Genomic DNA, 71,247 nt, shown 5'->3' with positions numbered 1-71,247 from the left:
CAATTACCAAGCAGACCACCTCCCTTCAACCACTTCTCCACAGAAATTCTGATTGGTGTTACCCTTGAGGCACTGCTGGAACTCTTATAAGCTCCAGGGCACAGCAATGGAAAACCACTGATAGACAGATAGACTCCACGTAGAATATTCACCTTCCAAACAATGAGGTGAGCATGTCACACACACCACTGTCTGTAACTCTTAAAGGTTTGGAGGTGATGTGTGGGTTTGACCAGGTGAAAGAGGGATGGAGGAGCAGCTGCTTTGGCTCTGTGTTACGTAGGAGTTCTCATCAATCGTGCACCAGCCACAGCTTCTCAGGGTGATTACTATGATCTTTTGGCTTCCTCTGAGGCTTGACAATTTAAGATATTAATACATTACCAGGAGTGGAAATGTTTGGAATATTAAATGTCATTATTTTAAAAATGGTTCCTCCATCCCCAAAAAAGTGGTTGTAAATTTAGGAGCGACATGTCAGAAGTGGAGTGAGAGCGTGGGCATGGATTTGTCTGCATGAGAAAATAAATGTGCCATCTTAAGTACTTTTTTAAAATGTGGCACCATCAATGGGAATGACTTGTTTATTGAAAATGTACAGTGTGGGCTGGGTGTGGTGGCTCATGCCTATAATCCCAGCATTTTGTGAGGCCAAGGCAAGTGAATGACTTGAACCCAGGAGTTCCAGACCAGCCTGGGCAACATGGCAAAACCCCATCTCTACTAAAAATGCAAAAAATTAGCCAGGTGTGGTGGCGTATCTGTAGTCCCAGCTACTCAGGAGGCTGAGGTGGAAGGATCAGTTGAGCCCAGGAGGCAGAGGTTGCAGTGAGCTGAGATCATGTCACTGCACTCCAGACCGAGTGACAGGGAGAAACCCTATCTCAAAAGAAAAAAGAAAATGTACAATGTATAGGTGGGGCCCTTAGAGGAAGAAAGGAGGTGAGAGAAGACAGAAGTAGAATGCAGAAAAACTGTCCTGGGATTAGAGGGGGGACCTGAGGATTGGGGGCAGAGGAGGATATCAGAATGATTCCAGTTGACAGACTGGAGCACTGGGGGAGGTGCTGTAAGACTCGCAGGTGCAGGAAAAGGACAGAGACAGGACAGACATCTTAGACTGAGATAGATACACATACGAGACATACATTACCCAGTGAGGAAAATGGAAGAGTATTTGCTGGGGCTCAGGCTGAACAGAGGAGTTAGTGACACCCCAAGGAAGGGTGAGAGCATGTGCCACAAGCTAGAACCAGTGCAGCTGAGCCAAGGAGAGAGGGTAGAAGGAGAGGGAAGGCAGTCATGCTTGGGATCAACTGTTTAGGGCTTTTCATACGTTCAGTCTTTTGTTGTAATATTTACTGAGCATTTACTGTTGTGTCATGTCCAAGCTAGGCAGGAGAGTGGGATCCGCAGAATAATGCACCCCCTCCCCAGAGATGTCCATGTTCTACTCCCAGGAATCTGTAAATATATTAGCTCACATGGCAAAGGGGAAAATTAAGAATGCAAATTAAATTAAGGCTGCTAATCAGCTGACTTTATATAAGGAGATTTTTCCTGGATTATCTGGGTGGGCTTGATGTAACCACAGGGTCTCTACAAGTGGAAGAAGGAGGCAGAGTTAGAGTCAGAGAAGGAGAAGACACTAGGTGAAAGGTCCAAGTGTGAGAAGAATCCAGCCTGCACTTGCTGACTCTGACCATGGAGGAAGGGGCCATGAGTCAAGGAATGTGGGCGGCTCTAGAAGCTGAAAAGGTGAGAAGTGGATTCTCTCTCAGTCCCCAGAAGAAACGTAGCCCAACGGCATGCAGATATTATCCCAGGCAGACTTGTGTTGGATTTTGAACCTACAGCATTTTAAGATAATAAATGTGTGTTATTTTAAGCTACTAAATATGTGGTGATTTGTAATAGTAGCCATGGGTAAGTCATACAGAGGGGAAGGCATTTTTTTTTGAGATGGAGTTAAGCTCTTGTTGCCCAGTCTGGAGTGCAATGGTGCGATCTTGGCTCACTACAACATCCGCCTCCCAGGTTCAAGCAATTCTCCTGCCTCAGCCTCCTGAGGGATTACAGGCATGTGCCACCACACCTGGCTAATTTTGTATTTTTAGTAGAGATAGGGTTTCTCCATGTTGGCTAGGATGGTCTTGAACTCCTGACCTCAGGTGATCTGCCTGCCTCGGCCTCCCAAAGTGCTGGGATTACAGGTGGAAGGCATATTTTAAGCCCCATGTCTGATTGCTCATCCCTGGCACTCATCGCCTGGTACAGGCTCATTAACGATTTGCGGAATGAATAAATAAGTTAGAGCTCCTTAGTCAGTGTTTCTGGAATGAATGGATAAAGATGCCAAGAGGATGGTGGTCTGGTCAGAGAGACAAGGCTATGAAGAGTCCCCATGGAGTGAGACTGGTGCTCGAGCAGGCATTAACACAGGGGTCACCACAGGCACCCACCTGCTGTGGGTCGGTGGCCATCACAGATTCAATTCCCAGCCAGTGGACTCTGAAAGGGACGTTGCATGCAGGAGGCATATGGCGGCTGCTGTCAGCGACACCTGCAGGGGTGCAGAGCAGGGAGCAGGGCTGGGCAGAGGCAGAAGCTGCCATGTGGCATGGTTGCAGCATAGGAAGCTCTAGATGGTTCTTCAGAGTTGCACTGAGTGGAAGCCAGCAGCTGCCTCTCTGCCCTGGGCCCCACTGCCCGCATCAACAGTGATCAGGCTGGAAGGATGGCATGGCCTTGGGAGAAGCAGTTCTCTTGGGAGAGGGCAATTCCTGGGAAGGGATCCAGTGAGGCGCTCCCAGCCTCCAACACCCCCACAGCTGGGGAGGAGAACTCAGTCCTGAAGGAGGATCTGGGTGATGCCCTACAGCATCTCCTCTGGGAGGAGAGAGGGAGGAGCTGGCGGAAGAGACTCCCTGTGCATTGGGGCTGTAGAGCAGAGGGCAGAAAGGATGTCCAGGCTGAGAAAACAACTGTGGCAAATTGTGGAGGCCTGGAAAAGTAGAGAAGACATGGGTCCTGCAAGTCTTTGGGGACATCTGGTGGGAACTGTACAGAGGAGGACTGGACATTGGTGGGCAAGGAGCCTGGGAGGCGAGTGATGACCATATGATGAAAGAACTTGCAGATGGAACAAGGAGGTGGCTTCGTCCTCTGGGTCGGGGTGTGGCAGGATAGGGTCTGGATAGACTTTGAAAGCTTCCTGGGGCACAATTCAATGCAGAGGAAGCCATGGGAGGCAGGGAGGCTGCAGTCCAGGCGAGAGTGATGAGACTGCTGGTGCTGGCTCAGTTACTGCAGTGCAGAGCCAGGAGACCTTGGCAGAGTCCCCCAGGGCAAAGTTTGTCTCCAGAAATCTCCTCACTCTGTGTGTGTGTGTGTGTGTGTGTGTGTGTGTGTGTGTATGTGTGTGTGTTTGTGTGTGTGTGTTGGGGGATGGGGATTAGACTAGGACCTCTGCATTGCATGTGCTGGATGGCACTGCTAGAGGGAATGGCCAGGACCAGGGAGGGCCATTGCTGGGGTGTCTTCTTTCCTTTTAATCCTTGGGGTGACACTGATAAATAACATACCTTGACATTGGCAGTAGTGCCCAAGAGGTCAGGCTGTGGTGGACCCCAAGTGGGCAGAGGTCTGAGACGGGGGTTAAGCATTCCCCACTGGGAGGGGTCACAGGATTGCCAAGGGAATGAGAGCCACACAGCCCAGGGGTGTCTGAGGTGCCAGAAGCATCACCAGGTACTGTGGCAAAATCCTGCTGTTTTGGCCCAGAGGATGTTTTGGCCCAGAGGATGTCATGACCCTGCTACTTTGACCTCATTGTGCAGCAACCTCACTGGTGAACTTGAAAGAAATAATGATGCTAAGCAAAACCACCTGGCAGAAGGCAAGATGGATCCAACAATTGCTCAGTGAATCCAAGCTTTGTTGTATGACCACGTGGACAAGATAAGCCATGCCCAGACCCATAGCTAGCTGCCCCGTGCATGCCAGGGGCTGCCCCCAGCCAGCACTTCCTGAAGTTGTAAGAGGCAGCAGCTCTGTGCCTGAGTCCAATCCTATGAAAACAATTTCTAAAATGACTAATGGACATGGGGAAAGCAAGACACGGCTCATAATATGTGGAAAACTATTTTGAGGGCTTACATTAGTTCAATGGATTTCATACCAAAAACAGTTTCTTACCAAAAGTCACTATTATCATAATTTTGATTCCAAAGCTCCTATATATAAACATGGGATAAGCCATTCCTGAGGTCATAAGGGGAAGGCCAGCATGGTCACTGGTCAGACTGACAGGGTCAGAGTGTCCTAAATTCCCAGACAGAACTGGGAGTTTAATTTGGAGCAGATATAAGAGTGGGCATTTTGGAATACAGCAGACAGAGCTTGTTGTGGCCTCTGTCCTAGTGGGTCTTGGTAACAGAGTCATGAAATCAAAGAGCCACCACAAGTCTGATCATGATTGAGTGCTTTCTGTGTGTCAGAGGCTGTGCTGGGTGGTGGTCAGGGAGGGGGTGTTACAGGCTGATATCGTTGGAGGAGGGGCCTGCTGGGAGGTGACTGAATCATGGGAGTGGACTTCCCTCTTGCTGTTCTCATAATAGAGTTCTTATGAGATCTGGTTGTTTGAAAGTGTGTAGCACTTTCCCCTTCGCTTGCTTGCTCTCCTGCCAGGTATGTGAAGATGTGCCTGCTCCCCTTCACCTTCTGCCTTGATTGTAAGTTTCCTAAGGCTGCCCAAGCCATGATTCCTGTACAACCTGCAGAACTGTAAGTCAATTAAACCTTTTTTCTTTACAAATCACCCAGTCTCAGGTATGTCTTTATAGCAATGTATGAATGGACTAATACACAGGCATTTCTACATTGGATGACTAAGAGGTAGCAGAGGTAGTTTCTCCAATGAGGGAACATTGTAACTTTAGGAGGATTAAGTCAATTTTCCCAAAGATAACCAGCTAAGAAAGAGTGACCAGGATTAAAACAGAAGCTTGCTGGACTCCAGAAGTCCCACTCTTAACTCCCTGCTGGGTTGCCTCTGGGAAAAGACATATATAAGCCATTAATACACCATTGTGTGAGCCTAACCCCTTCTCCATCTTTCCAGGCTCCTACTGGGCCAAGCCTCTGTCATCCTGGCTGAATTATTGCAAGAGCTCCCTCATTGACTCTGTATCCACCTTGTCCCCAGCCATCTATTCTTCACATAGTAGACAGTCCTCTTTTAAAATTCAAGTCAGATCACATTCCAGCACTGCTCAGAAGCTTCCAGTCACTTCCAGCCATGCTGAAAGGAAAAGCCAAAGAGCTTTCTGTGGTGCACAAGGCCTTATACAACTTGGCCTCATCCCCACCTCTCCTCCTTTCCTATTGCCTTCCTCTGGCTCATGCTGGCCTCTTGCTGTTCCTTGACCAAGTAGAGTCGCTCCTGCCTCAGGGCTTTTGTACATGCAGTTCCCTTTGCCTGGAATGCTTCCTTCCCGGATACCTGCCTGGCTACCTCCTTCTGCTCCTTTGGGCCTTTGCTCAAATGAAACTGACCTAGTGAGGCTTCCCTGACCTCTGATCTAAAATTGCAGCCACTCCCCTCCCATTTTTTTTGCTTGTCTCCACAGCCCCTGTTGCCATCTGACACATGGTATGTTTACCTGTTCACCTCTGTATGTGGGGCTTATCCATCCACCAGAATGTCAGCTCCACAGGGCCAGGAGTTCTTGTCTGTTTCCTTCACTGCTGTATCTCCAGCACCTAGAACAGGACTTAATTCATAGATAGGGCTCAACAAAAACTGTGTTAATGAATGAATGCAGGTATAGAAAGATAGAGAAAGCATGTCCTTGTTAAGAGTCTATTTGTTTCATCATATTGGCCAATGGGCACAAAAGTTGTTTTGAAACAGACATCTAAAGATCCCTCAGTTGCTAGACAAGAGTCAGTCTGAGTGCAGGGAGGACCCTTCATGCCCTTTTGTGGAGTCTCTGTTCTTTTCTGGAATTAGCCACTCCTGTCCAAGGCAGAGGCTTCTCCCTGAATCCCTGGGTGTGTATTTCATCTCTGTCTTCATCCAAGGCCAGGGGTGTGCCCTGACTTCTGGGTGCTTTGACCAGTAGGTAAGGTTTGTCCTGCAGCTACCAATGTTCAGGGGAGGTGCTGGAGGGGAGGCTGGAGACCCCGATAGTATTGGAAGGTTCCAGCCTGGGAGTGTGTGAGAGTGGGGCTGGGTGGGACAGGGCAGCTTCACTAAGCAGAGCGAAAAGAGTAGGCATGCTGGATGTCAGGAGCAGAGGTCTTGGGAGGAAATGGCCCAGGACACAGGAGTGCGGTTCTCTACATCTTTATCACCAAACCGGGTTCTTGGTGTATGTGTGTATGTGTGGTGTGTGTGAAGCATGTCGGGAGGGGGTGGTGGTGTTATTCCTGAACTCATCGTTTGGGCTTTTTCTCCGGAACTTGTGCACTTGTGTAGCAGAGAAGAGCTCTGCAATTGTTTAAATCCCGACTCCATGTGAATCTAGGAGATGCTCCACCCACCTCTGACCTTCAGTTTCTTCATCTACAAAATGGTGGTAATATTCCTATTTCATGGAATTGACATATGAAGTTCAAATAAAATAACCAATAAAAAGTGGACCTAGGCCAAGTCATATTCTCAGTAAGCAGTTCACATTAATCCTGATGATCATGCTCACAATTTTGCCACTGGGTGGGTGGATTTTTTGGCCATTGCTGTTAGTGATTCTGAGTCTCTCAGCAGAGACTGGCAAAATCTTCCTCCCCCTGTCAGCCTTAGCCTGGGTCTTTCCGGAACTGTCAGGGAAGCAGCTCCCCTTCCTCCACTCCCTGGGCCCAGGAGGGGCGTCATTGTTGTAGAAATGAGAGAAGCACGCAGGTAATTAATTGCCTGCTGAAGGTAGAGGGAAGAAGAGCAGGGACCTGTCACCTCACCATCTGCTCCGGCTCAGCCCCATCCCTGCAGAATCCTGAGCAGGGCTCTACTCTCCTCTCTTCCTTGCACCATCAAAACACGCTCCGGGTGGTGCTGCATGAAATCCCCACATGCTCATGCCTCCATTTCTTTTTCCAATTCAAAGACATTCTGGGAGTGTCTACCACATGCCCAGCCCTGGACCAGATGGAAGCATCATGTTTGTTCATCAGTATCACTGACTGAGCACTGTTCTGTGTTCAGCACCTCTTGAAGATGTGCCTAACTTAATGCTAGATTTAAAACCTACAACAACCAATGGAGACAGGCGTACTATTATCCCCATGTTACAGATATACCCAAGGAAATCCACAATAATTCCAAAGCATCTCCTGATATCCAGTTCACATCCAGGTTTCTCCAAAAGAAGGACCAAGAGGATTTGGCTCAACGTTCCTCTTCCTTTCATCTGAGGTCGTCCTGTAGCATATCATTTCCAGCATTGACCCTGGGTCTTGCTCTTCATTAAATTAACATGCTCATGTCTTTAGTCATTGATATTCTCTACAACTAGTGGGGAGTGGGGAAAACAGGTAGGTGAACCATCAAGTGGTAGCTACAGTGATGGAGATCAATCCATGCTGCTTTAGGAGCGTGAAGAAGAAGCTGATCAGCCTAGGAAAGGCAAGGAAGGTTCCTTGGGGAAGGGAAATTTCAGCTGCACACTGAAGAAAGAGAGGTAATGTTTCAGGGGGGAGAAGGCAGGGAGAGCATTCCAGGCAAGAGGGGACAGTAGAGCAAAGACAAGAACATGGGACATATCATGGGGACATGCAGAAAAACTCAAACAGTTAGGTGTTGCTGGAGTGTGAAGTGCAAAGCAGGAAGCAGTGAGAAGTGGCAGCTACAGAAGTCTGCAGGAGCCAGGTCATAAAGAGCCTTAAAGGTAGGGTTAAGGATGTTGGATTTATACTCAAGATGATAGGGAGCTATTGAAAGGTGCAGGTAATGATTTGTGTCTGGTATCACTCTGATGGCAGCAATTGGGAGCCATAATCATATCATATAATTCATTCATTCATTCATTCATTCATTCATTCAAACACTTATTGAGTACTTTCTATGTGCCAGACACTGTTTAGATGCTGGGAAAACAGCAGTGAATGAAACAGCCTAAAATTCCTACCTTCATGGAACTTAAAATTGAGTGGAGGGAGACAGATAGAACAAATGAATGTAAGGTATGCCAGAGCGTGAGGTGTGTTATAGGAAAATAAACAGGGACAAGAAAGGGTCCAGTAGTGGTGTACTGTGTGTGTAAGGGTGTTAGTGGGTGTCTTTTTTTTTTTTTTTGAGATGGAGTCTTACTCTGTCACCCAGTCTGGAGTGCAGTGGCGTGATCTCGGCTCACTGCAAGCTCCGCCTCCTGGGTTCTCCTGCCTCAGCCTCCTGAGAAGCTGGGACTACAGTTGCCCGCCACCACGCCCGGCTAATTTTTTGTATTTTTAGTAGAGACAGGGTTTCACCATGTTAGCCAGGATGGTCTCAATCTCCTGACCTCATGATCCGCCCTCCTCGGCTCCCAGAGTGCTGGAATTGCAGGTGTGAACCACCGCGCCCAGCAGGTGGGTGTCTATTTTAAATAAGGGGCTGGACGCAGTGGCTCATGTCTATAATCCCCCCACTTTGGGAGGCTGAGGCGGGTGGATCACGAGGTCAGGAGATTGAGACCATCCTGGCTAACATGGTGAAACCTCGTCTCTACTAAAAATATGAAAATTAGCTGGGCTTGGTAGCTGGTGCCTGTAATCCCAGCTACTTGAGAGACTGAGGCAGTAGAATCCCTTGAACCCGGGAGGTGGAGGTTGCAGTGAGCTGAGATTGCGCCACTGCACTCCAACCTGGGCGACAGAGCAAAACTCTGTCTGAATAATAATAATAATAATAGTAATAATAATAAATTTTTAAGAAAATGATAAGGGCCATTAGGGAAAGCTTTTTAGATGAGTGGCACTTGAGGGAGGTGAGGGCAAGAGCCATGCAATTATCTAGGAGTTCCAGGTCAAGGGAGCAGCAAGTGCAAAGACCCTGAGGTGGAAACATGTTTGAGGCATTGCTAGGAGGCCACAGTGGACAGAGCAGAGGGAGCAGAAGGAAGAGTAATGGGAATTGAGTGAGAAGGGTAAGGGGGATGGGCGACAGATCAGGTAGGGCTCCGTTGGCTATTGTCTTGACTTTGGATTTTAGTCTAAGTTAGATGGGAAACCACTGGGGAGTTTTGAGCAGAGCACTACATAATAAGATATGACTTCAGGTCAAATGGTGCTGACAGGTTGAGTAGGATGAAGGGTGAAAACTGTTGGATTTGGCACAGTGATGGTCATGAGTCATGAAAGCAGTTTGGGAGGAGCAGTGGGGTGGTGAAGGGATTTGCAGGAGCACAAATAGACAATTGTTCCAGTATTGAGTGCTGTCTTGTCACTCACATCTTAGTGGCACAGAGCAATGGCAATCATTTCATTATCTGTCATGGTTTCTGAGAATAAGGGCTTCGCTGGGCAGTTCTGACTTGGGACCTGCCAGGCAGTGTCATGCAGGCCCTCGGTGGCTGGAGCCGGAGCTTGCTGGGTGCTGATCAGGCAGATCTCTGTCTTGCTTTCCATGAAGTTTCAGGGTCTCTCCATGATGTTGCTGGATGGGAGCTCATTTGGGCTTCCTTGCAGCATGGCGGCTTCAGGATATTGAAACTGCTTAAGAAGGAGAATTTGTGTGAGCAAGGCAGAGCTATGTGTGTGGCCTTTTACCCTACCTTGTTAGTCAAAATACTCTCGAAAGCCTACCCCATTTCAAGTGGGAGACATGGACCTCATCTCTCCCTGGGAGCAGTGTGAAAGAATTGGCAGACATAATTAAAAACCTCCCCAAGAACTCTATCAAGGAGTTTTGCAATAAAAAAGAACAAAGAAATGGGGCCACAGTGGGAACGAAGTGTAGGGTCGAGTGGCTCATTTTCAAAATGGAAGGAAGTGACTCCATGTTTATCTTGGATGTATATGATGTAGGTATCATGTATCATGGCTGTAAAGCATAACTACCATGTATATCATGGGTAGAAAGAGCCCTGGCCCATAGTCAGAAACCCTGAGTCTTCTCACTTACAAACTGGAGACCACAAGAGGATGGGGAGCTGCAAGGGTTCCTAGAGGACACTTAGTTCCATGTCTTTTTTAGAGATGGATAAACTGAGGCCTGAGTGGGTCATGACCTATCCAGAGTCATAGAGGGAGTGAGCGGCAGAGCCAGGATAAGCTCCCAGGCCCTGAAACTTCTGGGCCGGTGGCCTATACACAGAGCTTCCCACCCTCCCTACTTCATTGGATTTCTGCAAGCCCTCCCCATCCCCAGCACTCTGCAGGGCCTGGGAAGTGAACCAGATAAGCTGCAAACCTAAGGCCTTATTATTAGAAAGCCCATCCTCACAGGTTGCTCCCTCACTTGGAAGGAGAATGTGGCCAATGTGTCTTGTGCCTTGCTTGGCATGAAAAGTCGGACCTTGGGAGCAGCAGAGGCAGGTGTTGCAAAATTCTAATCTTATAATGGCACTGGGACTGTAGAAACCTTGGGCAAGCATTGTGGATTTTGAATTTGAGAAGAGAGAAGAGCCAAAAGAAGATTTCTAGGGCATTTGAAAGGCAAGTCCAGTGCCAAGCAAAGTTCCAGAGTACGCCAACTATAAAAGAAGGGAGGAGCGGAAATGAAGGAGTCAGTGCTGAGCCTAGAACAGACGCTAATCATCCAGGAGCATGACAGTAATGGGGAGAAAGAGAGCTGGGGGCAGGGGGGCCTCAGCAAAAGCCTAGCCACGTGTGAGATCTGGCTCACACCCCACGCACCCCATACACCTGGGGTTTTCTTGATACCATTTTTACAGATGAGGAAAATGAGGCTCTGTGTACAGGGAAACGTGGGTGTCACTGGTGGCCTGCAGATGCCCAGGGAATTGGGTCTTGTTGCAGAAGTATCACCCCGGCACTTGGGAGAAATGCAGACTCTCAGGCCTCCCTCCTCCCTGCAGAATCAGATCTGCATTTTAACAAGACCCCCAAGGTGGCCACACTAAAGGACTCCCCAGGGTCACCTCACTGAGTAGGGCAGCACCGTGATGTGTCTATCTGACTCTAATGCAAGACTTCTTTCCATCTATGTGGTTTTTGCCCTCTAAAAGCCATCAGAAGGAACTTTTTAAAAATGCAAATCAGTATAATGCAAATGACTTGCTCATAATTTTTCTGTCAATTCTGATGTCCTTCAGAGCAAGCCCAAGCACCCCATGATGGCATTCAAGGTCACAGAGCGGGTAGGTGATTTATCCAAGGTCACACAGCTGAACTCTCCTTCCAGGGGCAAGAGGCTCATTTAGAATGGGGATGTCAGACTTCCTGGCTTAAAAGCAGATGTAGGAGAGCTGGGGACAGGAGGAGGGCTGTGACTCAAACAATTCTTCCTCCTGAACAGCACAATCTAGTAACTGCTGAGGAGCTGAACTGAGGGTCAAAAGTTAAGGAAGAGTCAGCGTGGGGTGATGGCCTTGAGAGCTGAGAGTTGTGGTGCAGTAAGGCACAGAAGACATCTAAAGCCTTGTAAACCTGTTGTCTGGGCTTGTGTGGGGCTCACTTTCCTGGGAGCATTTCTGGAGCCTTTCAAACCCCAATATTCAGGCCACTTTAGGCTGCTGTGCTGTCAGCCAGGGCCAAGGAAAGGAGGGACAGGGAGGGGGAATCTGGGGGCAGCTGCCCATTCCTGTCGGTGGTTATCTCTGTGATGCCCTAGCAGGCCCACATGGGGACAGCAGGGTCTTAGTGGGGCTCCTCAGAAGCCAGCAGTCTGAGGTACTGAGACATTGTAAGCCATTCTCAAATCCACACTGAGGACTTCTCTTACTCATTGTTTTCTTCTTCCCTGGATTCCTGATTTTGAAAATGTGGTTGCCAAACTCTGTATATAAAGTGATGTAATAGTTAAGTAACTATGTCCATCAGAATTCCTTCCAGATAGAGCCCATATTCCTAGTTGCTAGAATATACAAAGAATGCTGAAAGCTCAGCAGTAAAAAACCAATCTACTTAGAAAATGAGCAAAAAATGTGAACAGATATTTCACCAAAGAGGATAGAGAGATGGTAAACAACCACATGAAAATGTGTCCAACCTCATTAGTCATTAAATGAGTGCAAATTAAAATCACGAGATACCCCTACGCACCTATCAGAATGGCTAGAATACAAAATAATGAAGACACCAAATGCTGGCAAGAATGTGGAAAAACTAGATCTCTCCTACATTGCTGGTGGGAGTATAAAACGGTACAGCCACTTTGGAAAACAGCTTGGCAGTTTCTTGTAAGAGTAGACAAGCAACTACCATGCAACCCAGAAATAAAAACTTGTGTTCACACAAAACCTGTATCCAAATATTCCTAGCAACTGTATTCATCATCAAGACTGGAAACCATTCAAATTTCCTTCCGCAGGTGAATGGTTTAAATGTTGTGTGTGCACACCATGGAATACTATTCATTGATAACGACGAGTGAACTATTAACAGATACAACAATTTGGATGAATTTCCAGATAATTATGGTGAGTGGATAATGTCAATTCCAAAATGTTCTATACTGTATAATTGCATTTTGATGGCAATCTTGAAAGAACAAAAGTATAGAAATGGTGACTAGATTAGTACTTGCCAGGCGAGTGGGGAGGAGATGGCTCTGGCAATAGAAGGGTGGCTTGAGGGGTACCTCTGATGGAACTGTTTCATATATTGATTGTGGTGGTGATTACATGAATCTGTGCATCTGATAAATTGCATAACTAAATGTGCACGTGCACACGCACACACACAAATGAGTGCATGTGAAAGGAAATCCGATATAGTGGATCATATCTAATATGGTGGGTCATCTGAATACAGTGGATTATCAACCAGGGCTTTCTTGGTTATGATGTTGTACTACAATCATACCATAGGAGGAAAGTGAATGAAGAATATATGGAATCTCTCATATTATTTTTTCCAACTGTATGCAAATCTACCATTATTTCTCAATAAAATATTAAAAAAAGAGAAACAGAATTTTAGCCATGGAGTTAATTTAATTAATGTGTTGTTTTGACCCGTTTACCTTTTGGGGTAAATAAATCCAAATTGCTGTGACTGGTCCTGGGAGGACCCATAAAAGTTCTATGGTTGGTCCTAGGAGAGTGGTCTCTGGAAAGCAGCCCAGGATCAATAAACTGCTGCTGTCTACCTTTGAGGGCGCTATCTCCAAACAGTCACATTGGAAGTCGGGGTGTCAACCTAGGAATTGGGGGGAAACACAAACCTTCAGTCCTTAATGGGAATCCAAGTCAGGGGGGTCATAAGTTGAGTGTCAGAAGAGAAAGATGAAGGAGGTATTATTAGTGCCGGTGGGCCAAACCTGAAGTCTAGAAACGTTACTTAATCATTACATTCATTCATATAGTAAATATTCACCAGGTACATATATATTGAGTGCTGGGCTAGTTTCTGATGATGCAAAAATGAATGGCTTTATTGTCTTTGTCCTCAAGGCCCTCATGGTCTAGTGTAGAAGACAGAATGTAAATATTTACCATTCAGTATGATATGCGCTGCTGCAGAGCGTGGCTTGGGCACTATGGGGAACCAGAGGGCATGGAGCCTGGTTTGGAGGGGTAGGGAAGACTTTCTGAAATATGGGAGACAAGTTGAAACCTATCTGACGAAGGCAACATGCAGGAGGAGGCGGGACATTCATGGCACAAGGCCAGCATGGCAGCAGTGTGAGGTGTGATGGGTGCGATCCGTTCGAGGAACTGCCAGGTGCCCCATCTGGACCAATAGGTCCGAGCTGGAGGCCTGGCATGAGGGTCATGCGGTCCTGTGGGTGCCAAAACAAGGTGGTTAATTTTACCCTAAAAACAATTGGCATCTACTGAGGAGTTTTCTTTGGGAAGATGTAAAATTAAATTAGAATGGGCAATGTATCTCTGGAAGCAGAGTGAAGCGGGAGCTCGAGGGGCAAGCCCAGAGGCAGGGCCGACACTGAGCTGCATGGTCCCTGCAATGGACAATGTGAGCTTGAGGTAAATGGGCTGATGTGGGACTGATGGATGCAAGGTGACAGGCTAAGTAGGGACCGTCATTGCTCCCAGTCACACTGCAAGCTGCAGCAGGGCAGAGCCATGTCTGATTTGACCCCAGTGCCTGACCAGAGTTGGGGCTCAGAGTTTGTTGAGTGAATTCTTACTGCATGGTCAGGGTTTCTGGTTCTGGCAGCTGGGCGGATGGAGGGGTCATATTGAGAATCCTGGAGTGCAGTAGTAGCCATGTGTGAAGGGTCACGCAGGTCTGCAGCCTGAGGATGAGTGTGGCAGCAGGAGGGTCCTCTGGGAGCTGATCGTGAGTTTGATATGGACCGTGGGATGGGGCCCACTTTTGTTTGTATCCTGGGGTACAGATCACAGCTCCATGAAGGTTTGAGCTAGGCAGGTGAGCCATGCTGGGAGCAAAGATGGTGGTGGCTAGGTACTTGCTTGTCCCTAACAGAAAGGCTGTCTGAATTGGCTTGGCCTGAATAGTTACAAAGATCTGCCCAGATGGCAGGAGAGCTCCTTGCCCTGAAGTAGAGGTGTGGCTGAGAAGGAGGAGTCAGAGCTGGAGAGGGGTACCAGGATAAGGTGAGGTGAACAAGCTGGGTATGGGTGCACAAGGCTGGAGCATCAGTCCTATGTGTGAAGATGGGAGTCAGCTTTTCTGCTCCCATTTGACCCCCTCTTCCTAGTGGTGTACCAAGGTGGGAACAGACACATTAGGACAAGGACACTGCCAGCATTGGCTGCTGTTCTGGGAGCAAAAGCATGGCTGCCATGTGAGTTTTTGTCTTCAGTATAGTCATGGTGCTGAGAATCATGCCTTGAAATCCGGCAGCTCTGTTAAAAACTGAGCAAGGTGTACTTCGGGGTTGTGTTGAGAAGGGTGGTGTTCAGCTAACTCAGGAGGGAAGGCCAAGGAAAATCAGGCCTGGTACATGTCAACAGGTGGGATCCAATAGCCAAGCACATGGTCCTGTACACTGTACTACCCAATGTTCACAGCAAGGATTCCAACTTCTCACCAGGGCATAGACAATTTGCCTTCATGTCAACCACCACCTTAGCCCTTGACTTTGCCCAACAGACTCTTCCCAGGTCAACAGCCACTTCCTCCCTGGGGCTTAACAGGCACTCCTTGAATCCTGCCCTTGAGTCCTTCCCCTTTTTGTGAACTCATGGCTGTTTTCATTGTCTGCACACAGAGCAGTGGTCTAGGGAGTGAAGGGTTTGGGAATGGACCGTTTCCTTTCTTAGCTTGCTGTAGGGAATGTGTTTCAACTAAGCAAAGTGGAAAAACAAGTACAAAGCAAGGGTCCCAGACCTGAGGGCTCTGTAGCTCTGGAATCTGGATTTTATTCCAGATTCAACACTTAGCAGGGAGCTGAAGTGGTCAGCCCTGTGCTTTACAAGGCTGATTGGGCAGCACGCATAGTAGAATTGTCAGCATAAAGTAATTGAAAGGATCAGAATCCAGGGTTTTTAAAGTTGTTTTTATTTGTTTTTAAGTTTACTTCTCTTTAATCGGTCTCACTTTATTGACCAGGCTGGTTTTGAACTCCTGGGTTCAAGTGATTTCTCCTGCCTCACCTTCTGAAAGTGCTGGGATTACAGGCTTGAGCCACTGCACCCAGCCCAGAATCCACTTTTAAAGAGTTTATTCAAGCCAAAAGCTGGGAATGACCATCTGAGAAATAGACTCCAGGGAAATGGGGCCAGGGCTCTGAAGTTAAAAGTTAAAGTCTTGCTTACATAGGCAGAACACAAAGAAATTTAGTAACCTTGTAGAACATTTTCTTGTATAACATTTCTTGTTTAACTCTGTTGTTTAACATTTTCTATGGGAGGCTGGTTTATGAGTTACAAGGTATAATTAATTATAGGTTGTTCCCCTGCCCCCACCTTGTTTTCTTTTCTCTACAGCTTGTTTTCATTTCCTTTCCAATTTAAGAATGTGTTTAACATTCTATCCCAGACAATGTGATGGTCATGAAGTCTCTGTGAGAGAGGAAAGAGGGAGTTAATCTGTACTGAAGATTAAATCAACAGTGAAGAGGAAAGGGGTCTTCCCTGGAGCCCTTCAGTCGTATACAACATTTTACACAACAATGTAAGTAAGGAAAAAGGAATCTATAATCAGAGAAACAAAGGTTGCAGCTGCCTGTTTACATGACTCAGGTCCCATGATCAAATTCCCTTAAGGCTCAGAATATTTTAAAGTTCCAACAGCGTAGATTTTGAATTGCTTATTTTCACAGAATGGATCTGCCTAAGGAGGTATGTGTGGGAGAAGATTCCAGAAGGTCTTGAGACACTCCAGATGAAGGTTAGTGTGGGGCTGTGCTGCTGGAGCACCAGAGAGTAAAAAGAGGTAAGTGATTTATAGTCTCATTAAATATCGACAAGTTTGGGTTTTCCTTTAGAGCTGGGCAAGGCCTCGCTTGACTTCTTTCTCTGCCCATCTCCATAAGGCTCAAACATGTTCTGATTTTCAGGTTCTGAAAAAGCTGTCAGGGAAAAAGCAGCTTCCATTCTGTTTTTTGCACTTTCTGAATTCCACTTCCCTTCGATTTTTGGCCTGGTAATTTCTGTCTTACCAGCTTTTAGATGTCCTTGAGGTTCTTCTTTTCTTTCATTTGTTTTTTTTTCTTGAGACAGGGTGTAAACCAAAAACTCTTTTATTCCTTTTTTTCTTTTGAGACAGGATGTACACCAAAAATAAAATTCTGAGGCACCCCCACCCTGCAACCATCTGAATGGATTTTCTCCTGGGCCAGGGCACTCTTAACCTGAAAGACTGGTTCAGGCCATGATGGGAAGTAGAGGTCAGACAGGACTCATTATACCTCTCTGATGAGAAGCATTTACAATCTATTCTCTCCGAAGCCTGCTACCTGGAGGCTTCATCTGCATGGTAAAACTTTGGTCTCCACAACCTCCTATTGCAACACAGACATTTTCTTTCTATTGATCCCAGATCTTTAGATAAACTCAACCAATTGTCAACTAGTCAATTTAAAATCTACGTATAACCTGGGAGCCCCCAACCTCTGCCTAACAATTCAAGTTGTCCCACCTTTCTGGATAGAACCAATGTATTTATTAAATGTATTTGATTGACATCTCATGTCTCCCTAAAATGTATAAAACAAAGCCATACCCCAATCACCTTGGGCATATGTTCTCAGGATCTCCTGAGGGCTGTGTTACAGGCCATGGTCACTCATATTTGGCTCAGAATAAATCTCTTCAAATATTTTACAGAGCTTGACTCTTTTCATTTGTTAATAATCTCACTCTGTCATCCAGACTGGAGTGCAGTGGTGCAATCACGGATTACTGCAACCTCTACCTCCCTGGGCTCAAGCGATCCTCCCTCCTCAATCTCCCAAGTACCGGAGACTACAGGCATGCACCACCATGCCTGGTTAATTTTAAAACTTTTTGTATAGATGGAGGTCTTACTGTGTTGCCCAGGCTGGTCTCAAACTTTTGGCCTCAAGTGATCCTACCACCTCAGCCTCCCAAAGTGGTGGGATTACAGGGAGAAGATTTTTATTTTATTTTTATAGAGATGGGGTCTCAGTATGTTGCCGTGGCTGGTATTGAACTCCTGGGTTCAAGCGATAACCCTGCCTCAGCTTCTCAAACTGCTGGGATTACAGGTGTAAGCCACCATGCCCAGCCTGGGAGAAGACTTTTAAAACATATTTTGTTTAGGCTGGGCGTGGTGTTGAGGTCAGAAGTTCAAGACTAGGCTGGCCAACATGGCCAAACTGTGTCTCTACTAAAAAATATAAAAAACTTAGCCAGGTGTGGTGGCAGATACCTGTAGTCCCAGCTACTTGGGAGGCTGAAGAAGAAGAATTGCTTGAACCCAGGAGGTGGAGGTTGCAGTGAGCCAAGATCACACCACTGCACTGCAGCCTGGGTGACAAAGCGAGACTCTGTCTGAAAAAAACAAAAACATGTTTTGTTGAGTTTGTTCAGCTGTGTATGCACAAGTTGATTGGAATCTCTCAGCCTGTCCCAACCCCACCCCGGAATGTTCTTCCCAGGCTTCCTAACAGGTGTTCTTCTTTACCTGGATTGCATTTGTAGAAAACACTCTGCTTCAGTGGGAGACAAGGAACAGAATCTTTCTCTGTCTAAGGCATACTCCTCCAGGTTATCTGATTCCAATTCTATGGGACCTGTTTTACAGTTCTCAAAGCTACAGATAACTGATAGCAATGAAAAATAATTCTTGTCTATGGACATGCAAATGCCTGTGTTCTGAAGAGAGACAACCCTTCCTCACTTCCCCCCAAATCCCCCAGTTTGCTTCCATTTTGCACATTCATTTCAATATTTCTCTTCTGTTCTTTCTTTTCTTTTTTTAGGGTGTCTCCCTCTGTGCCAAGCCAGAGTGCAGTGGTGCAACCATGGCTCACTGTAGTCTCAGCCTCCTGGGCTCAAGAGATCCTCCCACTTCAGCCTCCCAAGTAGCTAGGACTACAGGCACGTGTCACCATATCTGCCTAATTAAAAAAAAATTATAGAGATGGGCTCTCTCTATGTTTCCCAGGTTGGTCTCAGACTCCTGGGCTCAAGTGATCCTCCCATCTTGGCCTCCCAACTTGCTGGGATTATAGGCATTTGTCACTGTGCCCAGCCCGTTTCAGTATTTCTGATCAGTAAATGTGCCTGACCTTCAGATTCTCATTTGAATTAGCTGTCACACCTCTTCAGTTTCTTCACTGGGGAGTTAAATATAATCTTTAGCACATGATATTGTTTAGCTCAGTGTCCCCACCAAATCTTATCTTGAATCGTAATCCCCCTGTGTGTCAAGGGAGGGACCTGGTAGGGCATGATTAGATCATGGGGACGGGTTTCCCCATGGTGTTCCCATATAATGAATGAGTTCTCACGAGATCTGATGGTTTTAAAGTGTTTGGCAGTTCCCCCTTCTCTCTCATTCTCTCTCTCTCTCTCTCTGGCAGCTTGTGAAAAAGGTGCTCACTTTTCCTTTGCTTTCTGCCCTGATTGTAAGTTTCCTGAGGTCTCCTCCAAGCCATGTGGAACTGTGAGTTAATTAAACCTCTTTCCTTTATAAATTACCCAGTTTCAGGTAGTTCTTTATAGCAGTGTGCAAATGGACTAATACAGCACATATTCATTTTTATATCTATATTGAGTTATCATTTAACTTGTTTTTGAAAATTATCTTTTAACATGCATTTTTCTCTTTCTTATTATCTTCTTTTGCTAAAGCCTGTTTTCCAGTCGCTTCCTAAGAAAGGGTGCACAGGAGGCCCATTTTCTGAGCCCCTCCTTATCTGACAATGTTTTTGTTTGACCCTCACCTTTGATTAATAACGTGACTGGATGTTGAACTTGTGAAAGGAAAATAAAAACTTAGGACCCCAATTCAGTATGCCAAAAGGAAAAAAGAAAGAAGCTGAAAGCTGAGTCATGCAAGAAACTGCCTTTCCTTTTGCTCCTAAGTAGATGGCTACAGATAAAAGGTTAAATATCTCCACAGGTAGCTACTCTATGTTTACCTTATCTTATGTAAAGTGCCCATTTACTGAGCAGGAGACAGATAGGTAATTGACTATTCCCTGGCTGCTCTTTTCCCCTTGCAACATGTGGATTACCATACTCTTCCTCTGTCCCCTCCAGAGATGAATTTTTCCATGTCTGTTCCCCCCATTTAAATATTGAAGCCCTCACTATCATCTTTGGAGAAAGGGACAGATCATAGACTGTTTCTATGATTCTGTGTCCTTTTCTTTCATGCATGTCCTTAACCTTGGCAAAATATACTTCTAAATGGATTGAAACCTGTCTCAGTTACTTTTTGGTTCACTAACTCTAGGATGGGAAATATTTCCCCTCAGAACTTTGAAGGCATTGTCCCCTCATCTTCTAGCACTCAGCATGGCCATTGAGATTTGATGGTATTTTAAATTCCAATATGTTTATTAACGAGACCAGTTTTTTCTCACTAGAAGTTATACATAAAATACTTAAAATAGTTCCTGGAATTTAATGAACTGAATTAACGTTAGCTATCACTATTATTGAACTATTTTTTTTCTCTGACATTCTTTAATATTTTTATTTTTTTTTCTAAAAGGCAGGGTCTCACTCTTTTGCCCTGGCTGGAGGGCAGTGGTGCAATCCTAGCTCACTGCAGCTTCGAATTCCTGGGCCTAAGTGATCCTCCTATCTCGGCCTCCTGAGTATCTGGGGCATCAGGCATGTGCAACTATGGCTAGCTAATTTTTTAATTTTTTGTAGAGATGTGATTTCGCTATATTGCCCAGGCTGGTCTCAAATTCCTGGCCTCAAGCAATCTTTCTAGATTATAGAACTTCCTGGCTTCCACAACTGCATGAGTCAATCCTTTATAATAAATCTATATCCATCTGTATATGTCTTATGTCTGTCTCTCTACCTATCTATCCATCCATCCATCCATCCATCCATCCATCCATCCATCCATTTTATTGTTTCTGTTTTTCTGGAGAACGCTGACTAATACAAAAAGTGAGCCCAACTTCTTACTGAGGGTTCTCAAGCCTCAGCCTCTTGAAGTGCTGAGATAGGCATGAGCCACTGCATTCAGTCTCTGATTGTCATTGACAATGATGTGCTCTAGTGTGAGTCTCTTTTACCCACTGTGCTGGGTATTCACTGGCCCTTTCAACTTGGAAACGTGTGTCCTTTGGCTTTGCAAAAATATCTGTAGCATTGATTGCCTGATTTCTCTCCCTCTGATCAGGGCCTCTGCAGCGTCCGACTCCAGGGCACTGTTCACCCCATATTCTATGAATGGCATCCCCTGGAGTTGTGCTGTTGCACCTGCACCTTTTATTTATTTATGTTGGAACACACTGGAGTCAGATGCCAGACTGCCTTGATCCTCTAATTATCTGATCTCTTTCTTCCTGTTTTCCATCTTTTTGTCTTTTCATTCTACTCTCCTCAACTCTTGGTCGAGGAATTTTTCATTCTGCTCATGCCTTAAAAAAAATCTAAGAGCTTTTTTTGGTTCCCTTTTTAAAAACATTCCATTGTTGTTTGATGTGTGGGCTCTCCTGTTTTCTTTCTGAGCATATTATATCTCATTTTTGAAGGTTGTATTTTCTCCCTTGTTTTAATTTTCTGCAGATACTTTTTTTTTTTTTTTTTTACTTTCCCCAATTAGTTTCTTTCTGACTTTCTTCCTCAATCTCTCCTGAACCATTGTTTCTTTTTAAGATCAGAGCAGGTTCTTAGGAACTTTTCAAACTGTATATGGGTGGGATTGTCACCTAGAGTGCTTTTTTTGGAGAGTAATTGGATGGTGTGATAATTAATTTTATGTGTCAATTTGACAGGTTCTCAGGGTGTCCAGTTAATTGGTTAAACATTATTTCTGGGTGTGCCTAAGAGGGTGTTTCCTGATGAGATTAGCGTTTTAATGGATGGACTAAATAAAGCAAGCTGCCCTCCTCAATGTGGGCGGGCACCGTACCCTTGAAGGCCTGAATAGAACAGAAAGGCAGGAGAATTTGCTCTCTTGGCCTGAACACTTGAGCTGGAACGTTGGTCTTCTCTTCTCTGTGAAGTAGGACTTACACCATCGGCTCTCCTGGGTCTCCAGTTTTAAGGTGGCAGATCATGGGACTTCTCGGCCTCCATAATTACATGAGCCAATTCTTTATAACAAATCTATATCCATCAGTCTATGTGTTCTGTCTCTCTACCTGTCAGTCTATTGACCAATCCAGCCATCCATCTGTCATCTATCTATCTTACTGGTTCTGTTTCTCTGGAGAACCCTGCCTAGCGAAAATGATGAGCCCAACTTCTTGCTGGGGATCCCCAGATATCAGCGGGCAGAGTATCTCCTTCTGGCACCTTCAGTTTCTCCAGAAATGAACCTTTCCATTTCCATCCTAAGGGATTGCGAGGGCTGTGGACTTGCCAGGAGGGAAGGGAGCAGAGGCCCCCGCAGTTCACAATGTAGTGTTTCCCTTAAACACAGCCCGACTTTCGGCTGGGATCCCACCCTTTCCTCCCCTGAGCTTTGTGTCCTCGAGACTGGACAGGTGTGGTTTCACCACACAATCATTTGGGGTCTCCTGAGGGAGGTGGGAGGAGGGGTGTGGTCTGCTTGAGCAGGTGAGGGAAATGGATTGGGGTGCTAGCTGGTAACTGTATACTGACTTTCATTTGTAGAGGCAGGGTCTCACTCTGTTGCCCAAGTTTGAGTGTAGAGGCATGATAACAGCTCACTGCAGCCTCAAATTCCTAGGCTCAAGCAGTCTCCCTGCCTCAGCCTCTTAAGTGGCTGGGACTACAGGCGCACACAACCATGCCCAGCTAATTTATTTCTTGTAGAGATGGGGGTCTCCTATGTTGACCAGATTGGTCTTGAACTCCTGAGTTCAAGTGATCCTCCTGCCTCAGCCTCCCAAAATGTTGGGATTGCAGGTGTGAGCCACTGTGCCCAGCTAGTATACTGACTTTCAGTCAACCTCATGCTTTCAGTGCCAGTTCTTCTTGGTGCCTGATGTTTGCAAACCCAGGATTTATTGGAGAGTCTCTGTTCTCGATGCCCACCCTGCCCCTCCACTTTCCCACACCCCCTTCACCTTTACCGTACACTGTCCTCAACTCTTCTGAGGCTGCTCCCAAGTGTTGGGTGCTTTGATCCTGTCTGCCATTGCCTGAGGTCATGTTCTCTCCATCCCTGTGGGTTAACAGCTTTTATTTTGTTCGTTCCCTTACTGTCATTTTCATAGAGTTTAGGAGGTAGGGAGGAGATAGAGGCGGGAAGTTATTCTATCACATTTGTCCAGAGTGCGCCCTGTTTTGGGGCATCAGTGGGCGGAGCTGGGAAGCCATGGTGGCTGCTGAGATTTGGAAGTACAAGACCAGGAGGAAGGAAGGAGGATGCTTAGGGATGGGGCTCAGGTGTGGGGTTCAGGTAGCTCGTGCGTGGTGAGGAAAGGCAGCAAATGAGGAGAGTATGGTAGATGGTAGTGTGTCCTGTTTATTTTGATGGTGGGTCAAAAGAGGGAGGTGAGGAACGGGTGGAGAGGATTTGGCCCCACTTTGAATGCAGGGCAAGGGGAAACCAGCATCTCGGATGTGCCTCAGTTTGTGCAGGGCTAAGTGGGACCCAGAACAGGAGGGGCAGACTTGGGCAGGAGGACAGTGAGCTCAACTGGGGACCTCTGGAGTTTGCAGTGAATACGCAGGGTCCTGGGTATGACGCTTGGGTTGTTTATCTGGCCTGGGGAAGTGACCAGCAGGCACATACCTCCAATCCAGCCAGGCTGCAGGTGTTAAAAATCTCTGTAGTCACGTTTTCTGGCTTCTCTGAACAGCCCCTGTAGTTGCTCACACATGTACACATGCATGCATATATATACACACACACACACGTGTATACATTTATATACATATATTTAGATACATTTATGTATATGAATGTATTTATATATTTTTATATTTAAATATATTTATATATATTTAAATATTATATATATGCACACACATGCACACAGATGTACACACACATATGCACATATACATATGCGCACACACACTCTGCAACTCAAACCTTTCCTTTCAGAGCCACCCCTGACCGAGACTTCCTTGCCATGTTAAAAATGAGCATCTCTTTTTGAGTAGTGTAATCAAACGTGGCACTTCTTGATAAAAATAGAATTCTTTGACTTCTGCCCAGGCTGCCTGGTGGGCAGGCTCACAGCCTTGTTCTTTCTCAGCTTTCCACGTTATTAATTTTTAGTGCCAAAAGACAGTTTTGCTGCTCCAGGCCTGCAGCCAAGCTCTACCAGGTTGGAAGTCCCTTCTCAGCCTAATTCCCATTAGCACAAAGCTTGGAGAAGCCCCTTCCTCACTCTGATCCTGCTGCCTGGAGCTGGCAGATCCGCTCCTCACCCAGCAGCCAAGACCCAGGCTTCTGGTTTAGAAGGGTCCGTCCTGACAGCTATCTCCGCTGGGCAGCCCAGGGCTCCTCTGGACACGGGACCCTGCCAATTTATGACTCACGGCGGCACCAGAGAGACACAGCTTCACCCAGCGATCTGCCGGCACTGCTCTCTCTTCCTCCAGTCCTGGGCTTCTTCATGTCTAAACCACGTGGAGAACTAGAGAACTAGGATCAGCTCTTTTGGAGATAAAAGTCACCTTCCAGCCTGGGGGCAGTGGCGTAGTCTCAGCCCGGCTCTGGAGACAGGGAGAAGGCTGCCATGCCCGCCAGCCCCATCCAGCCCCAGCTGGCAGCAGTGTGAAATGGTGCTTGCTAAAATGAGCCTGCTGTTGGCCTGGATATGTGTTTCCCAACAATTCAGAGACCTAGAGAATGGGAAAGGCAAACACTGTATTCCCACTTCCCTTGGCAAAAAGAGAGCAGTGCCGCAGCCACAGGCAAGCGCAGCCACAGGCGAGGCGGGTTAGAAAACCTGTTTGCTGGCAGATTATTGTCTGTAACTTGCCTCCTTAGTTCTTCCAGCACTCTCTCCTTCCCCCTCCTCCCCTCCCATGGTCCAACCCTGAGGGTCCCACGAGCAGCTGGGAGGCCTCCGATGTTATCTCAGAGCTCCTGATCTGCTGACATTTGAAAATCTTCTGGCTATAAGTTGCTCATTTAGCAGCTGCTGTTCTGCAGGCCTGAATCCTCCTAAATGAGACCCTACACAGAAAAGTACAAAGTAAACAGCCATCACCTGAGTCCCCCCAGCCAGAGAGAGCCTTTGGGTACATTTTGCAATATTTTGTTTTGTTTGCTCTCAGCCTGGACTTGCCCCCCTTTTTAGCACAGTCGAGTTCTACTAGGTACACTTAAAAACATTCCTTGTTCTTTTTGTTTGGCATTACATCCTAAGCATTTCCCTGCATCATGCAACCTCTATGGGATGTCATTTTTCACACACACACATCGTCCTCTGGTGTGGTTGTATGACACGTCACTTAACTATTCCACACCCAAAGCCTCCCCTTTTCCAAACTCTTCCCTGGGATCTCCTGAAGGTAACAGCAAGATCGGAGCAGCGCTGGATGGATCCTGCTCTCAGTCCCCTGTCTGGGAACGACCCTGAACCTTAACAGGGATGTTAGCTTCCTAGGGCTGCTGTAACAAATCCCACAAACGGAGTGCCTGCAAACATTGTCTGATAGTTCTGGAGGTCAGAGGTGCAGAATGAGTTTTACTGGGCTGAAACCAAGGTAGGGCTGTGCTCTCTCCTGAGGCTCTAGGAGACAATCTGCTTCCTGGCCTTTTCCAGCTTGGAGAGCTGCATTCCTTGGCGCATGGTCCCCCTTCCTCCTCTTCAAGGCCAGCAGCGTAGCATCCTCAGATCTCCCTCTGCTTTCATCTTCACCTTGCCTTTCCTTTTCTGCAGTCAGATGTCCCTCTGTCCCTCTTATAAGGACACTTGTGTGATGACTTTTAGGGCCTATGGCAGCGATCCAGGATCATCTATAGATCTAGAACTTAATATTTTTTTTAGATGTGGTCTCACTCTGTCACCCAGCTTGGAGTGCAGTAGCACCATTTTGGTTCACTGCAACCTCCACCTCCTGGGTTCAAGCGATTCTCCTGCCTCAGCCTCCCAAGTAGCTGAGATTACAGGTGTGCACCACCACCTCCAGCTAACTTTTTTGTATTTTTAGTAGAGACAGGGTTTTGCCATGTAGGCCAGGCTGGTCTCGAACTGCTGACCTCAGGTGATCTGCCTCGGCCTCCCAAAGTGCTGGGATTACAGGCATGAGCCACCGTGCCTGGCCTCAAGATCTATAACTTAATCTTAAGCAGTGTCTGCAAAGTTTATTTTGCCACATGAAGTAACACTCATAGGTTCCAGAGACGAAGACCTGGCTAGATCTGTGGGGACATGATGCAGCAGACCACACCAACCCAGGGGTCTAACCCTGAACCTTGAGGCTAGTGGGTGTGCCCTTGGCACCTCTCTGCTCCGTCCCCTGATGTTTACTTGTGGAGCACCCGTGCTGAATGCTCGGCTAGATTTCCCTCTGAGTGCAAGAAGAATGTGACTGCTGTTTCAGCTTGCAAATCTCACAGTGAATTTCTCTTGGGCCCCTGGTAACCCGCAGCTATACAGGAAAGGAAATTCTGGAAAACGTATTTCTAGCTTAGCTAAATTGACCCGGCACAAATCCACACAAAAGCACGGACTTCTGTGTTTTTAGGTTAAGAAATGGAGTAGCTTCTGGGCTGAGATATTCTCCCACTCTTCATTCGGACACCTTTCCTCTCAGATGGTCTCTGAGGCCTCCCACAAAAAGTCCCTGTGGCCTCAGCAGCTGGACCTGATTGCTGTTGGCTCACTTCTTCTCAGGAGCTTTACTGTGGTTGAGATGATTTGTTATTCTATACTCGTTTAAAGTTACGTTATACTTTTTTTTTTTTTTTTTTTTTTGAGACAAAGTCTCGCTCTATCGCCCAGGCTGGAGTGCAATGGCACGATCTAGGTAGGCTCACTGCAAGCTCCACCTCCCCGGTTCACGCCATTCTCCTGCCTCAGCCTCCCAAGTAGCTGGGACTACAGGCACCTGCCACCATGCCCAGCTAATTTTTTTGTACTTTTAGTAGAGACGGGGTTTCACTGTGTTAGCCAGCAGGGTCTCCATCTCCTGACCTCATGATCTGTCCTCCTCGGCCTCCCAAAGTGCTGGGATTACAGGCGTTATCAGGAGAACCCGCTCCCAAAGTTTAACGTGGGTTCTTTACTATTTCCTAAGTGTCTCGGCTGGGTTGAGAAATAAAGGGAAAGAGCACAAGAGAAAGAAATTCAAAGCTGGGTGTCCGCAGGAGACAGCACATGTCGGCAGGATCCGTGATGTTCCCCGAGCTGTAAAACCAGCAAGTTTTATTAGCGATTTTCAAAAGGGGAGGGAGTGCACGAATAGGGTATGGGTCAGAGATCACATACTTCACAAGGTAATAAAATATCACAAAGCAAATGGAGGCAGGGTGAGATCACAGGACCACCAGATGAGATGAAATTAAAATTGCTAATGAAGTTTCGGCATGCATTGTCATTGATAACATCTTATCAGGAAACAGGGTTTGAGAGCAGACAACCTCTGACCAAAATTTATTAGTCAGGAATTTTCCTCCACCTAATAAGCCTGGGAGCGCTACAGGAGACTGGGACTTATTTCATCCCTTGGGCTTTGACCATAAAAGACGTAATGCCTTAAAAGGGGCCGTCTATAAGCCTACCTTCAGGGCGCATTCTCTCTCTCAGGGATGTTCCGTGCTGAGAAGAAGAATTCAGGGATACTTCTCCTATTTGCTTTTGAAAGACTATTTGCTTTTGAAAGAGGAGAAATATAGCTCTGTTCCGTCCGGTTCACCAGCATCCAGTTCAGAGTTACCTCTCTTGTTACCGGAACATCGCTGTTATCCTGTTCTTTTTTTTTTTTTTTAAGATGCCCAGATTTCATATTGTTCAAACACACATGCTCTACAAACGATTTGTGCAGTTGACACAGTCATTACAGGGTCCTGAGGTGACATTCATCCTCCTCAGCTTACAAAGAAGATGACAGGATTAAGAGGTTAAAGTAAAGACAGGCATAGGAAATCACAAGGATATTCATTGGGGAAGTGATACGTGTCCATGAAATCTTCACAATTTATGTTCAGAGATTACAGTAAAGACAGGTGTAAGAAATTATAAAAGTATTAATTTGGCCTCCGTTCGGGGTCCTTGACTTCCCACAACAGGCGTGAGCCACCACGTCTGGTCACATTATTCTTATATACAAAACAAATACTCATCTGGGGAAAGATATCATTAGCCATTTTCCTGTTTTTGCCAGATGCACAACAGGTGGAGGTAACTGAAATCGAAAGTGGAAGTCATGATAGGTTATCACTAGTGCTGTCCGGTGAAATCAATCACAAAGGTGATTTTCCACTTTTACTGACTAAGCATGCTATTCTGCAATAAACTCCCTAACAAATGTGGCCTTTCAAGGTCCTTAGGACGATTACCTTTCAATGTTACTGGTAAGTTCTTTGCTCTTCTTAGCAGACTGCGAAACTCAACTCTGTGATGACAAGATACGGAATAAATGCATATTTTTATCCCTGAACAGAAGCTTCCGGCACTGGTTCATCAGGTCAGGGCACTGAGCTGGCATCCCCATTTATACAGTTTTCCTTTCCTTCACCTTTGTAAGATGCCTGGCACAGCTCTGAGCATCAAATATCTGTGCCGTGTGGGAGCACACGAGGGGACAAGTGGGGAACAGGGTCTCCTCCGTCCTCTGTCCCCAGGCTGGCTTCTCTCGTGGTAGAAGGACCCCCACAGCACCAGGCCTCACAGCTACGCTGCTGGTAAACTGCAGGTGCTGTCAAGGCTTCCTGCCTTTGTATACTGCCTTCCTAGATGAAATGTTCCTTGGCAGTTGGATAGCTGTTTGCTTACCGCACGCACCGCCCTGCTGCCTCTTGGTTGCACCGGCGAGCTATTGCTCCATGACAAGCCACACCGAAATGTAGCGAGCACTTCCTGTTGCCCGCATGTCTCAAGTCAGCTGAGTGTTTCTGCCAATCGGGGCCTGGCTTGGCCCACCTTGGCTGGGCTTGCTCTGGTGTCTAGGGTCAGCTAGACGGCTCGGCAGGGGACCAGCTGCTCTAGAAGAGCCTGGACAGGATGAATTGGTTCTCCTTCCATGTGCATCTTGCATCCCTCCAGCCAAGGATTTGAACCAAGGTCTCATCTGACTCCAAATGCACCAAGAGGATGGAGCCCAGAGTGACACAGAGGAAGAGGTCCCTGGATGGATGCGTGGGGAAGGTAAGGCCCGGAGAGCTGATGTGCTTGACATCACCAGGCTCTTCTGACCCTGGGGGACCTTCTCCTATGATGGTCCTGCTCCTCCAGACCCAGCAGGTGATTTCCCCAAAAGCCGCTTATGGTGAACACACCTGATAGCAATAACTTAAGCATCTCCTGAGAATGACCCTTGTGGCAGGTGCAGGTGAATGTGGTTTGGAGTTCTGAGCTAATGAATCTGGGAGTGGCCAACCTGGAGATTCATTCCTATTCCTTATCTATGAGGAACATCTGAGCGCCTGTCCAGTCCTGTGCAACACAGTACAGGGGATCGAGGCCCCTTGTTTTGGGTTAGGTAAATGTTGCCAGGTGGAGACTGTTGGGGGCGGGTGCTAAGTGAAGATGCTATATACGCTGCATGCTTTTTGCAAGTTGTGTGGCTCTCCTGCCCAGCCTACCACTGCTAGATGCTCTCCCCTGCATGTAAGCCCCGGTAAAACTCCGTGTCTCCTTCACCAGTCCTGGGTCCCTTCTTCAGCCTCTCGAACCTGCTGCCATCCCCATTGGAGAAGATAGGGGTTCGGCATAACAGCAGTTACCGGCTAGGGAAAGGCATGGCATTTGCAGCTCCCTACATGGGCTTGACTCTAACATGGAGGGAAAGAAAATATACACTGGGCCAGGCATGGTGGCTCATGCCTGTGATCCCAGCCCTTTGGGAGGCAGAGGCGGGGGGATCACAAGGTCAGGAGATCGAGACCATCCTGGCTAACATGGTGAAACCCCGTCTCTATTAAAAATACAAAAAATTAGCCAGGCATGGTGGTGGGCACCTGTAGTCCCAGCTACTCGGGAGGCTGAGGCAGGAGAATGGCGTGAACCTGGGAGGCAGAGCTTGCAGTGAACTGAGATCGCACCACTTCACTCCAGCCTGGGCAACAGAGCAAGACTCCGTCTCAAAAAAAAATAAAAATAAAAATAAAAAAGAGAAAAAAGAAAATAGATTCTGCCCTGCTCAATAAAGCCCCCACTGGGCCTCCCATCCTGGACTGTGGACAAAGCATATTTTTTTCCTATGAGGTCTTTACAAGTGGGTTCATGTCACTGCACATGGGTTCTTATCTGGGGTTGGTAGATTCAACTCAATTCCACAGGTTTACTGGGTGTTGCCTCCCATGCTTGGGGCCAGGAGGATGCAGGGATATGGGGTTGCCACCATACCCACTCTTCTTATGATCACAGCACATCATTGCACCCTGTTGGGGCCTGGCACCCTGCTCTGGCACTTTGCCTCTATTGTCTCCTTTAACCTCTGAGCTCTGTGAGGAAGGCATTACTACTATCCCTAGAATACAGACAGGAAAATTGAGTTGGATCGAGGCTCAGAGAGGTTAAATCACTTACCCAAGGTCACAAAGCTAGAGAGTGGCAGGCCAGCATCCAAGGCCAGAAACACGAGCTCCCTCTGATCCAAATGGTGACTCTATATTTGATCAGTGCTCAGAGAACTCTCCAAAGATCTTTATCAACTGTCATCTCTTCATTGCCCAGGCCCAGATGGGGAGCCACTTGGCTGAGGTCTCACTGAGATTTAGGGGCAGGACCTGGATGTGAGGTGGAGTGCCTGGTTATGCTGTTCCACCCTCCACCAGTCACTCCTGACTGGGTATGGACACTTAGTGTGCCCCATCCTGTGTGCAACGCAGTGTGGGAAGGGGATCAAGGACCTTGGCTAATCCCAGGCATTTCCCCAGAATGTCCCAGGTGTGGACTCCTTGGGAGGTACTGCGAGGCAGGCTGGTGTCCCACAGGCCTTGGTTCCATCCCAGCTGTGCTGTGCTAAGCTGAAACTCTTTGGGCAGCTTGTTTCACCTCCTGAGCCTTCTTTTTCTGAACTGTTAAATGGGATGATTCGACCTCTGCTTGGGTTTTGGTGAAGATTAAACGAAATACTAGCTGTAAACCATTTCATCCAGGGTCTGGTATAGAGGAAGCACGCACCTGCTAAATGAAAGCTCTATTGAGTATGATGATCGATCTCCCCGGGTGTCGTTGGGATCTCACAGCAGGAACAGCGCCTAACTCATAACTGATGCCCAGTAAACATCGGGTGGATGCAGTGTCCAATGAGACGGGTATTCATGTTCAGTTTTACAGAGAAGGAGACAGGGGCCAGAAAAGGAAGGAAATGCCCAGGTCAGCCAGCTAGTAAGAGGCAGAGTTGAAATTTGAACTGGGTTCTGGCTGGCTGCAGCTCCACTGCTCCACTACTGCACTGTCTGAGAGCCACAGGCACCGTGTAGTCAGGCACGCAGGGAGCTGGCTTCTTGCTGTCCTGCTGGATCCTGCCCTGGTGTGGCCCTCCCTGGAATCAGGGGTGGGGCTGGAGGGCAGGGCACAGAGAGAGATCTCCTGGGAAATGTACCATCTGCACAAAGGGCATCTGCTGGGCACTCTGCTGGAACGCTCTCTGCAAACACCACTTCCTGCCCGCCTCCCTGGGGACTCTGAGCTTAGGAGGGGGTGAGGGCCCAGGTCTGCACGTGGTGAGGCCCCTGCTGGGTACTGTACCACAGCTTCGTCGTGCTCAGGGTGGCCAGTGGAGGCCCTTCCCAGACTCCAGCTCTGGTCACAAGCCTTGCTCTTGTCTGGGCTCACCTGGCATCTCCTGCCTCACTCTGTGGCCGGACACCCCTTTGGAAGCCGAGGTCACCCCTACTACTCATGCCCCTCATTTGGAAATTTTCATACTCTACCTCTTGTTAATGATTCCATCCCATCTATAATGCTTTTCTATTTCTTGGAATTTTTCCCGATAGGCTATAACTGCTGCAAAGATAGAGAATTGCAATGATTAATATGCATTTCTGTATTTCCAAAAAGTTACCAGAATATCAAACTCATGATTTTGTCTATAGTTTTGATTAGATTCAAGCTATTTTTATATCATAAAACAACATAAAATGTTTGTATTGTTAATTTTTGTGGGTGCAGAGTGATGTGTTTATGGGGTACCTGAGATGTTAGAATGAAGCTACTAAATGTGAGTGTGAAAGTTCACCTTTTTACAGATCATGGAAATTTTCCTGAAGTATGACCACAAATGTTTCAAATTAAGCCTTCCTGCTAAGTTTCCAGAGGTGTGTGGCTTGGACGAAGTGTTTCCAGAGTGGACCCTGGTCTACTGAGTGTCCTGCCTGTTGCTGGTTCTTTGCAGCAGTCCATTGACCAACGCTGTCTACAGCTTGAGAGCCTCTGCAGGCCAGGGCTGCTCTTTGCACCATCCTACGTTACTATTCAATCTGCATAGCAGCCTGAAAAACAGGCCTGCTTTTCTCTCATTTACACATATGTGAAGAAGACACAGCAAGTGAGAAAACGTGACCGAAAGCCATGCGGACACGTGGCCACAGGGCCAAACCCGACTTCCATGATGTGATCTGGCTACAGTTTGGAGCCCACATATTTCAATAGTTATTCCCCGGCCTGACACGTCAAAGAGGCTCCAGAAATGTTTGCTGAGTGAGTGATGAATCAGTGATTTCCGATTTTCTCCTAAATTCAGAGAATAAGTGGCTTGTCTGCAGTCAACCAGGACGTCCCTGACAGAGGTACAAGTAAAGCCCAGATCTCTGCATCTGTGGTTCAAGGCCTTTTGTACTACACACTGCTGTCTCTTTGTCATCATTAAAAACAGGGCACAAGGGACATGTTTTCTAGCCTCAGTTCCCCATCTACAAAATGGGCCTCATGGAATGGAATGTCTCTGCTTCACTCCAGCATCAGCAAGCGGGGAATTCCAATGGATTCAATTCCACTTCTGTCCATGGGCGTGTTCTAAGCAGCCTCTTTGTTCCAGAAGCTGCCCTCAGCCAGAGTTGGATAAGCAATCCTCACTCCCCAGCCTCCTTTGGATGGGGATGAAGACCCCACTGGGGTGGGAAGTGCAGAGGCAGACAGGTGTATGGAGCCACCTGTAAATTGATTCAAGTGAGCCAGGAAAGCAGCGAAGAAAAGAGAAACCTGAGTGACGATGTAGTGGAGGAACAGGGTTGGAAAGAGGCTGCTGGCTGTCTGGCTTCGCAGCTCTGGCTTCCTAATCAGCCTCGCTCTTGTCTCTGGTGTTCTCTGGCTCTTGTCCACCTGTCTGTGTTTCTCTTTGCCAGCTGTTGACTAATCTTTGCTGGAGCTGAGCTAGAATTCTGGTGTTTATAAGCCCATAACTAGCTAAGCACTAGTTGATAACTCTGGAGTTAGTGGATAACCACAGGGCTGGGCTACTAAGCTCTTTCAGTTGATAAATAAATAAACAAACAAACAAACAAACAAACAAACACCATACCCAGCACTTTTTGTATTTTTAGTAGAGACAGGGTTTCACGTGTTAGCCAGGATGGACTCGATCTCCTGACCTCATGATCCACCCACCTCGGCCTCCCAAAGTGCTGGGATTACAGGTGTGAGCCACCGCGCCCAGCCACCTTTGTCCTGTTTTCTACAGGTTAGAAGCAATGCACAAGTCATACCTACATTCAAGGACCGTGCAAAGGATAAACTGCAGGAGGTGAAGAACTTGAGAGCTATTTTAGAAGCTGCCTTCCACACTTTACAATCTACTTTGCAGCTACACTGAGCTCTTAGCAACTCCCTGGGCCTGCTGAGCACCTCTTGCCTTTCTGCCTTTGCATATGCTGTTCCCTCTGCCTGGAATTCCATCTCTTCTGCCTTTGTCCACCTCCTCCTAAGGCCTCTGCTTAGATGCAATTTCTTTGGGCTCTTATTAGCAGCATCCAAATCTGTGCTGGTTTCTTCTAATGCTTACTCTGCATCATAATTTTTCTGTTTACTTGTTAATCCCCTCCCACTCCTGCCAGTACCTAAAGTAAAATCTACACAGGGCTTGGCACATTGTGGATGCTCAATGAAGATTTGTTAAATGAGTGAATGATTGAATGAAATGAACCCCAGCCTGGAACCCAGGGCTGTAATTTCCAGTTCTGGTCCCTGTCCCCTGCCCAGGGGCTGTCTAAGGGCTCGTCTCTCCCAGGAGCCCCTGTATCATCTCAGTAACTAGACCAGTACCCAGTACCATATTGACTTCCCCGACTGAAATAATTTTCACATGCAATTCTCAGGTGCGCTTCCCTAGAACCTCTCTCGCTGTTCTTTGCCTTCCTCCTCTCCCTGCCTTGTATCTCCGTGGTCCTGCCAAAAATCGGAAGCTCATTACTAAACCAGGAGCTGCCTTACATTATCCCAGAGACTATAGATGTTAAATATTTGCTTCTATCTCAACTGAGGACTGACATAGTAAAGGCTCCTTGAGATGTTAGCTGTCAAGGAGGAGAATAAAAGTTTTTCATCTGCATGAGTAATTGTTTCCTGTTTTATCCAGAGAGACAACAGATTTACATCCCAGACACATTCACACTGGGCCAAGAGCAGCTGCCATTGCAGATTCGAGTCACGTCCTTTTTTTCCCTCCTTCTCCTTCTTGGAGTTACAACAGAAGCTGGGGAGGTGAGAGAGGAGGCGGGCTCTGGAACATGTAGCCTGTGAGGAGGGAAATCAGGGTGGTGCTTGGGTGGAGGTGGGAGCTGGGCCAAGGTCTTGGCTGGTCAGAAAGGCTGGCGAAGCGCGTACTGGGGAGGCAGAGGGCCTGCTTTCCTTCCTCTCTTTCCTTCACACCCACCTCAACCCACTGTCGAGTCCTATCAGCTCTGAAATAGATCCCACCTCCAGTGCCTTCTCACCTCTCTCTCCCCCATTCCAGTCCATGCCACCTCATCTCTTACTGGGACTTTCACAACAGCCTCCCGAGTGGTCTTGGCTTCTGCTCTCAAATCATGCAGTGCCTTGTCTGCGGAGCCACAAGACAGATCTTTTTAATCTGCTCTCCTTGGTTTCTCACAGCCCTTGGAATGAAACCTTGGCCTGCAGCCCTGTGTGACCTGCTGCCTGTCCTTACCTCCTAACCTCATCTAAGATCCCCCTCCCCTCCTCATACCGGCCTTTCTGTTTCTCAAACACTCCAGGCTTGTTCTGCTCTTGGACCTTCATGCTGTCTTTCTGTCTCCTCGGAATCTGTGCCTCCTTTGCCAGATCATGCAGCTGGCTCTCTGCCTAAATACCCTCTTCCAAGGGGTCTTCCTTGGCCCTGTGGTCTGACATGGTACCCTCCGCCATCCCTCCAGCCCATTACAGTGCCATAACACTTCTGTTGCCATCTAGAGTAACATCAGCTGGTTTTGTTCATCATCTGCCACCCCACTAGAAAGGACATGGATGAAGCAGGGAGGCACGTGCCTGTCTCATTCACCTCTGGATCTGCTGCATCCAGGACCATGTCGGCACAAAGTGGGAGCCCGAGAAATATTTATTGAAGAAATGAAAGGTGACAGGAGGCAGGAGGAGGGAGACTCCAAGAAGAGGTAAATTTGGTATCTTAGCAAGTGGGTGACTACCACTATCCGGGGGAAAGCTGATATACGAGGACTTGACAATAACGACAGCAGTAAAAATCGCTACTATTTTGTTTTGAGATGAATTTTAGTTTCTGAAATTGTCCAAAGCACTTTTATCAATAGAAACTTGTTACACCTCCCTCCAACAGGGAGAATCAGCACAGGAAGCTGCCCCCTCAAACACCAAAGGCTCCTGGAGTTACTCACAGTGCTGGGAAACAACCAGAGGAGGAGGACAGAGGGAGAGAACATCTTTTTAAAAATCCCAAACAAAACTAAACTCTGTACATGTATATCTCGAGTGAGTAAATGTGTAACATTCAGCAAAGTCCTACACTTGCCAGGTTTTATGGCTTCATGGAGGCATATAAAATGTGCTTCACAAAGCCAGGAGTCTGCACAGAATATAGGGTTCTGATTCATATTTTATTTATTTATTTATTTTTGTAGAGATGGGATCTCACTATATCGCACAGGCTGGTCTCAAACTCCTGAGCTCAAGCGATCCTTCTGCCTTGGTCTCCCAAGGTGCTGAGACTATGGGTGTGAGCGACCACTAGCTGAGCAATCTCTTGCATTTCTGGACCTTGAGCGTCAGGTAGCTCAGGGAGGGTGAAAACTCAGAAGAAAGCTTGGAATTGAGACCTCTGATTTTTGCCCAGAGAGTCCAGCGAACACACTTTATAACCCAGAAGGCCTTACAAATATTTCAGAGCAGAGGCAGCATTTTTGCACTGGATAAACAAAGGTACGGTAATTTCTTCATGGTTTATGTTCATTACAAGTAATTCTTTTCCTGAAGAAAAATGTATATTTCTGATTTATTTCCCCTCCGAAAGGGGAGGGGAATTATAATATTCTCTTTTCATAGCACCATTTCTCAAGATCAAACCCAGGCAGGCATTTTTACAGCACACATTTCCATATGTCGTTGCTAATCCTCGCAACCTTGAGGAAACCTAGGTGCAAAGGGGTTGAGGAATGTGTTCACCATCCCAAAGCCGACGAAGTGCCAGAACCCAAATCCAAGCTAGGCTGTCTCATCCCTAAGGACATACTCTTTATCCTGTTCCTTATGACTTTTCTTGCAGCAGGCATGAGGGAGCAAGAATTTGGCTCTTCTCACATTTCTCAGGCACCTGGTATGTGCCAGGCCTACTGTAAACCCCAAGGTGACATGGTCTGTGTCTATCCATTCAGCATCAAAAAGACTGTGATCAGGACTCGAGGCCTGAGGCACAGCTCTGAATCAGATGCAGGCCTCTGGTGTTTGCAAAGGATGAGTGAGTGTGTGTACACGTATGCATGCATTGTGTGTAGGGGTGTGTGTGTATGTTGGGGGTCGGGGGCAGAAAATTCTCCCTAAACTGTTGGTATTAAGGCAAATCTTTGATGGAGTGACTAGAGTGTGGGGACTTGAACCCTAGTTTCGAAGTGGGGACTTCGAACACTAGTATGGCCAGCAGACAGGCCGGAGTTGCTGAATTCTAAGGTAGGTCTTTAATCCACTCCCCTTCTCCAAATCCGGGTAGAATTGGACTCAGTGCTGGTTCAGGGCTGAGGATGCAGGGAGATGCATGGTTCTAGACACTGGGAAGGAGAAGGGATGGATGATGAACCTGGCAGGTCACAGGATCATGGACTTGGCTGTATGTTGGACGTCTGTGTAAGATCTGAGTTGAGACCTTTGATTTTTGCCCAGAGAGTCCAGCTAACACACTTTATAACCCAGTGAGACCAGCCAGTGGCTGTTCATTGCTTCTGCCTTGCCCCTATGCCTGTCTGCCTCCCATAGCAGGTCCCTATAGCATAAGGAAAATGTAAACAACCTTTTCTCTGGACACTAGGAAATCTAGTTTGGTGGATAAAGATGGATGGTTGTTAAACGATCACATCTTGGGCTCTGTGTGTTCAGTGAAGCCTCATTTACCAGATCTCTCTGATGAGAAAGGTGAATGGTGGGGACAAAATACATGCTGTTACCAGAAGTCTGGCAGGGGCCATGTGCAGTGGCATGCACCTGTAGTCACAGCCACTCAGGAGGCAGAGGTGGGAGGATCGCTTGGGCCCAGGAGGTCGAGGCTTCAGTGAGCTATGATGGCACCATTGTACTCCAGCCTGGCTGACAGAGTGATACCCTGTCTAAAAAAGGAAAAGAAGTTTGGGGGGGAAAGCTTTTAGGAGATGGATGATGGTTCATTTTAATTCCACCTAACATTTTAAACTTTGGTATGTCAAAAGGTGAGAATTGCCAGTGTCAAGGCACGGAAACCAAAGGAAAACCAGAGGGTTGAGAAGGTGGGAAGGGCTGCAGTGTGGTAGACAGCAGAGTTGCTGGGATGACTTCTGCTAAAGGAACTGATCATCCACCACCTTCAGGAAGGAGGCGCCTGGGGCCCTTTAAGAGAGCAATTTCAGTGGAGGCTGTGGGCAGGTTGGCAGAAACAAGATTATGAGATGGTCTGTATCAGGAATCAGGCTTGAGGGTTAGTGCCTCTAGACTTTTCTGAGAAGTCTGGCTTTGAAGGGAAGGCTGGAGAGCTAGCACAATACTCAGTAATAACAATACCTAAGGCAGTTAGAATGTGCCAGGCACTGTTCTAAGAACTCAGCACATTTCAGCTCATTTAATAAATTCCTTACAACTATATGAAGTACGTAGTCTTTTCATTATACCTTTTGACAGGTGAGTTACTTGCTGGAATTCACATGGCTAGTAAATACCAGAGCTGAGATTTGAACCCAGGCAATCTGGCTCCAGAATCTGTGTTTTTAACCCACATACTATATTGACCATCATGAAAAGATGGTGGTGGGCAGGCTTGTTTCTAAGGATGGGAGGGTTCTCATAATATTTGTATTTACAGAGAGTAGGGAGAGGTGGGTTACTTCCTCTCCCAACCCCAGAAAGCCAGGCATGTTGGCTGGCATCCCTGGGACCTCAGATATTCAAGCAACCATGGCCTTACAAATCAGGCATTCTATTTGTTAGAGTTGTGTAGTGAGGTCCCCTCCATTTCATCCCCAGAATATCTCCTAGACAAGTTGGATCCTACAGGGCCCGAGTATAAATAAGATGGTGCCCTCTGTTGTTACGGAGTAGCTTGGAGCTGGGCCCCAGATGCCCTGTGTGGATTAGATGAGTCATTAGTATTTGGCAATGTAACTTGAGAGGCTTGCTGAATTACTGGGGCATATGTCTCCAGCTCATGAGTACCACCCTGACTTCTGTCAATCAGTGAACAGGGTTTGCAGTGTCCACCAGGTACCTGTGGTGTAGTAGAAGAGAGTTTGAACTTTGGAATCAAACATGCTGAAGTTCAGATTCCAGCTGCTCCACTAGCTACCTCTGTGATCTTGGCTAAGTGATGGTCACTTTTTTTTTTTTTTTTTGAGACAAGGTCTCATTCTGTCTCCTAGGCTGGAGTGCAGTGGCATGATCATGGCTCAGTGCAGCCTTAACCTGCCGAACTCAAGAGATCATCCCACTTCAGCCTCCTGAGTAGCTGCGACTATGGGGCACGCGCCATGACATCCAGCTAATTTTTTACCTTTTGTAGAGATGGGATTTCGCCATGTTGCCCAGGCCAGTCTCAAACTCCTGGGCTCAAGCGATCCACCCACCTCATCCTCCCAAAGTGCTGGGATTACAGGTGTGAGCCACTGTGCCCATCCTGATGGTTGCTTTCAGAGCCTTGGTTCTTCATCTCTAAAACAAAGATAGGAACACTGCCCAGTTTCCACAGAGAGCTCGTAACACATGGGGGCCTCTCTCCACTCACCCTTCAGTTAGATACTTAATATTTGCAAAGACCCAATTTCTTCATCATAAGAAGGCTGCCACCATGCTTGAGGGAGTGACCCATTTACAAACCATTGCTTCCTTCTGGGTCATTCTGATGGATTAAATGAAGAACCATTTAAAACCATAGCCCAAAGAGCCAGAGGGAGAGGCAGCAGAGGGAAGATGCAGGTGGATCTTCATGCACTGCATGAGGAAGCTTTGTACCACGGTCAGGAAAAGCTCCAGGCACACAGGGGCAGCCTCCATGGCCAATTAGAGCGCACCTCTCACCTCGGCAACTCTGCTAACCTAAATAGACCAGTCACACAGCAGACCTGCAAAAGAAGACATGATAATTACAGAGACCCCAGGGGACCGTCTGTGCGGACTGATGCTTTGTTTCTCCTGACCTGTCAGACCTCTCTATTTCACTGCAAACTCTCAATACCCAGGGCCTTTGTTTTGCTGTGAACACTTTCATTCCTGAGTACATTTTCTATGAGGAGTTGGCAGGAAGGGAGTCAGAATGAATTATGTTTTCAGCACACCTCTGGGTTCATGTTGACCCAGGAAACAATTTGACTAAAGGATATTTCAATCCAACAAATACTCTCTGGGCCCTTCCAATGTTTCTGGCACTGGTTTGATGCTGAGGACATAGAGATGAATAAGAAATGGTCTCTGTCCGCCAACTGATTATCAATTATCAATTATCATTGATGATCTGCCATGTGCCAGGGACTTTATAAATATTATTACCATTTCTTACAACAACATAGTAAAGTAGATAGCATCTTTGTGTTACAGGTGAGGAGCAGGAAGTTCAAAAAGGTTAAGTTATAAGGTCAAAGTCACACAACTAGTCAGAGGTAAAACTAACCTTTGGATTTGGGGCTGTTCACCATCAAACCCTATATGCTTTTGATACAGACAGGAGACCCAGAAATACTGGGTAGAAGAGGGTGGTTCCCTGGCAAAGGCCTTACCCTCAAACCTGGAAACCTGTGGCCCTAAATGGGAAGAGGCATTCCTGTTTTCATGCCCAAAAGTTGCCTTTTGGCCTGCCATGTCCCCTATAAACCACAGACCCCAGGCTTCAGAAGCAGATGAGGAGACAAACAGAAGAGCAGAAGAATGGCAGAATGGCACAGTAGAGAGAAGAAAAGGAACATCTGAATGTTGAGAGGAATTTGGCTGGGGGCAGTTGGAGAAGAGATTAGCCACTAGACAGCCAAACTCCAGGGGAAGATCATCTTCCCATTCCATCCCCCTTCCAGCTCTCCATCCATCCTGCTGAGAGCCACCTCCACCACTCAGTGAACCCCCTGCATTCATCCTTCAAGTTTATGTGTGACCTGATTCTTCCTGGACACTGGACAAAGACCTAGGTACCAAGAGGGTCCACTGAACTGTCTAACACTTAAGTCATCCATGGACAGCAAGGCTAACAGAACGCTGTAACATGTGCCCACTTGGACCCTGGGAGTCACAGACACCCACCCATAGATGCTACCGTGGGGCCGGAGCCCAAAAAGTGCTCACCCTGGCTCCTGCACCTGCCCGTCTGTGTGCTTCCCCTCCAGTAAGGGGTTTGAGGATGTGGTGGCTGAACATAAGAGCTATGCTGCTGTCACACATCATGGGACAGGGGTCAGGGAACTCTCCCATTTCAGTTTCAAATATTCCAGGTCCCCTTTTCATTTGGAAGCCAGAGTCCAGTGGAGACAGAGATAGAAAGCCTGAAATAGGATCCAGGCAATATAAACCTACATGCTGTAAGCCAAGTCAGAGTGAGGCTGATGTGATAACAGAAGTCTGAAGAAAAGGTGGGAGACAATTATTCTGACTGAAAGGGAGGCAAGAGTTCCTGCCATAGGCTTGATGCTATGTGCCCCTGGCTTCCTAACTCATTTGCAAATGGAAAATACTATTGCATTGTAGGAATCGTCTTTCTCCATTTATATGGGGAAGGAGAAAGAATGGCTGGGCTGAATGAATTTATCCCTTGGTCCTCTTCCAACAAAGCTCAGCTATGAAGGATAAATCCAGCTCTCCCCACCCCCTCTCAGTGGAGCTGGGGAGAAATCAAAAGCCCCTCTGACAATAATGAGACCAAAGTTTGCAAGGGCAGGACAAGCCCGTGCTAACGGAGAAAGTGTTGTTTCCTCAGTTTGGTTTTAGACTGTCTTGTCCTATGGGGGGGAAAAGGTCTGCCCTTGGGAGAGGTGCCAACTTTATAGATCTATTAATAAAAGAACTGGCAGGCTTATAGTTCTTGCCAATGAGGAAACTTGAATGAGAGAAGCCAGGCTCAACCTTGGCTAACAGGCTGGAGCCCATCACCCTAATTTCACCCTGCTTCTCCTTACCCAAGCATCCAAGGCTAGACAGCACCCACCCAGCAGCTTCCACCTGGCCGAAGCCTGCACCTGCTTCAGACCAAGGGTTAGGTGGAAACTTGGCATGGGAAGAGAGGGCTCACCTGTGGGCAGGATAGAATCTATCCAAGAAGGATACCTGAAAAATTAAAGCCTATGAGACAGGGGTGATCCTGAAGGCAGGCAGGAGAAAGGGCTGGAGGGAGAGGCCACTGGGGAATTTTTCCTGGTGAATACTGAAGTTACTAGATGTTTTGTCTTGCAAAACTCAAGGGAAAACTCTCAAACTCTAACATTTGTCTATTCTGTGTCCAAATTGTCCTTTTGAAATGGACCCAACTTTCAGTAAAGAAACTTGGCGCTGGCTTGCCCAGCCTAGTGTGCTAGTTTTGTGGAAACTGACCGGCCAGGGTGGCCATGGGAGGAAGAGCCTGGTTCTCCCTCACCAGCTCCTGTGAAGAAGGGACCTGGTCAATAAGGCAAATGACGCCACTTTCCAACATTTGATATTGCCAAGTGCTTTTGTTTGGCACTACTATAGATTTTAAAAATGTATCTCACTTTTAAAATTTGCATTTTCTTGATTACTTGTGAGACTGAGCATCTTCTCATACAGCAACTGGCCATTTTCATCTCCTTTTCTGCAAATTCTAGCTGTTCCCTGTTTTTCCAATGGGTTATTCCCTTTACTTGTTGATCTGTAAGAGTTCATTACATATACTGGAAACTAATACTTTGCTATATATTGTTACTATCTTCTCTCTAACTCTGGTCACTTTTGAAAATTCATGTATTGTCATAAGAAGTCATACTTTTCGGTGGCTCATGCCTGTAATCTCAGCACTTTGGGAGGCCGAGGCAGGCGGATCACCTGAGGTCAGGAATTTGAGACAAACCTGACCAACACAGAGAAATCCTGTCTCTACTAAAAATACATTAGCCGGGTTTGGTGGCACAAGCCTGTATTCCCAGCTACTCGGGAGGCTGAGGCAGGAGAATTGCTTGAACCTGGGAGGTGGAGGTTGTGGTGAACCGAGATCGTGTCATTGCACTCCAGCCTGGGCAATAAGAACGAAACTCCACTCAAAAAAAAAAAAGTCATACTTTTGCTTTGTGCATCATCTTTAAGAAGGTCATCCCTATCAAAGGTCATAAACATATTCTTAATATTTTCATATGTTTATTTTCCAAGGTTAGGTCTTAGAAAATTACAAAATAACCATTTGTAATTTCATGCTGTGAAAGGTGGAGGAAGGGAATTTCCTTTTCTTGCCCCCAAACCTAAAACCCTTACTTGCTTCTGAGCTGATTCTCCTTGTTCCTTTCAGTTACACTGGAAGAAGAGTCCCTCCTTCCTGCAAGCCAAGTCATCCCCTTGGGCTCTCACTAAAAGAACACATTCCTCAGCCCTGGGCCCAGTACAAACATATATCTCAACTTCCTGGGCCCAACACAAACACATTCACACAATTCACACATTCCTCAGCCCTGGGCCTAGTACAAACACATTCCTCCATATATCTCAACTTCCTGGGCCCAGTACAAACACACCATATATCTCAACTTTGGAAAAACACCACCTGGAGAGACCCCCAATAAGGTCACAACCGTTTACGGCTTTACTGAATGCGCGGGAACCAATAGAAAACTGCTAAAGGTATAACTTAAAATGTTAACCAATTGTAATGCTGTAACCAAAAGAATTCCCTTGTTCCTCTATAACCTGTTTACATCGGGCTATAAAAAGCAAGCACATGCATCGTTCGGGGCCCTCTTGTATGTTGAGGAACAGAGGGACCAAGTTCGAACTTGCAGTAAAGATCCTTGCCGCTTGGCTTTGACTCTGGACTCTGGTGGTCTTCTTTGGGGAATAAACGGTCTGGGCATAACATCACCACTGTGCTTGCCTTCAGTTTATACCTTGCCGTTCTCTCCTGCTTCAATTCCATCAGCACAAAGGCATAATTTAATTCCTTCTACCTTAAAAAAAAAAAAAAAAAAAGCTCTCCCTCTCTCAGGGTAAGATGAAGTGGTTTCCAACAGGCCAATGCTACTTTCAGAGGCGTTTGAACCAGAGTGACTCCATTTTGAATAAGAGCTGAGTAAAATAAGACTGAGACCTTACTGGACTGCATTCCCATGAGCTTAGGCATTCTAAGTCACAGGATGAGATAGGAGATCAGCACAAGATACAGGTCACAAAGACCTTGCTGATAAAACAGGTTGTGATTAAAAAAAAAAAAAAAAAAAGCCAGTCAAAACCCACCAAAAGCAAGATGGTGACAAAAGTGATCTCTGGTCGTCCTCACTGCTGATTATTCACTAACTGTAATATATTAGCATGATAAAAGACACTCCCATCAGCACCATGGCCGTTTACAATGACATGGACACATCAGGAAGTTACCCTATATGTCTAAAGGGGAGAAGCCCTCCAGTCCAATTGTCCACCCCTTTCCTGGAAAACTCAAGAATAATCCACCCCTTGTTTAGCATATAATCAAGAAATAACCATGAAAATAGCCAACCAGCAGCCCTCAGGGCTGCTCTGCCTATGGAGTAGCCATTCTGTATTTACTTTCTTAATAAACTTGCTTTCACTTTATCCTATGGACTTGCCCCAAATTCTTGCATGAGGTCCAAGAACCTACTCTTGAGGTCTGGATTGGGACCCCTTTCTGGTAACACTACAGCCACGCTATGGACAATCTAGATAAAAGTAAAGATTGTATTTTCCAAACCGTTGGGGAGCTATGGAAGCAACAAGGGCCAGAGGAAGTAAAATTCTGGAGAAGGGAGGACCGCTCAGAGGTGAGCATCTGCACATGCCTTTCCCTTGCTGTCAGTTGGTAATTCTGGGCACAGGCTAAAGTGCTGAGTCCAGTTGGGGGCTGCTGTGGAGTAATCAAATTAAAGGCCTGAGGGGCCTCAAGCATCCAGCCAGCTTCCTCCTCGAGATGTGCTGAACTGTGAAGCTGTGTGATGTGAGAGGCTAACAGGCTAAGTTGAAGACCTCAGGAAAGTAGAGTGGAATTTCCTGTGGTCTTTTTTTTTTTTTTTCTTTTGAGGCAGGGTCTCTTTCTGTCACCCAGGCAGGAATGCAGTGGCACAACCACCGCTCACTGCAGCCTGGACCTCTCAGGCTCAAGTGATCCTCCCACGTCAGCCCCCAAGTAGCTGGGGCCACAGACATGTGCCACCACACCCGGGTACTTTTTGTATTTTTTGTAGAGTGGGTCTGACCATGTTGCCCAGGCTCCCAGTGGTCTCCTGAGAGGACAAAGGCTCACCAGGGGGTGGAGTTCCTGAGAACAACTTGGCAGGAGGAGAAAACGCTGGAGAGCAGGTGAACTGACCCCTGCTGTCAGGCATCTGCAGCTGCTTTTTCCTGAGAACATTAGCCATGAGTCTTTGTGCAGCTAGACAAATGTGGAGGCTTGAGGGAATCTCAGATGTGTGGCCAGTACCCTCTAACCACAGGCTTTTTATAATTTGAAGCAGTTCAGGGCAGGATGCTGAAGAGCAAAGCCAAACCCCCTCAAAAGCAAAATAATTTCCTTCAGTCTCTTAGTGTCATGAACAAATGTGAACCCAAAAGAGCCAATCTTTCAAGAAAGATCCTTAGTGGCCAATGGGGCCTAAATGTAAAATAGAGCCAAGCAGCCATCTGCTAACTAGAAATCACATAGGTACTCTGAGTTCCCAGAAATCCAACACCTCTGTTCGACCTGGGGACTTTCAGAGCACGCCTAAACCAACCAGTCAGAGCCCACCTGCCTTGACCAATCAAGGCTCAGCTGTACCAACTAATTGGAACTACCTGAGTCTGAATCTCTCAGTTGCATAAATGGACCTGATTGGGAGCCTGGGGTGGAACTTTTGCTACAGAACCCCAACCCTCCCTTTGTTCTCTGGAACACATCTTGTTTTACACTGAAGGCTGCATCTCCCTGGTGTGCAAACGATTCACTGGAATATAAAGTCTCTTTCCTCCAATTTCCTTTCCAGAGAACTTTTGTTCATGGTGCTGAGACAAAGACCTACCAGCCTCTTGATTGAAGGTCATACTCTAAGAACAGGGCAAACTAGAGGTAGATAGGCTATTTTTTTTTTTTTTTTTAAATAGAGTCTCACTCTGTCACCCAGGCTGAAGTGCAGTGGCTCGATCTTGACTCACTGCAGCCTTGCCCTCCGGGGTTCAAGTGATCCTCCCACCTCAGCCTCCCAAGTAGCTGGGGCTACAGGCATGTACCACCATACCCAGCTACTTTTTGTATTTTTTTTTTTTTGTAGAGATGGAGGTCTCACTGTTGCCCAGGCTGGTCTCAAACTCCTGAGCTCAAGTGATCCACCCACCTTGGCCTCCCAAAGTGCTGGGATTACAAAGTGAGCCACTGTGCCTGGCCACATAGACTGATTCTTTTCCAAACTGCAACTTAACCTTGATTCAGTTCAGCCCCTATTGGGATTGAACTGTTTAATACTTCACTCTATCTGCCTAGCAGAGAATAGGGTTAACTCTACTTGGGGGGAAAACACTAGAGCCTTTCAGTGCTTTTATACAAAATATTTGGCATTCCTTTAAATATTACTCAAGAGAAAAGACCATTTAACTAAAAACCAAGAGAAAAAGCAGACAATAGAAGGAGGCCCACCAGTAAACCAGAGTTATTAGACAAGAACTTTAACTATGATTGTGTCCAAAGAAATAGAATGATGGACAAAATGATTAAAAGTGTAGAGATTATCAGATAAAGTTTTAATCTTTCAAAAACAGCATCAAGTGGGCATCCTGGAACTAATATATATAATATTTGCAGCAAAGAAATCAATTGAGAGCAGATTGGATATAGCAGATGTCAGCATTCGTGAACTGGAAGATAAACCAATAGAAAACATCAAAATTGAAGCTCAGAGAGGGAAAAAAAGGAAAACAAAACAGGACAGCATAGAGAGCGTGGTACACAGTTTAAAGGGTCTGACAATGTGTAGTTGGAGTCACTGAAAGAGAGGGAAAGAGGAAAAGAAAGGATGAGACAGAAATAGTTGAAGGTAACAATGGCTAAGACATTTCCTCAAAGAATGGATAAACTATTAGAGTTAAGTCAATTTATCCAGGTCTTGGATATAGTGTCAGTGTACACAAACCAGTTGCATTTTTTTATAACAGCAACAAACATAATACAGAATTTAAAATGAAATTTAAAATGGTATCAATCAAATACTTAAGAGTTAATTTAATAAAATCAGAGAGAACAATCAAAGACAACCCAAAATATGGAAGGATACGCTATGCAATCGCTTCAGATTGTAAGGCTTAATATGGTGGAGGTGTTAATTCTCTTCAAATAGACCTATAGGTTCAACACAATCCCCATCAATCTTAGCAGGCTTTTGGAGGTGGGAAGGATTAACAAGCTGATTTTAAAATGCATATGCATATGTAAAGGGAAGCGAATAACTATATTAGGGTTCTCCAGAGAAACAGAATCTTACTATAAGATATAAAGACCTATTTTAAAGCTATAGTAATTAGCAATGTGGTATCAACACAAGGAGAGACTCATAATAGAAATAGAAATAGAAAATAGAATAGAAAAGTGTCCAGAAACAGACTCATACATGAATGTTCCTAGATTTGTGACAGAAGTGATGATACAGTACAGTAGGAGAACGGGTAGTCTTTTAAATAAATGGCATTAAGTTAATTGGATATCAGCATGGACAAATGAATCTAAATAAAACCTTTAGAAGAAAATAGTGTACATTTTCACCTTGAAATGAGCAAAACTTTCCTAAACCCCCATTCTTCAGTTCCATGGTTGGGTTGAGTTTCTTTTACCACTTTGCAAGTTTGCTCTGGACGTTCTTGTTTTTGTTATTATCTGCACAATCTCCATCCAGTCTTTTCTCTAGTAGTCATGATCTACTTGATTATTAAGCCACTCTTTGGTTTTATCATTAGTTCAAACATTAAGTGCATACTCATGTCACTCCTTGTCTCAAACATTCATTGCTCCTCATTCAAAACCAGCTGCTGGCACTGGTGTGTTTGATCCTTACAATGGAGCATCAGCACCACCCCTGCTCCCACCACCCCACCACCACCACTTTCTTATTCTTAATCATATAAGCCTGGATAATCCTCATTATTCCTGATCTCCAGACACACCGTGACTTACCCCTCGTCCAGATCTACTCATGCTGCTTCCTTGGTAGGATAACTTTGCCAGTTCCATCTATACCATGCTCTGTCTAGGCTGTCTGCCTTTGGCATCTTGTCTGCCCTCTCATTTTGGTCCAGTACCTAGGAGGAGCTGAACAGAACTGTGCAGAGGTATCAGTGACTCTTACCCAGCCTTCCAATTCCTGCACAGTGCCTTCTTGTTTGTGGTCTGGAATCCTTCCAGCAAGCGGTGTCCAGCCTCCATGTCCCTGGGGATTTGGGGCTTGTGAAGGGTTCCCTCTGCTGGAAGAGGAGAGCATTGCGCCCAGGCATGAGTGCACTGTCAGTACCAGGCAATCCTGGGAGAAATTCTGGAGAGATCAAAGTGCTTCTCAAAGACGTTGGTGGCACCTACCCCCAAGAGTGAATCCTTCAGGTCACAGGTACCAGAGATGGACGACTTGGCCAGAAGACATAGCCTTATCTCAGACATGACATGGACAAAGGCCAGCTGAAGGACCAGGAACCAAACTGTTCTCACCTGTAGCTCTGGGGCTTTTTTCAGAGCAGGTCCAAGGGTTGAGGAGTGGGAGACCTGGCCAAGGAGGGTGATCGGTGAAGCAATCAATTTTCCACCTCGAGGCTAACTGGTAGTTATTTCTTTCTGCCTATGGAGAACTCTACTTACCTTCTGACCACCCACTCATGGGAAGGTGTTCTCTGTCTGCACCTTCAGAGCCCACCACCATTTCTTCAGTAGCCACTGTGGATCTCCCTACTCCAGGTTCTGCCTCTTGCATGTAATGAGCCAAACTTGGCCAACGCAGACAACAAGCAGCATGCATGTTAGAACCAGGAACAGCGGGGTCCATATGCTTCCTCTGCTACCCACTTCGTTCAGGTTACTGAGCCCCTCAAGCCTCTGATACTTCATCTATGAAATGTGGGTGATAGTCTCTAGTTGATGGAGTTGTTGGGAGATGTCAGTGAGATACCCTATGAAAAATGCCTGACATGGCATAGGGGCTCCCCACATATTAAGCAACCTTTACCTCCAACCCCACTGACAGCCACACACCTGCCCATCAGGGAATGAGGTTGAGAATATCAATATATATATTTGCAATAGAAAGTGATAGAGAGAAATAGTAATTGCATCGGAGTTACAACGGTAGGACTGATGGATTCTGCTTGGGAGAGGGAACTCATCTGAGAACATAACTATTGACCAGGGTATTTCAAGTATTAACTATGTGTCAGGCTTTAACACTTTACACACAGCCTCATCTGATCCTCAGAGGAGTCCCATAGGGTAGGTACTTACAGCAAACAGGCTACGGGGGCCCAGGAGACCAGGGGTCCCCATGATCCCTGCCTCCTAGTATTCATAACCTTGAGTAAGGGTAGGACCTACCCCTGACCAATAGAATGCGGCAAAGGTGACATACGTACATGATTCCACATATAATGTGATTCCACATCACATTATATGAGACTGTGATGTCCCTTGTCTTCCTGGCCTACTCCATTCCCACCCCAAGTGTTGGTTTCTTGGAAAAACACTGGGGAAGGAGGTGGAATTGCCATGAAAACAAGGCTCAGACCTCCACAGAAGCTGCCCGGTGAGTTCTTCAAAAGTGGTTATCCTACCTGCCACTTACACTGGATCAGGACTGTCCAGAAATCATTTTCACATCTCCCCAGCAGAATGGCATCATCTCAATACTAATTTTCACTTGAACTAGAAGAATCATGCGTGTGGATTTCAAAAGGAAAATGGTGCATTTAGGAGCAGCCCAGGGTGCTTATAGAACGGACCTTGCTATGTTCTTGAGCTTCTGTGGCCTCTTGACAAAGTCGAGCAAATAAGACGACCAGGCCAAGTGGGCACTCTGGGTCCTGTGGCCAAGGATGGGCTGGCCAGGTGGCCACGTGGCCTCCCGTGGCCTTGTTTCTGTCGGTTTTATCTGATCCTGATCTCAGATGCTGATAGGGCCCTGGCTTATTTCTAAGGAGAGGGAGCTTGATTTGTGCAGGATGCGCCTTCACCAGATACCTCCAGGGGCAAGAGTCCACAGAGGTTACAGCGCCCCCCGCCCTCCATGCCTCTAAGCTCTAAGCTCAAAGAAGGGTCCCTGACACAGAGTCCTGTTAAAGGAATGGCCACAGGGGTGGGAGAGACTAGGGTCGTGCATGCCAGCTCAGGATCTGGGGCAGGATGGTTGGCAGGGGGTCGCAAGGAGCAAAGGAGGGGAATCACTTGCCAGAAAATTGGGCAGGGGGAGCTCAGAGAGGAGGCTGAGGAGGGACTGGGACCAGTGGAAGGGAGGTGGAATAGGTCTTTGGAGCCAAATTCCTTGCAGAGGCCTGGGGTGAAGCCTGGGCAGCTCTATCCCCAGGAGCTGCCCTTTTGCCTTCAGCAGCTCCCAGTCCAGCCTCTGCCCCGCCAGGAGACCCAGGCCGGGTTCCTAACCCTACTGCTCTTTGGCTTCGTCCCTGCCTAGCCCCGATGCAGGTTGCTTTTATTTCCTCCCTCCTCCCACTCCTCCCCCTCCTCCCCCCTCCTCCCCCTCCTCTGCTTCTGCTACCTCCCCTTCCTCTGCTACCCACTTCATTCAGGTTACTAAGCCACTCAAGCCTCTGATACTTCATCTATGAAATGGGGGTGACAGTCTCTAGTTTATGGAGTTGTTGGGAGATGTCAGTGAGATACCCTATGAAAAATGTCTGACATGGCATAGGGGCTCCCCATATTAAGCAACCTTTATCCCTCCTCCTCCTCCTCTGCCCTCCTCCCCCTCCTCTGCCCTCCTCCCCCTCCTTAGCCCTCCTGCCCTTCCTTCCCCTCCTCCCCCTCCCCCCTCCCCGGACTGGCCCCGCCCCCACTGCCGGCCCCGCCCCCACCCACGCCGGAACTGCTGCATTTAAGGAGATTGCGCACCTGGAAAGGTCCACACATGTGAGCCTCGAGGCGGGCTCCGGGTGCGGACTTGCCATGGCCTCCGAAGCTTCTGTGCGTCTAGGGATGCCCCCTGACCGTCTGTGGATCCAGAAGCCCGGCATCTACGAAGACGAGGAGGGGAGGACCTGGGTGACTGTGGTCGTGCGGTTCAATCCCTCGCACAGGGAATGGGCCAGGGCCTCAAACACCCAGGACAGCGCCTCCCACGGCAGCACAGTGAGTCCTGGGCACGAGGGGAGGCTGTGGGAGGGCTGCGCACTGACCCCTGCCCGTGTGGGACCGCAGTGGGGGTCAGAGGGGGGCGTTCTTACCCGCACTGGAAAACACTTCTGTGCAGGTCTAGGAGAGCAGCAGTGCCCTGGCCTCAGGAACACCCCCGTGAAGGGACCACAGGCACGAACTTATCCACATGAGGCAATACGGTACTGCGTGGTGAAGCCGAGGCTAAGGTAGCTCAGGGCTTAGTGCCATTCCCAGTGTATGCTGGGAAGGCTCACAAATGGGGCAGCTATTGAACTGGGCTTTGTGGGATGAGTAGGAGTTCTCCAGGTCTAGAAAGGGGAGGCAGTAGTAGTATAAGCAAAAGCATTGCAACCTGGAGGCACCAGGTGGGCCAATAGGATGAATGTGAGATTGGTTTCAGATTACTAATCTGCAAAACGAGAATAATATGCCTCTGTGGCAACTGAGTCACAGACATGCTCCTGTACGTGGCTCACCGCCTGACTGGCCTGGGGAAGCATTTGACTGATAACAGATTCTGGAAATTAATTCAGGAGGCTTGGGTGGAGTCCTAGATTCTTTACTTTTCAAAAGCTCCCCAGGTGATAACGATAATGACTCAGGAGGCGGCCCTAGATGAGGGCTTTAGATCACAGCCGGTCTTTGAGGAATAAAGTAAATACAGTAGAGTCTCTGGTGAGGGCGGGAATTGATTCCAGGACCAACTGTGGATGTTCAAGTCCCTGATAGAAAATGACCTGGGTAGTAATTATATACAACCTCAGCACAATCCTCTCCTATATTTGAAATTAGATTACTAATAACACCTAATGCTACACCTACACATCACTTCAGGCTCTGCTTCTTGGAACTTTGTGGAATTTTTTTTTCTCCAAATATTTTTAATCTGAGGTTGGTTAAATTTATGGGTGCAATATCCACGGAAATGGGGAGCTGGCTGTACCTTAGTGTAATATTGTGAAAGTTTATCCGGATATTTAAAATGCTATTTAGGGCCAGGCGCGGTGGCTCACGGCTGCAATCCCACCACTTTGGGAGGCCGAGGCTGGCAGATCATGAGGGCAGGAGATCAAGACCATCCTGGCTAACACGGCGAAAACCCGTCTCTACTAAAAATACAAAAAATATTAGCCGGGCTTGGTGGCGGACGCCTGTAGTCCCAGCTACTCAGGAGGCTGAGGCAGGAGAATGGCGTGAACCCAGGAGGCAGAGCTTGCAGTGAGCCGAGATAGCGCCACTGTACTCCAGCCTGGGTGACAGAGTGAGACTCCGTCTCAAAAAAACAAAAACAAAAAAACCCAAACATTTAGGTCATTGTAAACAATTCACTGCCTGTTTGTTTTTTGAGAGAGTCTTGCTCTATTGTGGCTGGAGTGCAGTGGTGTGATCTCGGCTCACTGTAACCTGCAGCTCCCAAGCTCAAGTGATTCTCATGCCTCAGCCTCCTGAGTAGCTGGGATTACAGGCTTTTTTTTTTTTTTTTTTTTTTACAGCTATTTTTTTTTGTTATTTTTAGGAGATACAAGGTTTAATCGTGTGAGCCAGGCTGGTTTTGAACTCCTGACCTCAAGTGATCTGTCCACCTTGGCTCCCAAACTGCTGGGATTACAGGCGAGCCACCCCGCCCAGCCAGTTCACTGACGTTTTAAACAATTTAACACATTTCCTAAAAAATCTTCAAATAGGTTCTTTCAAAAAACGTTGGTAGAGAACATGGAAAGGCTTTTCTGTACATACACTAAATAAAGCATGCAAAAATTGTGGAGCAAATATTTTAAGTTTTTCAAAAAAAAAGCCTGAGAAAGTGTTAATGGAGGGGACTGTGAAATGGTGCAGCCACTATGGAAAACAGGATGAGGAGTCCTCAAAAAAGAGAATTACGGCACAATCCGGCAATGCCACTTCTGGGTGTATACCCACAAGACTTTGAAGCAGGAACTTAAGCATGTATTCGTACATCCATGTTCACAGCGGTATCATTCATACTAGCCAAAAGGTGGAGGCAGCCCCAGTGTCCATTGATAGATGAATGGGTAAACAAAACACAAACCATGAAGTATTCACACTTAAAAAGGAAGGAAAGTCAGACACATGGATGAAACTTGGAGACATTATACTAAATGAAATATGCCAGTCACGGAAGGACAGATTCTCTTGTATGAGGTACTCAGAGTGGTCTCATTCATAAAGTGGAATGGTGGCTGCCAGGGGCTGGAGGGGGTCGGGGATGGGAAGTTAATGTTAATAACAGGTATGGAGTCTCAGTTTGGGAAGATAAAAAGTTCTGGAGGTGGATAGTGCCGACGGTTCCACATGTCAATGCACTTAATGCCACTGAACTGTACTCTTAAAAAAACAGTTCTAAGCTTTTTTTTTTTTTTTTAATGATTCAATGGAAATAGAATGGATTCTTCAAATAACTTAGCCATGGGTGGGATAAGGGACCTACTTAGTATTTTTTTCCCTCTTTCTTAAAAATAGATCGATGTCTTAGGGTGGGAATTAGGCTTCCTGGGCACATCTAATGCAAAGAGCAGCCAACTTTTTCTATAAAGGATCTGATGGTAAACATTTTCCGCTTTGAGAGCTATGCTCTTGCAGCTACTCAGCTCTGCTATTGCAGTGCAAAAGCAGCTAAAGGCAACGGTAAAGGAATGAGGGAAGGAGCCTTAGTTTATTTACAATAAAGCTCTATTTGCAAAAGCAGATGGCAAGCCGGACTTCGTTTGCTGATCTCTGATCTAAAGTCAGAATACACAGAGAAGGAGACATTTTTGCCACATAATTTAAAATACTTCTCTTTGCAAAAGCAGTCCGTAAAAAGCTAGGACAACAAACTGAGAAAAATCATAATGTGTTTTTTTGATAAAGTGCTAATATTCTTAATTCAAAAAGACGTTTTATCACTAACGACAAACACTTAGAAAATTGTGTAAAAGACTTTCCATTTTGTTGCATAACATAGGAAGCTTTGGTTCTACTTTTCCTTTCATCTTTCTAACTTCCAGTACCAGCCTAATTTTGTTATTTTTATTATTATGTATTTATTTTGAGACAGGGTCTTTCTCTGTCTCCCAGGCTGGAGTGCAGTGACATGATCATAGCTCACAACAGCCTCTACCTCCCGGGTTTGAGAAATCTTCCCACCTTAGCTTCCCGAGTAGCTGGGACTGTAGGCACATGCCACCGTGGCCAGCTAATTTTTTATTTTTTGTAGAGACAGAGTCTCGTTATGTTGCCAAGGCTGGTCTTGAATTCCTGGCTTCAAGCAGTCCTCCTGCCTCGGCCTCCTGAAGTGTTGGGATTACAGGCATAAGCCACTGCTCCCAGCCTTATTTTGTATATTTACTATAAGTATGTGAAGGTCTGGCCGGGCGCGGTGGCTCAAGCCTGTAATCCCAGCACTTTGGGAGGCCGAGACGGGCGGATCACGAGGTCAGGAGATCGAGACCATCCTGGTTAACACGGTGAAACCCCGTCTCTACTAAAAAAAATACAAAAAACTAGCCGGGCAAGGTGGTGGGCGCCTGTAGTCCCAGCCACTTGGGAGGCTGAGGCAGGAGAATGCTGTAAAACCCGGGAGGCGGAGCTTGCAGTGAGCTGAGATCCGGCCACTGCACTCCAGCCTGGGCGACAGAGCGAGACTCCGTATCAAAAAAAAAAAAAAGTATGTGAAGGTCATGATCAGAACTGCAGTATATTTTGGGGTAAAATCTATCACCCTCAGATCCAGGAGTCCATGGATATCTTGTTTTTAAAACGAAGATTTAAAAAATTATGGCAATGGCAGTGATGGAGCCCCAAGAGAATACTTAGCTTTAACCCAAGGTGGTGACAGGTTGGAAACAGTGGCTAAATTTGGGGGTTGCAGTGGGGCGAGGCAGGGTGCATGTCAGAGGGGGCCAGAAGAGCCCCAGTCATCCTAGATGAAGCCACAGGCACCAGTGCCAAGGCTCTTGGTCTGGAATTCTGAAAACATTTACCTCTGACCCTGGCAGCCCACTGGCCGGGCCAGGGCATCTAGGCCTGCATTGCTAGTATGCAGCCCAGTTGGCAGGGAACCCTATCCCTGATCTGCCTCCTCTTCGGTCCCTTCAGTATGAACCCAGCATCACGGTGCACTTGTGGCAGATGGCAGTGCATACCCGGGAGCCACTCTCCTCCGGCCAGATGCCCTTCTCCCAGCTGCCCCCTGTGTGGCAGCTCTACCCCGGGAGGAAGTACCGAGCAGCGGATTCCAGTTTCTGGGAAATAGTGGACCATGGCCAGGCAAGTGTGTGGTGGTTCCAGGTGAAAGCGATAGGTGGCCCCCTGGTGACTGCCGTGGCCCTCTCTCTTCTGTACCCCTGGCCCCCTCGGGGTTCTTGTCTCTCCTCTTCCTGTTGCTCAAGTCTTCCTTCAAGGAGGCCTGAATGTGTGTGGGTGGATCAGTACATGAGTTCCCATGTGGGATGTAGGCAGAATGGGTGAGGGAGGGAGGGTTGCATTCCCTGGGCTAGGGAAATCCACAAGCCAGAGTTCCCACCTGCCTCACCCCTGCCTGCTGCTGCCAGCCTGCATGGGTGGCCCTTAAGGCCAACTGGAGGAGCATCTCCCAGAGGTTCTGATGGCTGCTCCTTCTCCTGCAGATCGACTCCATGGAGCAGCTGGTCCTCACATATCAGCCGGAGAGGAAAGACTGACAGTGGAGTGGCTGGTATGTTGGGGGCCCGTGCCTCTCAGTGCAGGGATCAGACGAAAGCGAGAATACCTCTCTTTTCCGAAAGACAGCATGGCCCCCTCCTCCTCCCTGCTGTTTCCTGAGATTTTTCTTACAGAGCCACCTGTCACCTCTGCTCCCCAGCCCCTTGGATGTGACGGTCTACCGTGGGTGGGCCCCTATAGTAAGTTCCGAAAGCATGGGATCTCATCGAATAAGATTAATCATTTAATCCTTGTGAGAATTCTGTGAGGTGTACATGTTAATGACCCATTTCACAATGAAAAGACTGAGACTGGGGATGGGAATGATTTCCTCAAGACCGTACAGCCAGGAAATAGTGGTGATCAAGCTCACATCTAATGATCTCGGGTCCCTAGATTTAACCATGGTACTGAGGTGCCATGTGACGGTGGCCTTCGAGGACCCAGCACTGACCCCCAGAGGGCTCCTCCCAGATGGGCTGCAGCTTGGAGCAGGCCAGGGCCTGGTCCATTGGAGAGGCCGGCACTGGCTTTGACTTTGACCCCAGCAGCTTGGATGGGGTGCCAGGCTCCTCCATAGTTCACTGACTGTCTCCTTTGGTCTTCTCCCAGGCCCTGCTGGCCCTGCCCATCTGGCCTGGTGTCTCCTCGTGCCCCCTCAGTGAGGACCTTCATGTACCTGCTCTTCTGTTTGCACACCCAGCATAGCCTCCTTGCGGGCAGGAGGCCGTGGGGCCCCTGAACACTCAGCTTCTCTCATTTTCCTCAGTTATGAGTCCTGTCCTATCCCGCTCGGATCTGCACTTAGGGCAACTGGCCTGGATGGACTTCACTAGGGGCCCTGTCTGTGCGCTGAGCCAGTTTCCCCTGCTGGCTGCAAGCTGTGGGTTCTCTTTCTCCTCTGTGCCCCTCATGCTGATCTTCTAGATGCCACTCCCAAATTCCCTTCATACCACTGGGATGTGTGCCCAGCCAGGCCTCCGGCACCCCCAGTGCAGCTCGTGATTGGAAACTCACCATCAGCAGGCAGTGGCTCGGTTTAAGAGACAGCCACAGAGGGAGCCCAATCTGGATGTGGACTCGGATGCCCTGTGGGTATCAGTTCTGCTGACACTTTGGCCCGAAATAGATCCAGTGCTGAGCCAGTAGTGTACCCAGAGCCTCAGTGAGCCCATCTGCACAGTGGGGAGCGTGGAAGGATGGGTTTGGCCTGTGCTTCTGCTTGTTCAGTTTTTCAGCTCATGAAGGGATGCTAGTCCATGAAGGTGGCCTTGCAGTACTGGCTAATTAAACTTTATTGTACACTGTCCACTTTTGTGCTGAATTGGAGCTTCTCTTTGGCCTCTTTCTAGCATAGAAGTGCAGCTTCTGGTACCGAAATCTTAAGGTAACATTTTAATGTTCCCTTTCATACTTTTCCACACTGGGAAGGAAATTGTAATCGGTCTATTCAGCAGCAGGACGCCGGCGGGAGGTAAGGAAGGGGAAGAGACTTGTGCGGGCTCTAGATGCAGCCCTGCTGTCAAAGGGCAGGAAAGCCATGGTGGTCACAGGAGAACCGGGAGCAAGGGAGAGCTTCCAAAGCGAGACAGTGCAACAGCGTGTCAGTGCAGGAGATGCAGAATGCAGGTGCAAGGGAGGAAGGGCCCATGTGCGGGAGAGATGACATGACAGAGGAGCAGAGTCCTTGAGCAGGGAGGGATGGGGCAGGGGGTCAAGGCACTGAGCGGGGCCACTATTGTGACCAGGAAGAAGTGGACGATACAGTGCAGGTCAGGGTGACCATGCCGTGGTGGCAAGGAGAGGGGATTCCCTCCCTCATGTCATTCACAAGAAAAAATCAGCCATGGGCTAAAATCCCAACCTTACAAAATGAGTCTGTAAAAGCATTCATAGAAAGGTTGGGGAAATATGTTCATGAACGTGGGGTACAAAAAGACCCAAGTAAGACACAGGTGTAAGCAAAAGACAGTGTAAGACAAACTTTTTCAAGTGAAGCATTTCTGTATGACAAAGTATCAGGAAGCGTCAATCACCATTTAGCATGGTACATAAGGCACGCCAGTGTTTGCCTGGAGCGGATTTGCTCAAGCCCAGTGGTGTTGCGGTGAGGGGCTGTCTTGGGCGTTGTAGAATGTTTAGCAGCATCCTTGGCCACCACCTACTGGATGCCGGAAGCATCCCCTGACCCCAACTTGTGAGAACCAAAAATGCCAAATGGCTCCGGAGGGGGCAAAATTGCCCTGACTGAGAATCACTACCCTGGATAAACACTTGCACGTGTGGTGTACACAGGAGGCATGAAGAGGGAGCCTTGGGGTAAGAGTTGAGATTCCACAGTGTTGGCATGGTTAAAGGGAGGCCCCTTGAACAGGGGCTGGGGTGAGCACTGCAGGCTGGCATAGTACCTTCTGCTGAGCTTATGTTGATCTGGCAGCCTGGTCTTTCAGGAACCCTCTTCCCCTAGCCTGTCTTCCCTCCCACTGGCCTGAGTCGGGGGTATGCAGGAGAGGGTGTGTCATGCAGCATGCATCCCAGTCAACAGAGAAGGATTTCATGATGACCCCAGTCAAGAGTTAGTAAAGTTTTTTTTTTTTTTTTTTTTTTTTGAGACGGAGTCTCACTCTGTTCCCCAGGCTGGAGTGCAGTGGCGCGATCGTGGCTCACTGCAAGCTCCACCTCCTGGGTTCACGCCCTTCTCCTGCCTCAGCCTCCCGAGTAGCTGGGGCTACAGGTGGCTGCCACCACGCCTGGCTAATTTTTTGTATTTTTAGTAGAGACAGGGTTTCACTGTGTTAGCCAGGATGGTCTTGATCTCCTGACCTCGTGATCTGCCCACCTTGGCCTCCCAAAGTGCTGGGATTACAGGCGTGAGCCACCGCGCCCGGCCTAGGGAAGGTTTTTATTGTTAAATGGGAAATTTACAGAGCCAGAGAGGGAAGGAGGCATTGTTTGCCTACCCACAGAAACGTGCCCAAGAAAGGAGCGGGCTCTGCCGGACACACAGTGGGTGTCTGCATCCAGGAGAGAGAAGCTGCCGCCGTATAGGGCAGGCCGGGCACAAGTGCAATGATGAAGGCTGCACAGACTTCCTGGCTACCAGGTGGGTGGGGCCTGGGAATGCTCCGTCCAGTGCCTGGACATTTGGGGTCTATGTGTAATTGTAATAGGTTTGTTGTCAGATGTCCTCATATCCCAACACTGGGTTGCAGCAGAGAAAGCAGTTTAATGGTAGGGTCACCGAAGGAGGGGATAGGAAGAAACCTCAAATCCATCTCCCAGAGAAGTTTGGATGAGGAATGGGCCGAAGTGTGGAGATTATTGATTGGTTGAAAAGTGCAGGATGACATCGTGGGACAGGGAGATGAAGCAGCTGTATTCTCATGCTGATCTGGTCCTCTGTGGGGGTCTTCAAACTGGTTGCTGGAATTTAGACTCTGAAAAACATCTTAAGTGATTTATTCTAATGTCAGAGATCCTGTCTATAGGAATAAAGGGGATACAAATACACTATTAAACAGTCTTATAATCCTAAAGTCAGAAATCCTATCTGTAGAAACATCAGGTATGCAAATGGTCACCATCTAGAGTGCTACGTGACTTTCAGCAACAAGAAAGTGGGGCTAAGTGCAGCCCGATCAATGCTTAATTATGACTATTTCTGTCCAGAACCCAGCATGCAAACTGCAAGGGGGAAAGTTTCATGGGAAGTTTCAGGCTCCCAGGATGAGGGAAGGAAGCCATCAGTTCCATGGGAAGCAGAGCTTGGGTGCTGCTTCTTCCTTGGGAAATAGGCCCTCATCCCTGCCACCTAGGACACCTCTGCTCCTTGACCTTAGAGCGCCATTAGTCCTGTAGCATTGGGAGGGGCCCCCAGCCCCAGGCTGGTCCCCAGGGAAGCACACTTTGGGATATGCTGCCCTTCCTGGGCGCCATCCTGCACTTGCTGGTGGTCTGTGTGCTCTCCTGGCCTCACTGCTGAGGTCTGCAGCAGAACAAAGCATGTTCTATGCCTGGTGACTCCCAGGGCCTGGGTGACTTGGCTTCACCTGGGATCCTACTGCTTGTTCTGCCCCAGCTGTTTGCTGTGACCCCTTTCCAGCTGCCATCTGGCTGGTCCATGCCCAAGCCTCTGCTGAGGTCAGCCCTGGCACTTGGCATCAGTGCTGGATGGGGCATGGTAGTGCCCCACGGAAGATGCACTCCAGAGAACCTCTCACCCCAGCTCACCATCGTGATATGGGAGTTAAAAAGGAATTATTTAGGCAGATAGCAAGGGCATGGGAGTCGGAGTCGTCAGTAAGGCTTTTCTTCTTCTTCTTTTTTTTTTTTTGAAACGGAATTTTGCTCTTGTTGCCCAGGCTGCGGTGCGATGGCGCGATCTCGGCCCACCACAACCTCCTCCTCCTGGGTTCAAGTGATTCTACCTCAGCTTCCCGAGTAGTTGGGATTTCAGGCATGTGCCACCACGCCCAGCTAATTTTTTGTATTTTTAGTAGAGATGGGGTTTCTCCATGTTGGCCAGGCTGGTCTTGAACTCCCGGCCTCAGGTGATCTCCTGCCAAAGTACTGGAATTACAGGTGTGAGCCACCGTGCCCAGCCCAGCCTTTTCTTTTTAATGAAAGCAGCCCCAAATCATTTTCTAATAGCAGCCTGCAAGCTGGGAGCTTGCACGGGTGAATGCTGGCAGGAACTAAGGACTAGACATGTGCAAGGTGGCAGACGTCTCTGTCAGCCACATGTATTATAAGGAGCAGACAAGATGGGGCCAATCAACTGGGAAGCCCATTTGTGTAAGATCCGTGCGGGGTGACCAGCCTTCCCTGCCAAAACTAATGTGTGACTCCTATATGAATTGGATACCGCCGCCTCAACTGGGTCATGAAACTCGGAGCATTCGCCACCAACTGTCTTTTTTCCACTTGGAGACCCCTTTATAGAGGAAGCTGTTTCTCTTTCTCTCCTCTTCTACCTATTAGACCTCTGCTCTTAAACTCCTCATGTGTCTGTGTCGTATAAGGAACCCCAGGGTATATACCCCAGACAAAGTAGCCCGTTCAATGGTGGACTCTTTCGCATTGCCTGGCCCCAGAGGCTCTGGCCCAGCCTCCTTTTGCTGTTAAGTTTCTGTAACATTGTGATACATTAAGAAATACAGATTTGGTCTCCATCCCCAGATCCTAGCATAGAGCTCCTGAAACCTCTGGAATTTTCTAAGTGATAGGAGTGAGAGGAGCATCTTTTGTTCTTCATAATAAACCCCCTTCAACCTACCATATGATTACAGGATTGGAACTTCTAGTCCCACCCTTCTGGCCTCCAGGAAATACAAAAATAACAACAGTGTTTCCAAACATTGGGAAGGGGAGAAGAGAGAAGGTAGAGGTAAAGTACGTAGGTTTTCCCATGGAAAGAAGTCCAGAAAATACAGTTGAAAGATCAAGTCACAGAGCTAGGAACATATTATTTAAAGGAAAAACTAGAAGAAAGAAGATTCATAAGAAAACTGACCAAAATTGGCAGCAGGAGATATGGACAGGAGGAGAGACGAAGCACAAGGATACTGTTTCCTCATCCTTCACAGGGGACAGTTGGGAGAGGTCATAGAACAATAAACAGAACGGCCATATAAAAGCTCTAAAGGGCTGGGCGTGGTGGCTCACGCCTGTAATCCCAACACTTCGGGAGGCCGAGGCCAGTGGATCATTTGAGGTCAGGAGTTTGAGACCAGCCTGGCCCACACGATGAAACCCCATCTCTACTAAAAATACAAAAATTAACCGGGCGGTTGTAGTGCACGCCTGTAATCCCAGTTACTCAGGAGGCTGAGGCAGCGGAATTGCTTGAGCCTGGGAGGTGGAAATTGCAGTGAGGGGAGATCACGCCCCTGCACTACAGTCTGGGTGACAGAGTGAGACCCTGTCTCAAAAAAAATAATAAAACCTCTAAAAGTGCAATGCAGACCTTCTGAATTATATAAGGAAAACAACCTTTCCAGAATATATTTGAACCAATAAGATAATTCAACAAATGTTTATACATTTAACACGTAACACCCAACAGTTTTCTACTATATAGACACAAGTCAGTTAGAAAAAAAAAAAGGTGATCACATGTAAAATACTTAGAGGAAGCAAATTTTAAAATCCTGAAGGACAGTAAGCAAGTCTTGAATAAACCTAAAAATCTTAAAATAGTAATGTAAATTGAACAATTTACCTCTATGCCTCAGTTTCCTCATCTGTAAAACAGGGACAATAAAAATAGCCATCTCATGGGCTGTTGTACAGATTAACATATCGAGTTAAGTAAGCATTTGTAAAGCTCTTAGTGGTACATAGGGCTATGGAAAAGTGGTGCCTAAATCAATAGGAGTCTTCGTTATCATAAAGATAAAATGTCTCCCTAAGCCTATTTATGAATGTAATGCAATCACAACAAAGAACTTAAGAGTTTTGTACCTGGACAGTTTGAACCTCAAATTGATATGGAGAATTTCAGATGTAAGAAAAGCTGGGAAAAATCTGAACGAGGAGAGCTGTGAAGGCGCACTAGGGTTAGCAGCCATCAACAAGCAACCCAAAGCTGCAGCAGCTAACCCTGGTGGTGCTCACGCAGGTGCAGGCCTCAGAACGTGAAAATGGAACAGAGGCTGAGAGAGAACTGAAAATACAAGTGGAAATTTAGCACATGCATGAAGGCTGGTAGAACTGCCACGTGGGCGTAACGAATATTTTATGCTTGATAAAGAACAGATGCACGAGCAGGAGAACAGATGCACTCTGCCTTCTCCTTTCTCTTCCTGAAAGCAAGAGAGAAACCTCCATGTGGAAGATGTCCTCCCTCTGTCAGAAGGAAAGTAACACATCACTGGGGCTGACAGTGGAGGCTGAGAGAATTCTGTATAAACTAACATCATAAATGAACCTTTCTCCTTCAGCCACAAGTAACTCCCCTAGCCCAAGGCCCCTTGCCTGGTCACATTTTCACCATATACTACTCTTTGTCCAAAATTAGTGTTTAACTCTGTTTCTTTGTGTCTTTGTTTTCCTATGAGGGCTCCTGTGTCACAGAAAACTTACATTAAATCAATACGCTTTTCTCCTATGAATCTGTTTTACGTCAATTGAATTCTCTAGCCCAGCCGAAAATGCTAAGAGGGTACCGGTGAACTTTTGCCTTTCTTACACAATCAAGGTGGCATTTCGAAGCACTGCCAAAGGATACATTAGTCACTAAACAGTGTCATGACACCTGGCTAGCCATTTACCTAAAAAACTTGGATTTCTGATATAAAAGTAAATTCCAGATAGATTAATGACTTAAACAAAGGAAACGACAAAAGGATAGACAAAAACATGAAGGAAATTTGTTATTGTGGAGCAGAGAAGTCCTTATTAAGAAAAACCTGGGCCGGGTGCGGTGGCTCACGCCTGTAATCCCAGCACTTTGGAAGGCCGAGGCAGGTGGATCAAGAGGTCAGGAGATCAAGACCATCCTGGCCAACATGGTGAAACCGTGTCTCTACTAAAAATACAAAAAATTAGCTGGGCGTGGTGGCGGGCACCTGTAGTCCCAGCTACTCGGGAGGCTGAGGCAGGAGAATCGCTTGAACCCGGGAGGCAGAGGTTGTAGTGAGCCGAGATTGAACCACTGCACTCCAGCCTGGAGACAGAGCAAGACTCAGTCTCAAGGAAAAAAAAAAAAAAAAAGAAAAAGAAAAAGAAAAACCTAAACCCAGAATACACAAAAGAAAAGCAATATATATGACGACAATGTTAAAACATAAAACATTTCTGCCTAGCAGAAACAACAACAAAATAAAGTACAAAACAACGTAACCATGGCGAAAACACGGATAAGTATGTGGAGAAACACACAAAGGACTTCTTTCCTGAATATCTAAATTCTTTATGGCTGTTTCCACACTTCATTCATCCCTCACCAGCTTAGATTCTGTGTTCCAAAAACTCCTTCACACACGGGAGACCGTGTGCCCCACTCTTCTGTATCACTTGCCAGGTGAAATGCCACATTTGGTGGAACCCACTTTGCCTTCTTATTTTCTAAACCTGACAGAAAAATATTGATAGACAAAATACTCATAAAAACAGGCTGACAATTTCCACTTTGAATTCCTGCCTGCAAACCTCAAAAGGCCAGATCTGCTCAGCAATTCTATCAAGTTTCTCTAGTAAGCTGGTTTCCCCTGGATCAGAGATAGCTGTGTCAGTCCATCTGTTCTACTTGGCTGAAAAAGAGACCTCAAATGGAGAATTCCCAGAGGGGCCTTGCCTGAAGGGCCCACACAAAGCTCTTCCTGCCTTCCTGATCGCTCTGCTCTGTTTCTTTCCATCGTGGGACTTCCCTCTGTACTAGAATGCATACCCCCTGCACCTAGCTCAGGGCCAAAGATTGAGTTGAATAAACAAATACCAGAAGAGAGAAACAGGGTAGATTCTGGCAACATCCAGACCACACCACTTACTAACTTGGGGCAAGTAACTTCTAGTCTCGGAGCCTGTTTCTTCACCGAGAACTTGGGGGTAACAAGAGTACTTACTTCTTCGTAAAGCCTAAAGGAGATAATCTGTGTTAATCACACGTCACACTAGCTAGTCCACTGGGATCACTTTTTGGACCAACTGCCTTTCTCTCTCTCTCTTTTTTTTTTTTAGCTTTCCTTCTTTATTAAATTCCCTTAAGCATTACTCATATTATAATTCAAGTTTAAGACAGGACAAATCTCACCAAGTATTTATGGTGAGTTCTCTTCTTCTTATAAATGAACCCATAACAAAGTATCCCCTAATTCCTCTACCTTGGTTTTCTAAAATTGAAAAATAGTTATTCTGGTATACTAAAACCAGAACCAAGTTTCCTCAACATCTTCAGTTAAACTACCTTTAATTCCTCAATCAAGGCATACCACACAGTGTTATCTACACTTTACAGTAAAGGACTCTGAGTGGCTGGTGTTTTTTGCTTAGTGTAACCATTACACAACAGTATGTACTTGTCACCCCTGGCCTCCTAAAAAAAAAATCCAGAATTTATTATCTTGACCTTAGGTGCCAAATGAGGCTGGCCAGGCTTTCTCCTGGGGTAAGATCGTAGATGGTTAGGAGTAAATAAAACCCCAGCTTCGTGATTCTGTATGACATCACACACTTTCAGCCTAGGATTGCCAACTACTGGGCACATTACCCTGAGCTTCTTGTAGCAAAGGTGGTGATGTTCATTTTAAAAATATCAAGAAACAGATTAATAAAATTCAGAATATGGTATGTACAAATCCATCTTTACGAAAGGATTTTCTAGAAATTCAAGGAGAAAAATGCATAATATACATATTTTACTGTTTTCCTTAATATACAAAGACCTTTGTTATAAGTAATTACTAAGCTAATGATACAGTTTTACTTCAAGTTTAGTTTTTCCTATTGTGACATTAGCATCTGACTACATTCATTCTGAGATAGCCTGAAGCAAATGTAGGTGGGGGTGCCTGTCACCCTGTTGAACAGTTGCCAAAGAAAGTAGAGATGTTGAAAAAAGGCAGTTGTAACTTTGAGCAAAAATCGACCTAATTATTTGTGATTATATGTCATATTTTTTAAGGTGAGCATTTCAAGCCAACTGTTTGATTTTTTAATAATACAGCAAATTGTGTTATTCTTGCAACATTCTTGATCTCTTTAGTTGCAGACCAGTAGTAATTCCTTCCCTCCTGCTTTTAAATTATATTAATAAAAATGAAAGGACAGGCTGGGCACGGTGGCTCATGCCTGTAATCCCGCCAAGGCGGGCAGATCACAAGGTCAGGAGATCGAGACCATCCTGGCTAACACGGTGAAACCCCATCTCTACTAAAAATACAAAAAAAATTAGCCAGGCACGGTGGCTCACGCCTGTAATCCCAGCACTCTGGGAGGCCAAGGCGGGTGGATCACGAGGTCAGGAGATTGAGACCATCCTGGCTAACACAGTGAAACCCTGTCTCTACTAAAAATACAAAAAAAAGTTAGCTGGGCGTGGTGGCGGGCGCCTGTAGTCCCAGTTACTCGGGAGACTGAGGCAGGAGAATGACGTGAACCCGGGAGGTGGAGCTTGCAGTGAGCCGAGATCGCGCCACTGCACTCCAGCCTGGGCGACAGAGCGAGACTCTGTCTCAGAAAAAAAAAAAAAAAACACCCTTAACAAAATGCTAGCAAACCAAATCCAACAGTATATAAAAAAGATTATACGCTAGGACCCATTAAAATTCATCTCAGAAATGCAAAATGGTTCAACATACCAAAAAAAATGAGTGTATCACACCATATCAATACAATAAAGGACAAACACCAATATTCCAATAGATGATCATCTCAACAGATGCAGAAAAAAACATCTGACAAAATCTAACATCCCTGCATGAAAAAAACACTCAATAAACCGAGAATAGAAGGGAACTTCCTCAATGTGATAAAGGACATTTATGAAGAAGCCATAGCTAATATCAGACTTAATGGTGAAAGATGAAGATTTCTAAGATCAGGACCAAGGCAAGGATGTCCACTCTCACACTTTCTTTCTTTCTTTTTTTTTCCCCGAGACGGAGTCTTGCTCTGTCGCCCAGGATGGAGTGCAGTGGTATGATTTCAGCTCACTGCAACCTCCGCCTCCTGAGTTCAAGCAATTCTCTGGCCTCAGCCTCCCAAGTAGCTGGGACTATAGGCACCTGCCACCACACTGGGATAATTTTTGTGTTTTTAGCAGAGACAGGGGTTTCACGATGTTGGCCAGGCTGGTCTTGAACTCCTGACCTCAGGTGATCCACCCATCTCGGCCTCCCAAAGTGCTGGGATTACAGGCATGAGCCACCGTGCCTGGCCCACTCTCACTATTTCTATTCAACACAGTTCTAGAGGTTCTAGCCAGGGTTATTAGGCAAGAAGACAAAAGAGAAATCATCCAGATTGGAACAGAATAAGTAAAATAAATATCACATCGTACCTGTGAGGATGGCCGTTATCAAAAAACCAGAAAACAACAAATGCTGGTGAGGCTGTGGCAAACCCTCGTGCATAGTTGGTAGGAACGTAAAATGTTGTAACTGTTATGGAAAACAGTATGGAGACTCTTCAAAAAATTAAAAATAGAACTACCATATGGCTCAGCAATCCAACTTACGGGTATTCATCAGAAAGAATTAGGAAACAGAATCTTGAATTGATATTTGCATGCCCACATTCATTTCAGCACCATACTTAATAGCGAAGAGGTGAAAACCACCTCCTATCCACTGGTGGATGAATGAAGGAGGAAATGGTGGTGCATACATACAATGAAACTTTATGCAGCCTTAGAAAAGAAGGAAGTCCTGCCATATGGATGAGCCTTGAGGACATCACGCTAGGTGAAATAAATCAGTCACAGAAGGACAAATACTGCATGAGTCCTACTTGGATGAGGAAGCTAAAGTTGTAAAACTCATAGAAGCAGAAAGAAGGGTAGTGGTTTCCAGGAGCTGGGGAAGAGGAGGCGATGAAGAGTTGCTCTTTGGAGGGCATAGAGTTTTAGTCATGCAAGATGAAAAAGTTCTAGAGATCTACTGTACAACAATGTTCATATAATAAACAATACTGTACTGTACACTTAGAAGTCTGTTATGAGGGCAGATTTCATGTTAGTTTTTTTGTTTGCGCTTTTTTGTTGTTTGAGAGAGGGTCTTGCTTTGTCACCCAGGCTGGAGTGCAGTGGCAGGAACACGGCTCACTGTAGCCTTGACTTCCCGGGCTCAAACGATCCTCCTGCCTCAGCCCCACAAGTAGCTGGCACTAAAGTTACATACCACCATGCCAGGTTAATTATATATTTTTTAAATCATAATAAAGTAAAGTTAGGAATCAATTTAACAAGAGAAATGCAAAACCTATACTCTGAAAACTGCAACATGTTATTGAAAGAAATTAAAGAAAATATAAATAAATATGTATGTAATAAAATATGTAGAGGGAGGCTGGGTACGGTGGCTCACGCCTGTAATCCCAGCACTTTGTGAGGCCAAGGTGGGTGGATCACCTGAGGTCAGGAGTTGGAGACCAGCCTGACCAACATGGTGAAACCCTGTCTCTACTAAAAATACAAAAAAATTAGCCGGGCGTGGTGGTGGGTGCCTGTAGTCCCAGGTAGCAGTGAACCAAGATCGTGCCACTGCACTCCAGCCTGGGCAACAAGAGTTAAACTCCGTGTCTCTCTCTCTGTATATAAATATATATATGTGTGGAAAATTATGAGGTATTTAGAATGCATTGGCAAAACAACTTTGTGTTTCTAGCCAAAACCCTAGAGTCAGTCTGGTGGAAAACTGAGATTCTGCATTGCATTTAGTTAATTTATTGGGGTCATTTATTCTTACAAAACAGCGTTTCTTTTAGTAAGAAGTAATCCTTTTGCTATGTTTTTAATTTCCACAGCAAATCAAATCTGCACAGCGCTTGCCATCCCCTCTTCCTGAGAATCTAGCGCCCTCTTTTTCAAGGCCCAATCTTAAATGCCACATCCACAGACAGGAATTTCCTTACCAGCCAATCGAACTCTCTACACTCTGTTACCCTGTTCTATTTTCTTCTGGGATTTCTTCTGGGATTTCGCACCTTCTTTTTATGTTTTCCCAGAACTACGGCTGCATGAGAGTAGGGCCTTCGTCTTGTCCTTGCTACGTCCCAGTTCCTGGCACTGTTTATGGTGATGGTCAAATATTTGGTCAACAAAAGAATCTGGCACAAAAGCTTTCCTCTTCCTGGGTCCTCGCATTCCTATTCCTAAAATGAGGAGGCTGCCTGATCGCCCACGGCCCCCCTGCTCTGCCTTTCCATGTTTTGGCCCTGCTGAGAGGCATCTCTACAGTAATTGCTCCCATAGACCAAACTCCATTGCTGCCATAGGCTGTGCAGGGTGACTGGGTTACAGGAGACACAAACCCTGGCACATTGGGCATCAAGTGTTTCTTCTCTGTCTAGTGCTAGTTAAGAAACCTGGGTTCAGAGACTGTAAGGTGGGAGAAGCAGTGTTTTTCTTATACAATTCTGTTAAAACACTGCAGTTATATATCCCGCTGAATCCTCAGAAAAACCCTGTAAGTTCATCTGTGACAAGAAAGCTGTGGACTAGAGATACATGGAAATGGGAGGGCCAGGATTCGACACAGGATGGATTCCCTTCTCTGGAAGGCATCCCCTGGTAATATTTGAGGTCCAGCTACTGTCTATGGAGATACAGGAGGGGCAGGGGGGCCTTGAGAAGGGAGCAAGAGGACAGGGCATGGGATGGGATCTGCTGTGCCTGCAGGTCACGGGAGGTGGGGAAGGGAGTCTGCTTGGGGCCTGAGTGGTCAGCAACAGTTTCAGGCAGGAGGGGCTTCTGCTGGTATTGTGAACAGAGAGGACAGAAGTATCCGTGCAAAGACAGAGCCTGGTGAATGCCTGGGCGAGGAGAAGGCAGCGCTGGTTGGAGCCGAGGGCACATGGGAATGAAGAGGGTGAGGAGGGCAGGACCAGATGGAGGCAGAGGGGCTCTTGAATACCAGGCATTGCCGACGTTTTTGAGATTGCTTACTCCAATGGTTCTCAACGTATGCCTCCAAGAGCACTGGGGTTTTAAGCATTGGATTATATGGGGAAAAAAATTGTAGTCCCTTATCTCCAAAGTAAAATAAATAAATCCATGAATAGTTTTTATTTTGTGGCTGCCTATTCTCACGTCTCTTCACCAGAATCTAAGTCAAGGATGGAAGCTGATTCAGCATGAAGTTAGATAAACTATGTTGCATTTAATCAATCATTACAAAAAGTATTCATGACACATACAACCTCATCTAACACCCAGGTGTGTGACCATCTATAAAAGGGGGGAAACCCAACCTCTATCCCTTTTCCACGTGGGCAAGCCAAGGGTTCTGACGGTTCGTCCACAGGGCTCGACGGCCTGGCCTTCTGCTGCGTCCCGGGCTGTGGACCAGTGACGCAAAGGCTTCTGAGTCCTGAGCGCAGACAAACGCTCCTTTCAGGGCTTTTCTTGAGCTGCACCTGAACCTGTGTTCAGGCAGGGTTTGCAGGCAAAGCACCATGTGAGACCACTGGTCCAGGGTCTCAGAGGCCCTGCTCAGGTGAATCGGCTGTGTTCTCACAAGTTCACGGAGCTGAGTGAGTGTGCAACACGAAACAGTAGTGCTGTGAGGGACAGCAGGGGCGGAAAGAGGCTGAAAACCATCAGCCAGCTGAGAAAAGCTGAGGCACAGGTCAAGGTGGGCACCTGGAAGCAGCTCTGCCAAATGGAGTCCTCCCTGGCAGGAGCGGTAGTGCTGAGGGGAGCAGAGTGGGCTACGGGCAGGTCCAGCAGGCCCTGGGGAGAGCTCATCCTCTGTCCATTCCCTCCCAGACCCCAGCGTGGTGGAGGAGAAGACACGGGCATCGTAAACGAAGGTGAACAGAAACAGAACATCCTCGCTGTAGGCTGGCCAGGCTCAGGCCCTGGGGCGAAAGGAGACAGGTGCTGCGAGACCTGGGAAAGGACAAGAGGAGACAGAGTCAAGGGGGAAGGAAAGGACCAGGCAGTGGTGAGGGGTGGTGCTGCTGGAGCAAGTCTAAGTGGGAAGCCTCATGGTCAGGGATGGCCCCCAGAGGCCTTCTGAGCCAAGGCAAATTCTGAACAGGGCAGAAGGCTTGGGGTCAGAATACGGTTTTGACACCTGGCTCTGCAATCTGACGATGTCACTCACTGTACTTTCTCAAAACTCATTTTGGAGTTCTGTAATCTTATTTCCTCAAAACTCAATAACGTATCTAATATCTGGCTCAGTTATATTATCAAGCACCAGTGCTTATTTAATAAAGCAATGGTAAGGCTGGGCATGGTGGCTCAAGCCTTTAATCCCAGCACTTTGGGAGGCTGAAGCGGGCAGATCACGAGGTCAGAAGATCGAGACCATCCTGGCTAACATGGTGAAACCCCGCCTCTACTAAAAAAAAAAAAAAAAAACTAGCCGGATGTGGTGGCGGGCACCTGTAGTCCCAGCTACTCGGAAGGCTGAGGCGGGAGAATGGTGTGAACCCAGGAGGCAGAGCTTACAGTGAGCTGAGATTGCACCACTCCAGCCTGGGCGACAGAGCGAGACTCCATCTCAGAAAAAAAGGCAATGGGAAATGAAAGTGCTGGCTGAAACTTGTGAAGTTGTGAAGTACTGTATAGATATGAGCAGCTGCGATAAAGGGGGCTGCCTACAAAGCCCTTGGCTCCCCAAGTGGTAAGGGAGAGACACGGGTGCCTCCAGGAGACTCTCCCATCCCTGGGAGCCCTGAGATGGCAGCAGTCGGGGAGGGGCTAGCACTGCCTTCATGGAGAAGGGGTGCTCTTTCCTTCTGGTACAGCCACTGTGGACTAAGGGGTCAAGCCCCAGTCAGTGGAGCTCACCGTGCCACAGTCAGTCATCTGGCAGCAGCTCGAGAAGCATGTCCTCCACGCCATCAATCTGAGAGGCAGAGAGACAGAGAAGGCGTTGATCAGCCAGAGCCCTCCACTCCCTCCATTCCTCACTCCTGCACCTTCCCCTAGCAGGAAACAGCAGGTAGGAACCCAAGTGTGAATTTCAGGGGCTCTGGGAGACTGCTCCTC

General features: G+C 47.0%; 2 protein-coding genes across 6 annotated transcripts in view; one reads left to right on the top strand and one right to left on the bottom strand.

Annotated features, from left to right (window-relative positions):
* The first annotated feature begins 28,679 nt into the window (after positions 1–28,679).
* TCL1B (T cell leukemia/lymphoma 1B) lies at positions 28,680–56,900 on the top strand. Its single transcript, XM_023205569.1, has 5 exons — positions 28,680–28,930; positions 50,527–50,879; positions 55,005–55,175; positions 55,535–55,602; positions 56,202–56,900. The coding sequence occupies exons 1-4, from the start codon at positions 28,864–28,866 to the stop codon at positions 55,586–55,588; spliced, it is 645 nt and encodes a 214-aa protein (XP_023061337.1). The 5' UTR covers positions 28,680–28,863; the 3' UTR covers positions 55,589–55,602; positions 56,202–56,900.
* Positions 56,901–69,386: 12,486 nt separating this feature from the next.
* The window catches only part of TCL1A (T cell leukemia/lymphoma 1A), a 4,108-nt gene continuing 2,247 nt past the window's right edge, over positions 69,387–71,247 (bottom strand). For all 5 annotated transcript variants that reach the window (XR_002730284.1, XR_002730285.1, XM_023205572.1 and 2 more), the window contains exons 3-4: positions 71,047–71,104; positions 69,387–70,137 (exon numbers count right to left, since the gene is read on the bottom strand). Coding sequence is in view for 3 of the 5 variants with exons in the window: in XM_023205570.1 (XP_023061338.1) it covers positions 69,760–70,137; positions 71,047–71,104 (436 nt within the window). In the remaining 2 variants the exon portion in view is untranslated. The remainder of the gene's footprint in view (positions 70,138–71,046; positions 71,105–71,247) is intronic.

The sequence above is a fragment of the Piliocolobus tephrosceles genome, chromosome 6 (genome assembly GCF_002776525.5).
Source record: "Piliocolobus tephrosceles isolate RC106 chromosome 6, ASM277652v3, whole genome shotgun sequence".
Classification (NCBI taxonomy): Eukaryota; Metazoa; Chordata; class Mammalia; order Primates; family Cercopithecidae; genus Piliocolobus; species Piliocolobus tephrosceles.
This window is presented reverse-complemented; position numbering and strand designations above follow the sequence as displayed.

Coding starts and splice junctions, on each gene's coding strand:
- TCL1B (XM_023205569.1), top strand. CDS start 28,864: ATGCACCAAGAGGATGGAGCCCAGAGTGACACAGAGGAAGAGGTCCCT. Junction 50,880..55,004: donor GCGCCTCCCACGGCAGCACA/GTGAGTCCTGGG, acceptor CGGTCCCTTCAG/TATGAACCCAGCATCACGGT. Junction 55,176..55,534: donor AAATAGTGGACCATGGCCAG/GCAAGTGTGTGG, acceptor CTTCTCCTGCAG/ATCGACTCCATGGAGCAGCT.